Here is a 72,089-nt window from a genome sequence, read left to right as displayed (position 1 = left end):
TACTCATTTAAAGATATACATATCTACATCCTACGGCAAAAATATAGAGCTCTTTTTTTAATTCATCAAAAGATCAAAATTATCGAAATAGTTTGTCTGTTCAATTAAGTGATCGTTTGCCCCTAAGATCAACCTATCAGCCATATCGGCACTCGGGATGTGAATGACGGAGAGATATGGTACCAAATTAAAACATGTCACCATAACGATCGTGTAAAAATAATGACAGTGTAATCTCGTTTCTGGTTTGGCGTCCAATATCCTGTCTGAGGAGGAAACGCGTTATTCTAGCTAGGTGGAAACAATCGCCCTGCGGCGTTAATCGTGGGAGCCGCAATGTCCGGCTTCTGCCCATTCATTTTCATTTGCTTCGTAGTTTTTCTCATCTCGCGTGACGCAATCGCGGATGTTCTCAGTTCTTACCAATATAATTATTGCGTTTGTTCATTAACCGCAACGGCGTAGCGACTAAACCGGTATTATTGTAATGTAAGTAGATATCTAACGCTTCGAGTTCAGGCAGTTATAGTAGGGTTAAGTGGAAAATAAATAATTATTATTTAAGGCTATTAAAAGCTCTATCAGGGGGTAATTTTCCATACAAAATTTATGAGTCAGTTTTGTGACGGTCCATTTTCAACATGTATGGTTAACTGCCTCACAAAACTGACAATTAAAAGTGGGACACTTTTTAGGGTCCGTAGCCAAAATGGCAAAAACGGAACCCTTATACCCCTATTTCGGGCGTGTACGACACGCTCTTGGCCGGTTTTTTATTATTGCTTAAATCGATAGTGCTCGTGATTCTGAGTAGGTAGAAATAACCCAAAATTTGTTAAGTTTAAAAAAAGTACAGGGTAGGTTCACTTTTTTCTGAAAATGCCCATCAAATCATTTAAGTAATCTAACATAGTCAGCGCAGCGTAAGTCCAAAGGTGCAAACAAGATCGTTATAAAATGTCTAAACTCGCTCTAGCTTCCTATGATGTCTTTTTTTTATTTGCAGTTTTCTCTGAGATGCAGGTGGTAATAGAACCTTGTGCAAGGTTCGCCCGGATTGCTACCACCATCTTGCTCGCTAATCCTTCCGTGAAGCAGCAGTGCTTGCACTGTTGTGCTTCGGCATGGAGAGTAAGACAGCCGGTGAAATTACTGGCACTTGAGGTATCCCATCATAGGCATCTAGGTTGGCAACGCATCTGCAATACCCTTGGTGTTGCAGATGTTTATGGGCGGTGGTGATCTCTTACCATCAGGAGACCCACATGCTAGTTTGCCATTCAGTCGAATAAAAAAAAAAAAAAAAAGATAAATCAGCCAAATAAATAAATTTTTAATTATTTTGAACCAGAAGTCTAATAAACAAACACTTAAATAAACAAAATTATTCTACGCAATTTTGTCTTTAACACAAGCGTCCACTCTATCTAATTGTGATTCCATTAAACTATCTACCTAGCGCTTGTTAATTCCGACTATGGATGAAAGCCGAGATCTTGACAGCAGCGTTGATCGTGGAAAGGACGCGAAAGTAGGTATTGTCTTGTATTGTTTTAGCGGGGGGATTGACTTTGACTTTGACTTTGTCAGGAACGGAATGTCAAACGCATGCAATATATTTTTGCCTGTTACGTTGCTATACGGCCATGGTATGATAATGGTGTAATGGGTAGAGACCTTAATTCACCAGAATGGGTAATGACGCTAACTCGCTTATTTCCGCGAACACAAGGCAGGGAGTAATAAAAAATAATATGATTGAAGACCAATTAAATTTGTTTTTAAAGGTTTATCACAGACCAAATCGATTGCTATACTTCAGCTGACATACTCGTATTATGTAATTCTATTAGCAATAACATATTTATGCTAGCATACGACATAAAAATGGGTAGGTAATAGTTAAACCTAAGTATTTTTGATTTTTGAAATAAAATTAAAGTTACCTTTCCTGAGCCTGTCAATGAGGGTTTTCCGACAGGCGAAATATCGCTAGATGGCGTTAGTATCGTGAGGTCCGTTTGACGTTTGCGTCGCGCTCGTGATTGGTTAAATGACTAAATGAGCCAATCGCAAGCAAGACTGAAACGTCAAACGGATCTCACGATACTAACGCCATCTAGCGATATTTCGCCGGTCGAAAACCCTCATTAAGTTAGTACATACTGCGAACTATGAATATTATGTTGATTGAGAATCAACGTACTGTTGATCTGTCAAGGATCGGTAACGGATTAAACAACATTAAAGAATAAAACATTCGCATAACTTCGTAGCAATTTACCGGACGGAGTGTTATGTTCGTTAAAATATTTGTAAATTCTTTAACAACTTGGAATAAGTAGTATGTTTGACTTATTTAGTAACTTTTCTGGTAATATAATACTAATTACTAAAAAACTGGTTCTAATTACACTACTACTACATTTCTTGCAGTCCTAATTAAGCATGCCTACCTTCAAGGGAGTTGTAGTATTGCATCTGTTTAGGTAAAGGTAGCAATTTGAATCGAAACCGCCACTAAACTTGACTACTGTATTCAATATTTTTTCAGTACAGAGAGGACGAAAGAAGCTTTTATCTTATTTGATATTACACCAAGTTAGCTCTCTAACAGTGGCTTGGTGCTGTAGCAACACGTTTCCCACCGGGTTGCGATGGGTCTGTGACGTCACGCGAGACACGGTATGGCAAAGTTTTGCCTCACACTTCTAGTTGCCTATATAAAGAAATCAGCTACTCCGCGCTTCAGTAATGCTCTCTGGAAATCCAAATACACCGCTTATTCTTTGCAATTCACCTGAAACTCAAAAGTCCCCGATCATTTTACGCGTGTGAAGGTATGGTGTTACCCTGCGTCCCGGAGGCAGCGACCGCGCGTGTAGCATTACGGTGACCGCACCGCAACAAAAACAAATCGAGAGAATGTCCTCAATCGTACGTGCGTGTCCTGCCTTCCCGGGCAGGGTTGTCCCCTAGGAATAAATAATAAGTCAGGAATTGTAACTGCGTTAGAAAAATGGCCTTGCGTGTCCTAGTAGGCGGGGCTTAAAAGCCGTGCTCTGCGCGTCATCTGACATTGCATCACGCGCGCAATCCAATCCCTGCTTTGTTTCTGAATTTCTAGTCTACTGCAACCACGAAAATGATGCGTGGTTTAAAGTATGGCCACTTTTTGTCTAAATTTGTTCTGAGTTACGCTTTCTGCCTTATTATTCGTAGGCTGCCCCCTAAATCTCTCAATTTGGAGAATCTTCATAAGTTACATTCTTTTAGACGACCAGATGGCTTAGTGGTTAGAGAACCTGACTACGAAACTTGAGGTCCCGGGTTCGATTCCCGTGTCGGGGCAGATATTTGTATGAAAAATACGAATGTTTGTTCTCGGGTCTTGGGTGTTTAATATGTAAGTGTTTAAGTATGTATCTATCTATATAATTATATATTTATCCGTTGCTTAGTACCCATAACACAAGCTTTGCTAAGCTTACTTTGCGACTAGGTCAATTGGTGTGAATGGTCCCGTGATATTTATTTATTTATTATTCTTCAGTGTAGACCCGCGGAGTTTCTTTAGGGCATAGAAAGATGTCAAGGGTGACGCAATACTAACGCAGTTTTGAAAGGTACTGGCTTTTCCAAGCCATTATTTTTTTGAGTTGGTTATTGTTCCATAATTGTAGCCGATATACAATAAAAAACAGAGAAACAAAAAAAATACTTATTTTATTTTATTTTTAGGGACATACACTAGCATTATTACAAATAATATAATAATAATAATCTGAGAAGATTAAAGTAAACAAAAGGTTGAGAAATTTCAGATAATTTGCACTTCAAAAGAGGAATCGTGAAATAACATCGTATCGTAACTTTTGCTCCAAGAACAATCAGTAGTGTTAAAATATTCCTCTAAATCTAAATATTAGTCTATGTACCTATTTATTTACACCTATTTCCGACGCAACTGGTTAAGTTGTTGAATAATAAAACAAACAGGTGTAGGTATTCGGGTATTTCCAGCTGTATACTTAGATATCTTTAAGATATATTATTGAATAAGGAAAAGACCTATTTTCCGTAACATCATATGGCCAGCGATGAATCTCAATTATATATCAATATTCTTCATCTGTGCAAATTGTTAAACTACAACAACCTGTTAAACTATGATTAATATATGTACATTAACGTCTGAATAAACTCTGGTATCTATCTTGTTGACATCATCATCGTGCTTCAATAACCTATAACTTCCTTTTTTATCGTAGTAACACGTGTAACAAATATCTGTGAATACATGTAGTGCAGATAATGGACTTTTAATAAAAATATAGCACAAACATCAGAATCTAAACATTAATTCTGTAAATAAGCCGCAAAGGGCTCCTATATATGTCGCTTCATCTATACTAATTAAATACCAGCGCTATCGGTAAGACCAATAGTTTCCGAAAATAATGCACCACAAGAAACTTGGCAGAAAGCTAGTTTTTCAAAATCTAAACATCTCATACATTTATATCTCTCTCTACCAATCAAGCATACACACTAGTAGGGCCTACATAATGCTAAATACAAATTAATTATTCCTATCTCCCTGCACGTGGACGAGGATATCTATCTTGTGTAGACCATGCGTACGGTCTACATATCGTAGCAAACACGTCAAATTAATGAAAAGTGAATCATATTATAAAACTGTTAACCAGAATAAACTGTGCCTGTTTACTGCAGGTATTGATTACTATTTGATGTACAATAACGCCCATATTATTATTACACGTGAGCGGAGCGGACTCCGTACGGACTCAGTTTAACGTACAACGATGGACTTTTTTTACAAAAAACTAACTGTGATTGACCCATAGGGTCTCACCTGATGTTAAGTGCAGATTCGGTCAACGGTGTATCTCACTGGTTCAGTAACAACCTTTTCTCTCTAGCCTTGAAGAGCCCTAGATTGTATTTGTCCGGAAATACAGACGACGGGAGCAAAGTCCATTCCTTAGCAGTTCGCATTATGAAAGATGAAACAAACCGCTTGGTGTGGGCCAATGGAACACTAACTACTAGTCCGTTGGCAAAATGGAGATGGAGGAATTAGATCATGTAATTCCTGCGCACACTCACCAAAATGTATCCGATAAAAAACGGACAGACAAGCAACTCTACGACTGTGCTCGAGGCTCTGTTCTGTAGCATGTTCCCGATCAGCGGACTGTCACCAAAGAGTCTTCGGGCCCGGCGCTCTACCGAACTTGAGTGCATTAAAGTACTTACACTGAACCTCTATAAAGTTGATCGATGTCAATTTGAACATGAAACTACCGTGAGACTCCCTCATATTAAATATATTGACCCTAATATTAACATGTCGGGCTAAACTCGATTTAAGACGTGAGTTATCCGGGTCAATATATTATTTAATTTGATCGATGTCAATTGAACTAGGTAAGTCATTAATGAGTCTGCTCCGTTCGCGGTGGAAACCGTGCTTAAAGTCATTTTATTGTATTGTACTGTATACGCTGCGCCAAGGGCTCAAGAAATGTTACAGGCAACCCTGCTGTGTAACCCGTTGGAGCGCAGCGCGGGTCGCGGGGGCGGAAGCCGCAGGACATCCGACACGTACAGGAAGCAGAACCAGTTCCAGCCTTTGTCCCTCCCAGCCTCTCCCCTCTGCGCCCGTCCCGACCGCATTCCTGCGGAGCCTCTCAGCGCCCGCGCACCCTAGCCTCACGCGGTCAACTTGACGTCAAGAACACTACTGGATGTTTTATTTACAGCCGTAGTCAGTACTATCCACTAAAGTAAAATGAAATAATTCGTACTTATAGAAAAAGTCACACGTAAGTATGATGGCGTTTAGTAAAATGTGACGCATAATAATAATAAGGACTTGCAGATACTTGGGCTGGCCACCGAGCTTCAATCTGGGGCGGGGGCGGGGCAAAACATGAAAAAAACGTGTTTTCCCAAATTCCCAGATGTAAGACCAAGCTAGATCGACTATTCACCGCCAACAACCTCGTTAATGTAAGAATTGCACCTTCAAAGGTAATGTATTAGATAATACTGTATACTGGTAAGAACCTCCATGGAATTAGAGACAGCTAAGTTTTTTTTTAGACTAATCTCGTAAACACCGTAAACACGAGTTTATTATGTTTTGTTTTTTAAATTCATATGTTTAGGTAGGTGCTTAAAAAAAGAAAGAAAGACTACAAAGAGGTAGGTAAGTACTTTGAGATATTCGTACGCAAATATGAAATTGTTTACAAAACCACGCAAATTACCAAAAAAGCGAAAATAAATTGTTTGTAGCTTTATTCAAAATATTTAATGTGTTACCATGGAAATAAATCTAAATACGTCATAATGTACTTCTCTGTGCATAATTTTGAAAATCGATTCACAATTAACGGAAAAATCGATGACCATATACGTAAAAAACGGCGGCAGCGGAACATTTTTTGAAGCCGGTTGAAAACTAAACCTATCGCGATTTTTATGTGACTCTTATTTTTTGTATACCTCTTGATATAGTTTCATTTGAAAGATCATCCAGTACCTAGTAGATAAAAAGAACATGCTTACTCGGTTATTGTCTATGGATTCAGTTTTACAAAAAAAATATGATTAACTAGGTTGGTAAGTACCTTAAAAAACTATAAAGTTTTAGACGAAAGTATGTCTACTTAAAACAAAAAAAATATCTAAGTACATGACTTTCCTAACTACCCTATACAATATCAGCAGCAACTGTCTGGTCTCTGTGGATGCATGTATGCATCAGTATTTACTATAGGTACTATAACGACATCTACTCTACATCTAGTACTCGTAGGTACCATCAGCCAAATATGTGGTCTACCACCCTAAAGTTGATAATCGTTAGCATGTCAAAAATCAATAATGCCAATAGACATGTCTGTCAACTTGAAAGTTCGACTTTAGCGACATATTCATTTGATAGGATTATGTTTGAAAATTGATAGACCACTTATTTGGCTGATGGTACATCAATTAGCTACACAAATTAGTACCGTCTTGAAAAGTAAGGAATATGATGTATCATGTAAAACTAAAGCCAACTAATGTTTGACAATTTTTTAATTAAAACAAACAATTACTTACAGTGATGAGGATAAATTTTAACCTTTCTTATTTCGTACACTGAAATCACAAAATATCGCGTCAAGACCGACAATTAAATATGTATAGTTTAAATATAATTATAATTAAACTAAATAATAATTGATGCTTAATTAATCGAATAACGATAACCTGTGTGGAAAATAAATCGAAACAGTCCAGGGATTAATATTTTATTTTAAGTCGAGGAGCAAAGCAATCGTTACAAAAACTCCATGACATAATCCTAGCAACAGCGCGGAAGCAACACCCGCTTTCCCTGCCACAACCGGCATTCCAGATGCTTCTAAATACAACTCAGACCAATTTTCTCTAAAAATAAACCGGGCTCCGTCTAGCAGAGATGATTAAATCGCCAAATGTCTCCATGAAGCGGAAAAGCGTCGGCGACCCGAAATAGCCGCTGAATATTTCCGACTCGGACTGTTCGACTCGTGGAAAATAGGTATGTACCTAAAGAGTTAAAGACGACGGCGTGCACGCAACTTCCGGAGCGCCGATAAACATGGCCGCAGCGAGCCAACATGGCGACGCTTCCGGTCGCGCTGATTCACATGTGATGGCGGCTGAGTCGGGCTTGCTCACTGCATTTCTGGACTGTGATTCAGGCTTACGCAACACTAAGTGTCCTCAGACTACGACGTTTTGGGATTCAGTGTCTGGCGCAAACACCCATCGCGTTTATTATTATAACCACAAAATTGTATTTAGTGCGCCATTGTATGAATACATCTGATAATCAAGTAATCCGGACTAATAATCTAATAATCAAGAAACTTCCGCCATGATATTTTATAGCGGAATAAGTAAATCTTCGGTAGATATATTTTTTATGGTTCAAAATGGCGAGAGATAGAGAGTACTTATGTAAAAGTAAAAGACGTGTGCTGGCAATGGTAATGTGCCCTATTCGAATATATTATGTTGCTGGTGGTGAATGTCCAGCTTAGGATGGAACAAAGGTACCTATCATAAACGTAAACATAGTATTTAATCAAATAAATGCAGTAAGTACAGGCTTTACTCAGATACCATTTCGCTGTGATATGATTATGATAACGTACTTAGTATCAATTCTGGGGTACGTGAGTGAGTAATTACTTATTTGTAGTAATTGTGATATTGTTATAAAATTAAAAAGTGGATAGTAGAATTCCGAGAACTAATCAAGAGCGTCTTAATACAGACGGACCATGAGAAAAGCATGAGTTAGATAATATATCTTCGCCTCTTCGGATAAAATTCCTCGAAGTTAGTGTATAGCTTTGCCATACTTGATAAGTAGGGTAGGTTACCTATACATAAACCCAATGTAAAAATTTTGACAATCCGGTAGGAATCGAGCTGTAACGAAGCCACTACACAGCAAGGTAATAAATAAGATTATACCTAAATATTAAACTTAAAAACAAGCAAATAAGATTCAATAGATTCCTTTTATTTGATTTAAACCCACATTTCACAGTTTTTTTTTTCGAATCCATAGCACTGTTAACGACTAGTAAAACGACAACTGCAGCATAACGGCAACAATTAAAACTAAATTTATGTATAAACAAACAGAAAAAAATGACAGACTTACCTACTTCCGACTGTTGATTATTTAGATCGGCGGTTCCTAAACTTTTTAAGCGACGGAAGTGAAACAGAACGCAAAAGGTTTTGCCTTAAAAATAGTAGGTAGGTAGTCAAAAATAGCTACTTAATTTAATAAGGTTATACTCAGCAAGATTACGGTTTACAGTACGCCAGTAGTTATCAGTTCTTTACGAAACCCCCGCAGAAGCTTCGTGGAGCTCCGGGACTCCGTGGAGTACACTTTAAGAAATTATCTAAATACCTAATCTAACATGTTCAGGACTTGAATGGTAAATGCTACGCAGATATTAATTATGATACAAAATTAATAAATCAAGTAAATATCACAAATTCAATTTATCAGCCACACGAACGGAAATAACACAGCTGAGTGGAAACACTGATTCAATAGAAACAGTAATCATCGGTGATGAGCAAAAGATAAATTATACCTATTAACGTAATAATCAATTAGTTATCTTCATTACTTTACTAAGAAAATCCAGTATTAGTCATCACAACATACAACAATAAGTATCCATCAATGTTAGAAGCAGAGTCTGCGAATAAAGGACATTATTTTGCATTATTATGTAATCTAGCGAATCGATTTTGCATGTTATGAATGATACATAAGTGGAAATCACCGCGTTTGGCACAAGATAGGCAACTTCGGTTAAATAGGCGGCGGCAAGGCTGCGCGGAGGCAGTCGCACGGCCGTGGCAGTGAACTTGCTTTCTTCGCCGGCGCCCGCGCGGGTCGCTCGCCCAACCGTGAACCATGGCTAATCGTTGACATCAAATTATCTATTCGAGACCTCCACGGTCACAGATATCAGAAAATAAATTATCAACTTGACAATTCGCGGAGTAATAGTCCCGTTTTGATAAAAGTAATAATGTGTTGTGATGTTTGAGATAGGGAAGGATTTACCTACAGATGACGTGCACGACGAAGAGTTACGTAACTAAGCTCTTGCGCAACAGTGCAATGAAAGGGCTTCAGTAAACTGTTATATCCTTGGCCCTTACACGCGTGTTGCATCTAGCACACCTACGCATTATAGCGACCCGTTGTTGAAGCCACGAATAGGTATGTCTTACGAATAGGTATGTCTTACGAATAGGTATGTTAATGGAATGTGTCATTCATGGAGTCAACAAACCCGCCAATGCCTTGCACTTGGCGGCAGTGTGTTCTTGCAGTTTAATCGTCGTCCGCGATCCCACTTCCGCGTCATCCCGCTGCGCGACCTAGCCTAGGCCTCCCGTTATCAGCCAGCCCGTTACGTGACGCGCGTGACCCGGATCTGCTCACCGGCGCCGGCGCACCGTACGCGCAACAGCTGGAAAAACGCACTAACTGTCGCCCACCTACATGATGCTATAATGGGACACTGGGGTTGACGGAAAAAACTTATATGGTCCACCAGACAAGCTACGTTAATAATATCGTACTGGTTTCAAGTTGCTTGCTAACTCTCGTATTAGGTAAACGATACACGAGTACGAGTAATAAGAACATGGGATAATAAGTATTCAGATAATGTCTGCGGAAAGCGGAGAGTAGGCAGCCAGTAAAATTAGTGACACTGGCTGGAGGTACTTATACGATGTTAGCCACAGTTCATCAAAGTTCAAATTCAAATTTCAAATCATTTGTTCAGTGTTTAAATAGGCCGCAATGGGCACTTTTACATGTCATTTTTAGGGTTCCGGAGCCAAAATGGCAAAAACGGAACCCTTATAGTTTCACCATGTCAGTCTGTCTGTCTGTCTATCTGTCCGTCCGTGGCTTTTTTCAGGCACTATCAATGATAGAAAGCTGTAATTTTGCACGGATATATATATGTAAACTATGCCGACAAAATCGTACAATAAAAAATTCAAAAAAAAAAATCTTTAGGGTACCTCCCATAGACGTGGTGTTTTTTTTTTCTCATCCAACCCTATAGTGTGGGGTATCGTTAGATAGGTATTTTAAAACCATTAGGGGTTTGCTAAAATCTAAACCGATGGGTGGAAAAATCTGAAAAAATTCTGGATGTTAGTAGGTATATCATACTTACAAGGAAAACTATAACGGCTAAATTTGCTTTAGAATTATAAGTAGTTTAAGAGTAAATAGCAGCCTAAGGTATAAAATATACCTAAACTTGGAAGATTCCGTATAAAAATACAAAATCCTTAGAAAAATATTGCTTATTTTTTTCGTAATGGCTACGGAACCCTATTTTGGGCGTGTCCGACACCCTCTTGCCCGATTTTTAAACTACCAGCGCTTTCGGAAAGACCATCATTGCCAAGAAGAATGCGCCGCAAGAAACTTCATTATTGATCCACAATTAATATTTATATAGGTACATGTGTTTTCTGCACTGCTTAGGTACTATATATGTGTTGGTGTTCAATAAAGAGTTATTGTATTGTATTGTATTGTATCCACAGATGCTAGCTTGCTCGTTTATCACCCTATTTCAAAAAACAAATAAAATAAATGGGTGAAGTTGCTTCTGAGATTATACCCGACAGCAAACAGTCAGGACGAGTATTTTTGTACCTACTTGGGTTAGGTCAGTAGGTATATTACGTAATTCTCCAGCGCACAAAGTTGTTCTTTTAAGCTCACAAATGTCTTTATAAGCATTCTAGCATTGCATATGCATCTAGTCTTATTTTGTTCATATATTGTTTTATACCCGAGTACCAACCTAAAAAATCGTCAGGGGGTATCGTACCTATATTAAGGCAAATAGCAAATAATATAATATCTAAGCCACATAAGTAGCTCATATCATGTTAATGAGTAGTGCATTTTACTTAAATGTCATTACGATCAGTTATAATTTCAATACCGTTAGCTTAGCTACTTGTAAATGCAATTAAAAGCACAAGTAGAGTGCAAGTGGTCCCGCTACACCGGGTGACACATGCGAAGCAGGCTAGAGGCGCGTTCCATGACCATTGCAGTCACTAGACCCTAACCGACCCTAACCTGGCAAATCAGACGAGACCATTTGACGATCTCTAGGTGAGTGGGACTTGCATGGGAGCTGATAATCGACTTTACCTAGAATCGTAGCGATTCGCCATAGACAATTTAAATTGCATTTACGTTTTCTTAGATGCTCACTTGATTAAACTATATTTGATTTATTTTAAAGACTTTTTTATTAGTTCCGTTGTAAATGGATAGTTATAATGAGACTGGAGGACAGGAAAGTGATGAATTTAGTTCTGAGAAAAAGAAAAACATGAGATAAAATAAGTAGATACTTGATTGAGATAACTTATTGCGATGTGGAACTTGAAGTACTTAGGTATGCCACTGGCACGCAAGGTAATGCTCAATATTGTGAAATCTATAAAAACAAGATGAAACCTTCTAATGGATATTTATAATTAATATCAGATGTAGCTTACTGCGAATAAAATGTTCGTAGATAGAGTGTTGCCTGTAACAAGAGCAACTAATCACTCACTCTTGTTCAGCAAATATAAAAAAAAAAACATTTACTTGCACCAATGCAATTACAATTCGTATCAGTCCTGTTAAAGTTAAATTTCACGAAACAGAAACATCACATTGACATTTTGCAATAGGTACTTACTTAACATGTCTTTGGCAATAACATTCTAATCGACTGATACCTATGACAGGTCAACTATTAAAGATAGATAGTCTTGTTTATGTCCATATTTTGTAAGTACCTATAGATTTTTTACAGAATTAGAATAAATTAAAGTCATTGGGGAAATAAATATTTTAGTGAAACCTAATCAAAGATGAGTATATCCGATTGCATATCCGCCATTCGCATCATCACGGATTGCAGTCGCGTTATCATTTTGTACTATTACTTATTCTGTGATTGACCTAACAAGGCGAGAGCATTATGTCCGTTCCTTTGAAACCATCCCAAATAATTCGGTGGTGGTCAGCACAGCAAGATTACCCACTTCCGCGTGTCTCTCGTAATACATATTAAGATTTGAAGATATTTCGCTCATGTTATAGCCAGCTTCGTGATCAGCTATAAGTGCAGCTCTTTCATGAATATTTAAATTCCTCGGCATCATCAAATTAAATACGACGCAGAGTTATTATTGCCAAAGCCTAATTGACGTCGCCAGTCACAATACGAGTATAATTTTCAATATAAAATAATATAAACTTTAAAGTCTATCAAAAGTCAAAAGGCAAGTTATTTTTAAAAGTTGCCGAACAAAATGTTCAGATTAAGGAGTAGGTAGAACCTGTGTTTTAATTATTTGCTCTTCTTGCTCTTCTACGCCCGGTATTAGTCGAATTACTAAGCACAAAGCTGTTATTGATGATAAACAAAACTTAGACAAGCAAGTAAGTACTATTATTAGTTAATATAGTGCTGACGACACTGATGACTGCCCCGCGGACGGTCGACAAAAAGTATGCATATATTTGAATTTAATTTTGCGAACAGGAAATACCAAGACACAGCTCGGACAAGCTCTTAACAAAAAGACAAAAGCGGCAAGTGGACATTCATACAATAATGCGGAAAACATCTCCACTTGAGCTGGTCCATTAAACGACATGAGAAACCTATAGCGACTACTTGTTAAATACCTACTGGTGTTACATACGTGTTCATGTATATTGAAGAATAGTAATTACTAGAAGAAGGAATACAATAATTATGTGATCATTATTTGATTCCTCGATAGGTAAATATTTCAACTGTCTCGCAATTTCTGTCTTCTTTATACAGAAAGGATCAAATTCTAGGTACGTAATTGTATTGTATTATGTTTTTTTTATATAATTACTAGCTTTTGCCCGCGGCTTCGCCCGCGTGGAATTCGGTTATCGCGCGCTGTTCCCTTGGGAACTGTCCATTTTTTTCCGGGATAAAAAAGCCTATGTCACTCTCTGGCCCATAAACTATCTCTATGCCAAAAATCACGTCAATCTGTCGCTCCGTTTCGACGTAAATGACGGACAAATATACAAACATAAAACACACAGACATACAAACACACAAACACACACTTTCACAGTTATAATATTAGTATTTCATAACATTTTGAAAAATATTATATTAAAATGTCATATCATACATAACTTAAGACCGAGCAAAAACAACAACTAAAACTTTCTTACTATGTAGGTAGTCCTACCCTACTATAACTTTAATTATAATGTTTCTTATTTGTTTTTAACGGTCATAGTTACTCATACTCTGAAAATTCTTGATATTGTGATAAAAGCAGAAAGAAGATAAATATTTGTAACCAACATTGAAATTATCCTCATTATTTAAATCTATAAAAAAATGGCATAATAAACTAAAGCGACCGTGACAATTAACTGAGTCGGATCTACAATTTGGCCATTTTACGATTTTTACGTCAAAGTCAATATAAAACCACAATATAAGTAATGTAAGCAGTAATCCAACTTCATACTAGAGGGCCAAAATCGACGCACGCACTCAGCGGAGCGTCTTACACGGCCGCTAACCCGACTTAACTGCGAAGTGTGCCACAGTGCAACTCCACTATTCGCCTACGATTCGATTCCGTAACATGGCTATAAACGCTCGGTACTGTCGGTACTAAGTAAATATTTTATTTAATAATGGCGGCGTCACGAGATCGTGCGTACTGCAATGTTTACGGGTGCCTAAATACAACGATGATAAAACCAACATTGTAATTTTTTCAACTTCCTGCTGATGCTGAAAGGTAAAATTAATACCTATTAGGTAAGATTGGTTTTTTGGAATCTTTTTGTATTTTTTATTTCAATTCCAAATTTTTACTTTTACGGTCATCCCGTAAAACCTAAATTGAAAATACAAACTGAAATATAGATGCACAGAAAAACCAGAAAAATAAGATTGCACTGGGAATCGAACCCAGGTCCTCGGTATTCCGTACCGCGTGCTATACCGCTACACCACTGCTGGTCAACGGTACAGACACGAATTTCCCCTATGCACCACATATCTCAGCTTGTTTGTTTCTTATTTAGCCACTTAAGCAGTGATGCTAGCGACATCTATACCGTAGCCCTCATCGAGAAACTCGGCATTCCATTGCAACTAACCGCCTACCCGGACAACAGATATCGTTATTACCTACCGTACCTATTAGGTACTTTATTATTAGTCTATTAAAATTTGTCTAGGTACCTACTCAACAAAATGTAAACCATAGTGACGTGTCTATTTATAGAAAATTACATTGAAAAAATATGCGAATTGCTATTTACAAATTAAATCTTCTATCAAAATATAAATCCGAACAAATTTATGAATTTGAACTAATATTCATTCTCATTTTTAAAAACGTGTTTAGTTTAAAACAGTCTTGTTGTTTACATTTTGTTAAGTACCAAGACGTCAAAAATATCTATACACCGTTATGTCACTGTCTATATTATTACCAACTTATAATTAACTAATAAAAAAATAATCATAAAATTAACATATGTTTTATTCCTACTACACCTAAAACTACACACACACAATAAAAATCTACACACATCTGTTTTACTTTTTGTAGTTGCCAACCCTAGCGCTCCGCGCAGCCGTAGGTATAAATTTCAAGAATACGGCAGAGTCGGTCTACTGCTAACGCTACTTGTATTGTGATAAAACAGAATTGACTTTGGCACAATAATTGCAGATCCGACTGTTAATTGTCACGGTCGCTTAGGAAAACCCCTCTTGCTATCAATATCACTGCAGCCACAAGTGTGTTAATGGCACGCAGGTACGAGTACTACAACAATGACGCCCAAAACAGAACTTTGCATCTAATTTTATAAAACCGACCAAGTGCTTGTCGGGTCACGCGAAATGTATGGTTTCGGACTCCGAAATGTGAAGATCAATCTTAAACTTATAAAGCCTTACTTCCCATAATAGTTTTTTTAATTTATTAAATACTTATAATGATTTTTTTCAGTTATGTCAAATCAACGGTTTAGCATTATGTGGAGGAAAAGAATTCAAAATCTAATAAAGCCGGCCACGCCCGAAATAGCCATTACGAAAAAATTAAATTAATTGCTTAATATTTTTCTAATGATTTCGTATTTTGTACGGAATATTCCAAGTTTAAGTTAAGTATATTTTATATCTTACGCTGCTATTTACTCTTAAAGTACTAATAATTCTCAAGTGAACTTAACCGTTATAGTTTTCCTCGTAAGTTTGATATACTTTACTACCATCCTGATTTTTTTCATATTTTTCCACCCACCGGTTTAGATTTTTAGAGGGGGGGGGGAGAAGCTCGATTTTAATGAAGATTTGCACTTTAAAGTTGAATATTTTGCAAAAAAAAAACACTGAATCGAAAAATCGTTGTAGCAACTCCCTCATGGTTTTAAAAGACCTATCCAACAATACCCCACACTACAAGATTGGATGAGAAAAAAAAATCACCCCCACAACGTATATGGGAGGTACCCACTCTAATTTTTTTGTTTTTTGGCTACGGAACCCTAAAAATGGTCTTAGCGAACTTATAAATGTTTTTCAAACACACTTTGGGTTTACTAGACCCGAAACAAAAATTCATCCCCACTACATATACAGAGGATGAATAAAAAAATCATTTTTTTTTAAATAGTCTAATGCAAAATTAGCATAATAATTAATTAAATAACCTAGGTACCTACTGCTTTCCAGCACTAACAATCTCTAAGCTATGCCGCGGACGGACGTACGGGCAGGGCGAAACCATATATAGTTCATTTTAGTTTAGTTCGGTAGAACCCTAAAAATACACTCTGTGATTACTTCCAACAAGTATTACATTACAGTCGACACAAGATTGCTTATGAATAAAATTTTACCGTCACTCAAAGTTCTTTGAGAACCGTAACCACAATAGAGAACAAAGTCTTAACGCCATTTGAGAATTACGAAGAAAAAAACAGTCTATAAACGTGCAACAATTGCAGGGAGTTCATCAATCTTCGCGCAGAGCATGCAACAGGCGCGCGGGCGCGGGCGGCGCGGGTGACAATGACTCCGGTCATCCAGAGAAATTATTAATTGGCCCGAGGGACATCACAAAGAAGCGGAAATATAAAACTTCTGCGATCGACCCCCGCCGCGAGAGGCGCTCTACCTGACTCTTGCCCTGCCATTGTGTCCTGATTCAAAGGAAGGTATTTGCTTTTGATACCCTGTGGGAATTGCGCAACGACGGTTACTCTTAGGAAGCCCCTGAACCGTCGCTTTATCGATGGCCGTATCGCAATACGAAATGCTTCGTTACATCAAAATTAAGGCTTTAATGTAACCCTTTACTATTGTACATATACCTGCAAGAATAATCCACAATAAAGAATACAGTTAGTTACGGGATCCTGAGCAACGTTTGTTGTTGACAATACAGCCTTCACCGTGAACGATAAAAATGGTCGTAAAAAGATAAGCTAGGATGACGGCTGAGGTAGTCGTTCAAAAAGCAGATTAAGTAGGTACCCTTCGTGTACCGAAGAATAATACCTAACTACTGAAACAGGCTACTTTAATGGAGATCGGAAGAAGCGGAGAGGTAAATAGAAATAGTATTATGCTATATATATTATATCTAAGCTTAGATGACGTGGACCAAATTGTAGTAAACGTACCAACCCAGATAATTTTATTCATTATTATATAGCTTTTGCCTGCGACTAAGTACCTACGTCTGTGAAAAATTCGTTTCTCGCTATCCCGTGGGAGCTTTGCAATTTTCCAGGATAAAAACTATCATTTACCTATCCTGCCCCAGGATCTCAAACTACCTTCATACCAAAACTCATTTGAATTGGTTCAGCGGTTTAAATTCGCATACTTACTTTCGCATTTATAATATGAAAGACGATGTAGTTTTTTGTCTACTTTCAATTGGCATACATGGATATGCGTGATAAGGGGCCGAAGTCTAAACGCTTTGTCACTTATTATCGCGTGGCAGAATCTTAATAGCTCTTATCAACGATCGGTTTATGCGAAACCTGTAAATTCACACCTCATTGTTATGGTTGGTGCCGACCAAGTCGATATTCGACGAAGTACCCCATCCCTGTCCACTGGTCGCTCTATATCTCACGGGCCGGTGTCAAACAAATACGAGACCGCTTCCTGGAAGGGCCGGGACGCCGCGGCGCTTTAGAGGGCCTAACGTTTTTGTACCCTTACAGATAATAAATGATGCACTTAAAAAAAAGAATCCGACCTGTTCACGGAGATAACGATCGGGAATGATTTTTATGGAAATGCTCGCCGGAATTATAATGATCAGGAATCCTTTGGGATGTGGTGGAGCGAGCAGACAATACGTCGGCATACGATACACTCGCATATATTCTGATCTACGGTATAGCTGCTAACCACGTCTTCGTTCTGATGGCAGGTAAACGTCGCGACAGTGTCATGGCAACCTGGATATCTATAGCCACACTTGAAGTATACACTAAACATCATCATTCTTATTTTATTTATTCCTCTTAATGGCGGCCATAAGGCTTGGGCCAATGTCAGTTAAATTAAAGATAAATATATTCTTCTTATTCACGTTGTACGGTGATTGTAGTTTTTGCAACTTGATAGCAAAATTCCAGAAACCACGCGGAGACCACTTGCGCATTAAAAAAATGTCAGACACGAGAGCAATATAGAATTTTGTGATCACTGTTCACTGTTAAGGTTAATCGCCGCATAAAACACTATCAAAATTATACTTCAACTAGCCAAAGAAGCAGAAATACCAAAATTAGATATCGTCTCCATCCGCCATGTTCGAATGCAAAACACATTAATACAATAAAATTGGCAACACCGAAAATAACATATCTAAACAATATAATGCCATGGCACTTACTTAGAAACCGTAACCAAACAACACCATTATTTTAATGAAAAGAATCTTAAGCCACAAAAGGATGTTCAAATACATAGGTATTTAAAAGAGCTGCTGCTAAACGAGATATAAAAGCTTCAAAAGCTTAAAGGGAATTTTATTATTTGTCGAAACATAAAGGACGTTGATGGAATGGTAAAGCCTTAACGGAACAATATCTCGGAAGACGCCGGCGTTACGTCCTTGCTTGAAAGGGATATTAACACACAACCAAATTACACAAAAAAAGAAATATAATCAGTCTATTTCTTATTAATACAAAATACAAGCGAAGAAATTTCAATTGTATTAAGGAGATTTGTTGAATATTCGAATAACATTATGATTATTTTGGTTAAAACCACACCGCATCAAAAATACGATTATAATAGGTACCATTAATTTATCACTGTTCTTACCATGATAAACGAGTATTTTATTGTTTTAAGATCTCAGTAAGTTAAAAAAAAAAAACTAAAAATTAATAATTAAAAAAACCCTCGAAACAAAAACCTTTGAAAGGAATAAAATAATATTTACGTAATGACACTTCATGTCTGATACAAGTTAGATATCACTTGAGGTATCTTAGCTATATATTTTGCGGTCCCGCGACGCAATGACGCTAGAATGTTTTTAGAATTTTTAATTTCATTTTTTTACGACGAAAAATAAAGAATTTTGTTCACGTTATCGACATTTGCAAATAAGGGCATGCACGATTTTAAATTAAATTTACACGTATTTATGAATCAATTTAATTGGGTCAGAAGACAACGCATTTTTCAACTCAGGAATGCAATAAAGGCTCTAGGGTGAACTTTCGACAGCAGAGACTACCTTTTCTACAAAAACTAAACTTTCATAATAAAAAAGGGAGAAACTATGCTCACCCTTGGGGACTACGCATTGTAATCACTTCGGAATGGAACTACTTTTTAAAAGAACCGATCCATTTCGATTTCGTAGATTTTTTGTTGTTATCGCGCAGTTTAGTTACAATGTCCGTAAGGGGCGCCGCAAATGGTTTTCCTCGATCAGGTTTTTAATATTTCTTTGTCATAAATATTTCGTTCTTGAATTTAATTGCGATTATGAAAGATCAGGGTAGGCACCAATGTTTTTGCAGACAGATGGCAAATATGAATAAGTACCTACTAATATTAATTAACTAATAGGTACCTATTAGATTACTTCTTATAATTCCTGATTGAATTGATCACCTTGATAAAAAGATTGTTGGATCGAATTTTGGCATAAAGTGGGTTTATGCTGTTGGTTAGCGAGGTCTCGAGTTATTTTGACATGTCACATGCTGCCTTATCTAACTAGCTTAGAAGAACAAAAACTCGGAGTGCAAATAATCAAATCACTCTGAACCATACAATACAAACTATCAAAGCTGGCAACAGTGGCAACCCTACTTCGTGTTCCCGCCCTCTCGGAGACGTTACAGCCGCACCCAAGTCCCGCCGGGTTCCCGGCCAAACAAAGTCGGCCACCTCGCACCATCCTGGATCGGTAAAGGAACCACTGTTTACCACTTCGCTTCCCATTCAAACTATTGTTCGGAAGTGAAGAACTGCTTATACTTGGAAATATAATGTATTCCATTGTGCCAAAGTTAATATTTTAGCCGAACGAATTTCGCATCCATTGTATTTTCACAGACGTTACCTGCTATTGAAAAGAATAAGTGTGCGGATTGCACACTTATTATGCGAGGAACATCATAAATAGTGCAAATACCCGCGCACGGATCAGATATACGTGCGTATAATGTAAAATATTCCAAAGAACTTTTATAAGTGGGCTGGACATCGTAATTAATCGCTGCAAAAAAGGAAGGACTATGCGAAAATAGACATACAAATGCCGTAGTTTAAAAGGCTTCTTTGGAAACGGACCTTTGGGTATCTATATTTTTTTAAAGGATAATATAAACAGTAAAGAGATAGCTTCCCACTTACAAACATTCTGGCTTTTAGAGGGACCTTGTGCACGTCTAACTAATATAAACAGGTATGTATTAAATATTCTGAATTCCACATCCAAAAGTAAATACATTTAAGTAAATAAATAAAAAGTGATGATCATATTAAAGATAGTGTAAAGATTTTAAATAAGTACCTACCTAAACTTCCCAAACAGAGGTACGGACGTGTGGTTATCTTACAGGTCTAATAGAGTGGGGGACCGACCCGAGCGAGACGTTACGAATTGTAAAACAATAGTATCGTGGCGTAGGAATGAGGCGAGGCAGCGCTGCGTAACGCGTGTACTGGATACACCGATGACCTTGGAGGACGCTAGAACGTCTTCCTACACGACATCACTTCCTGATCGACGCCATCTTGGCTCGTCTCAACTCGCGCGTCGTCGATCGCCGGCGCCATGCCATATGATACATTCTACCACGTGACCCTAATGAACGAATTCGTTAGATTTGAAATAGTTCAGTAATTACAAGCGCTGAGATAACTAGCAAGCCACAGCTTTTAATTAAGCACCATCAAGAAACAATTTGCGTCAGACGGAGTGATATCATCATTTCAACTACAGCGTCCTACAATCAGCGTTGCCAGACGTCCTTTTTGCGGGACATCCCGATTTTTATTTACTCCAGTTTCGCGCGGGACAAGCTCAGTCCCGCTTTTGGGGGATTGGGTTTGCTTAATTTTACACTCAAATACTTAACAGATAAGAGTGGCAGGAGCATGCTCTCGACAGGGATGAGTGACAGAAACAATAAAGGGAGGCTTTTGTCAAGCAGTGGGACACTTTAACGGGCCAAAAAAACAGGATAATTATAGGTAGGTACCTATGTAAAACTACCGATTATAAACATAAAAAAATGTCCCGCTATCGACAAAATATTTACTTACTCCTGCTTTTTGCGCTCACTAGTTAAAAAAACGCGCTTTGCCGAAGAAAAAATCTGGCAACGCTGCCTAAAATGTTGATCAAATTTTAAAACGGGGTGTTATAATTGTTGTAAAAATTTTCATTACCTACATAATTTCCCTTCAAATTAATCTTCTGATTTAATCTAGGTAACTACTTCAACACGCACGCCCCAATGTGAAAACTGCAAACATGGATTAAGCATCTAAGTTTTGTAAAATTTAAACGTGTTAAACATCTCTACTACTTCACAAACTCACCAAGAACTAATAAGTAGACTAATGGGCTCCGTAGCAAAATTTCGCAAATAAACATTTCTAAGTACGATATTCCTAAAGACAAAACTGCGAAAATCAAAACTTATAATGTACAAAATTCCTAAAGATACATGTCCGATGTTCAGTTGACCCACGTTTAAAATATCTAATATACAAAACTGCTAGTACATGAAAGTCCTAACGACGTGTATTCTACGTTCATTTAACCCTTGTTTAAAATGTCTAAATAAAAAATTGCTAGTCCACGATAATTCTAATGACATTTGTATTTCGTTCAGTTGACTTTAGCTAAAGCGTAGATATAGCGTGACGAAGTCGACGGAGCTCCGCGCGGAGCTCCTGTATCTGTGTCGTTTGAGCCTTAGACCCGATGCAGTACCTGTGGCAGTACTAACATAACCTAACCTTTTTACGTAAACATAAAAATCTACATATGTCCAGCCTCCAGTCAAGGCCTATAATTTTTATCGTGTTTGATTCATTGTAATTGTGATGATTTCCGAAAAATTCATTAGACTTCTTGTACGTAGTTATTTTACGTTTTAGATACCAATGTCGAATTTCGAAATATTGTCATTACTTAGATATTTTGTACAAAGGAATATTAATTTTCGGAAAGAAAGTCATTCGGTTTAAAGTGCATTAGGACCAACATTTTTAGGAATTTCGAGCATTATAAATTTTGATTTTCAGAGTTTTGTCTTTAGGAAAATCGTACTTAGGAATATTGATTTTCGAAATTGTTTGTGCTACGCAGTCGACTAATGTTTATCAAAAATCTTTCACATTATTTGCCAAATCTGCTACACTGAAGTAAGTAAGTACTAGTGGTGTAGAAGCCATAAGGATAAGAAAAAAATACTGAAATTACCTTGCTACCTCCTACTTGACGACTCAGAAAAGTGTTATGCAACAAGTAAAATATTTTAAGTAAATAGTTCAAGTCTCATGTGGTGGGCTCAGAAGATGCTCTGAGGGCCAAATGACATCCTAACACAAGCACAAGCTAGCCTACCTATAATTACAACTTTAATTTGCAATTACACTCGGCCGGTCTTGAATCTGTAGGCTGAAGATGCTCTGAGGGCCAAATGACATCCTAACACAAGCACAAGCTAGCCGTTATGGTTACAACATTGGCACAGCGGGCTAGGATCGCTTTGAGACGAACGACTCCTTCGAAAATGAAATGTTATCTAAATACTCTGAAACTCCTCTTACATAAAAGAAGATTGTGATTACATTAAACAAACAAGTCGGCGTATTTGCACGGAAAAATACACACGACATAATCATGCCAGTCACGTGACCTTAGGTAAAACGCGATGCGACAAAAAATACGGAAGTTGGGTAATTTAAATCGTCATGATTGTTCTTAGTCTTTTGTACGTACACCTATTGAGGTTTGCAAAAATACAGATTTCTAAAAAAAAAGATTAATTTCCATCTGGATTTGCTCTAAAATAAGCAAGTTCATAGTGTAGTAGTAGTAGGTGCTTATCAAAATATGACATCGGTATGATAAATGTTCATTGTCAAATTTTAATATTTTTGCAGTTTTTATCAGACGAACAGGAATTAATAACAGAGCGGGTGCTGGAGGGAGTTGAGTATGCAAAATATCAGGAGCGCATTCTGTGAATAGTTTTGAACTGAAAAGCTTGCAAATTATGGTTGTGAATGTTGCCAGGAGATCCGGTGGTCCATTTTTTTATACACCTCAACCCCAAGACATCATGTAAATGGTCTGAAAAAATGCTTTTGAAACCATTTTCATAATTATTTTGTGACAATACCCCATTTTTACATGTATGTATAAATGTGCGGGTCAAATCTTGCAATTTGAATTTGACCCACTTCCAGTGGCCGGATCTACTTAACATTTGCCCTTATTCCTCGTAGAGACGTAGTACCACATACTCGTACTTATGTGAATGTGATGCCAATACAATAATCATATAGTGACATCCTGGTGGTCCAGCCAGGATCGTCTCTGAAGGAAGGAACTCTTCGACTGTTAATGGCATCGACTTAAAATTTGGTACGGAAATGTAGTTTGGATGAAGATGAAAGTACAGTCAGCAAAAAAGCTTGTAAGTAAGTACTAAAAATATTTTTTTCAACAAAATATTTTGTATTATTCTTAAACATACGAGCTATCAACTGATTCGTTATATATTTATAAAAGCTTGTAAAAATTTGATACTATCACGAAAATAGTTATTAAAATGGTTCCAAAAGCATTTTTTCAGTCCATTCACATGATGTCTTAAGAGATGGGGTTAAAAATAAAAATGGACAGCCGGATTTGGTGGCAACATTCAGAATCATGATTTGCAAGCTTTTCCGAGTTCAAAACTATTCACAGAATGCGCTCCTGATATTTTGCATAGGTATTCAACTCCCTCCAGCACCCGCTCTATTATTAATTCTTGTTCGTCTGATAAAAACTGCGAAAATATTAAAATTTGACAATGAACATTTATCATACCGATGTCATATTTTGATAAGCACCTACTATGAACTTGCTTATTTTAGAAAAAATCTAGGTTGACATTAATCTTTGTTTTAGAACTCTGTATTTTTGCAATTCCTCAATTGTCAATCCCCTCAGATTTGTTCTGTGTCTTTTTCCTAGGGATAAACGCCATTTTTTTATGAACAGAATTAAAAAAAGGATCCATCTCTATAATGGAAAAACTTAGGGAAACTATACCATTCATCGTCTATACCATTATAAAGATCTGCATTGGTTTCCAGCGGCAAACCTAACCCCAAATGCACTTTCTTTGCCGCAGCCTCATATCTTTTGTCTATGAAAATGTAAACTTCCTGAAAGTATACGTACGGGATAATGGTGACAACACTAACATGCTAGGCAAAGACAATGTATCATCGCAACGTGGCGGGCATAGACAATGTTTTGCAGCGCAGTTCGCCCCGCAATCTTCCTAATGAGTGCACCCTTTCACACTTCGGACAAAGCCGGGGTTTTCCGGGTGATGTGACACGTATTCACAGCATCGTTCTTTGTTAATGCCAGCCGAAATGAGTTTTTACTGTGGAATATTCGTAAACAGAAAAGAAATCTTTTAATGGAAAATATTGTTCGTACTTACAGTTATTTATTTCGAGAAAATGTTCAAGATTAGGTAGGTAGGTAAGGGTAGGTAAGAATACTCTGTTTCTACGGCAGGCAAAAGAACTAACATTGAAGAAATATATTATTATATTTTGTCCGATGCACTTTTTTATCATTTGCTGCCGTTGACCACCTAAATGTTCAAGTAACCTAACCTAAATGAAGTTTCAATCTAGGGCCTATGCCGGCCGGCATTATGGTGAGTTGTGTGACATTGTTGAGTCATTTCCAAACTCCGGATTGACGGGGGCAAAAATATACCAGTGCTAGTTATTAATTAAAAATCAACTTAGTTTATCGACATCGATAAAAAACAATTTTTAACCGTCATTATCATAATGGCTAAGTTTGAATACTTTTAATTATGTGCAAACCTCTTTCATTTATACTTATCGCAACTATAAACAACCGATATCTGACATTGACTGCTAATTGAATAATTCATCCAGTACGAGTACAACAATATTATTAAGCATTCCGACCAAGTTAAACCTACCTTTTTGTTTTTTAAGTCTGTTAAAAATGGCTCGCAAGAAAAAGATCGTTCATCGTCATGGAATGCTGACCATTCAGATATAAAATTTAGAATACTTATAAAGGAACGACTTACTTTTGCAAGAAATGTAAAATTCATAGGTCACGAAAAAAGTTTTCCGTACAATTAAGTCTGAAAATGTGGAAAAAAACATTTTTAGGGTTCCTTCCTTAGTCAACTAGGTACCCTTATAGTTTCCCCATGTCTGTCTGTCTGTCTGTCCGCGGGTAAGCTTAGAGACCGTTAGTACTAGAAAGCTGTAATTTGGCATGAATATACCTACATATAAGTCACGCCGACAGTGGTACAATAAAAAAAGGAAAAAAACATTTTTAGGGTACCTCCCATAGACGTAAAGTGGGGGTGTTTTTTTTTCTCGGTTTATCCTATAGTGTGGGGTATCGTTGGATAGGTCTATATAAACCAGGGGGGTTGGTAGGACAATTTTTCTATTCAGTTATCTGTTTGCGAAATATTCAAGTAAATAGCAGCCGGTATAAAATATAGGTTTTAAACTTGGAAGATTCCGTACACAATACAAAATCCTTTAAAACATGGCTACGGAACCCTATCCTGGGCGTGTCCCACACGCTCTTGGCCGGTTTTTATCGATATCAACTAATAAAATTAATATGTCCTCGCACTGTTAAACGTCAGTACATATTTGCACCCGTCAATCCGGTGTTCGGTCATTTCATTTGTTTCTTTCTATATTTATTTTTCTTTGAATACCTATTTGTTGTACCTGTAGGTAAATATTTAAATGATTTCTTTCTTTCTTTTAAGTATCTACATGTAAGTGCATTAACCAAGTAGGCACCTATTACTATTATGTAGTATGACATTAAAGAATCCGAATTAAAGGCGAATTAAACCATTAGTAAATTACGTACCTACTCGTATCTTTAAATGAAATAACATTCTGATGAAATAAACCGGAAATAGTGTTAAATGATTTTACTACGCTCGGGGCAATAGGAGAGCGGTACGTACCTGATTATATATAACATTAATATATTTTTAATTGTTTTGGTAATTAATGTTGGTCAGTAGGTAGACGTCGAAGTTACTTACCTCGTTCTGTCTATTGGGATTACAGGCTAAAAACAAAAATTACCTTTTAGCCAAGTCAGGATTTGATATACGAAATAAGTCAAGATAATTTACGAAAAAAAATTAACCTAATAGTAAATCTCACTCAATATAATATTCCTAAACAGATATTATAATTAGGGTATCGCAGTTTAGTGACAAATCTAAACTTAAGTGACAGAAATTATAGTTCCCGTTTGCATCACCGAATGCTAGTTTGATGCGTGTGCGCTTACATTGCAGCGACGCGAAGCATTATTGGTGGGGGCATGGCAGAAGTAAATAAACTGCAAGAGTAAAAATAAAACAATAAGGAAAGGACCACTGTTTAAAAAAAGAAAATTTAAAGGTCATCTGATTTGAAAATACGAGTTCAGATAGCTGTTCATTGCCTCACTCACTTACCCGGTTTGTGATGGTTCCGCACAAATTTAAAATATTTATAACTTTAAGGTGCGGTTTTTACAAATTCGAAGACCCTAATTGGTTAACAATATAAGTGGGCGGGTGAAAAAGAATCATCACTTGCATTGCAAGCGATTTTATTTTTGAAATGGTACTCCGTAGCTGCTTACGACTGTACCTACCTACATTTGATATTTCGTTGTGGGTAGGTAAATATTTTTATGAAAATGGAAGTGATTCTTTACAATTGACAAGATTTAATATTTCTAAGACTATACTTAATTTGATTCGTTCTCTGTGTTCTGTTTGGAAAGAGATATGATGTTTTTAAAATTTCGCTACAACTATTAATTAATTTATTACAATTTTTTTAAGATGGGTTTATTCTAAAAGGGCATAACTCCAAAACTACCACACAATAGATCCATTACTTTTTTTGTCTAGTCTTAAAAAAAAGATCACGTAAATCTGACGTAGACGTTGCATACAGACGTTGTCAAAATTATGACGTTTCTGGTGAAAAAGGCAAAGGAAACATATCTATTCTGTGGTAGTATTTCGCAAATACCAGACATATTCTAACATCTAAACTGTTGGGTGGAATAATTTGAAAAAAAAAACAAAATGGTAGTAAATATATCAAATTTACCAGGAAATTATTAGTAGTTTAAGAGTAAATAGCAGTCTAAGGTATAAAATATACCTAAACTTGGAAGATTCAGTACACAATACAAAATCCTTAGAAAAATATTATTTGATTTTTTCGTAATGGCTACGGAACCCTATCCTGGGCGGGGCGTATACGACACGCTCTAGGCCGGTTTTTATCCATCCTAGAACACAACTGACGTCGCCTATCACGCTACAAACATCAACCATTTTGCTTTACATTGCTTCTTCGAATAAACTTTAAAGTTTAATAAAAATTAAAAATCTAATCCTGTTTAAAGGTCGTTGAACTAATGTTGTTCATGTTGACGAGTATGATCTATATTTTAATTATTTGCTCATGTGAAATAACTGGCACTTGAGGTATTCCATCTTAGGCCTCTAGGTTGGCAACGCATCTGCAATACCCTGGTGTTGCAGTTGTCTATGGGCGGTGGTAATCTCTTACCATCAGGAGACCCACTATCCAGTTAACTATACATTTTTATACCTACCTATAGTTAACTATATACTTAACAGACCATAGCTGGCATAGCATAAATAAATAGCATAGCTGGATTATTATAAGGGTGGGTTAAGGGATATCTATTACTCAGAAAATAGTCTTATCTTAACAGACGGACGCACATAGCACAAACGGATACGGCACACCGTACAGCTCTAGAAACCAATATGGAAAAAATATTAATTAATTGCCACATAATAATAAACTTCTATTAATTTCGATTACCCCAACCTTAGAACACAACTAAAAAGTAAAAAGTTGGGAAGAAATATACCTATCTATCTATAGTATAATAGACAAAGGATGACGCTGGGTAGCATTGCCATAGCATAGTCGAATAAGAATAGAATTGACTACCTGTTGACGCAAGGGTCGCAGGGCGTGACTCAGAACAATATTTACACCTGTGAGCCGGTCTTAGGTCGGTTACACAATATGGCGACTTGTAGCAGCGATAGAAACGCAATACAGACGCTGGAAACGGTAACTGCAGTGATTAAATCGAGACACAATACGATACAGGATTGATGCAAACGCGTTACAACCACGACCCAGCAACGCCGAATCCTCGCCAATATACCAATAAAATACTTATGTTGCGACATATGCGCATTAGTATCGATACTGTGAGTAAATCTGGATACAGTAAACAAATTCATTTTGACTCCGGCAACATCTAGTTTTGTTAGCATACGCCCTTCCGAAGCTAACTCTTGGTCCTTCTGCAACTACTGTCGCCATGACTAACCACTATTTTAAATTTACATTGGGTAAGATTTTTCTTACAAATACCGCGCGGCTGCTTTGCGAAACGCGCGTTTGTGTCGCTCCAAAAAAGTCTCCATGTGTAACCGGCCTTAAGGAAGGGTTGCGATGCGAGTCTTCTCACGCTCGCTGCAAGGTGTCGACTTACAAGTTACAAGTGGCATCGACGAAATTACTCGCCCCACTAGTTACATCCACTTTTGTTATTATGCAAATTACATGCTAAAGATATAATAAATATGGGTTAAGCTTCTATTTATAGCAGTTTTGTAGCGTAAAGTTTTAAATGTGCTGTAGAATAATGCTTATACCTAGTGCCATCCACGAAGACCCGTAATATTGTCCAAATTAGACATTAACGACATTGTATCTTCCTCTTCTTCTCTAGTCTCGTACGGGCGCAGCGTGTTTTCTATAGGTTTTTTTGCAATTTCTACTAAAGCGTCGCTAGGCAGAAATAGTTTTATGTTTAAGTCGTGATGTCAAATGTTCTAAGCCGCTTATGCTTAAATATTTAATTATCAGCAGCCGGCAGCTCTTCTATATTAAATACCTATAATAAATGTTTTTGTAAATATATATTACAAGTTTGTTTTGCCGACTCTATTTGCACTGTTCAAACTAGGTGCTTTGTGCCAAATTTGGAATCGTCATACCATTAACCATTAAAGAGTTCCCTCCTGCGGAGATTAATCCCGTCTGGCTGTGGTTGGACCAGGTGAAGAGCACAACTTACTAACTACACTACACTTAGGTAATACCTACTACCTAACCTACCTACTTACATACGAGCAGTAAAGCTAAATAAAAGTTTGTAAGAACTTAACAAGACATACATAATACTCGTAATAGCATAGGTAGATAATATAAACCGGCAGGTGAGGTACAGATTATCATTGGAATGCCGACCCAGGTGAGATGAGTTCGAGAGCAAAGGTTAACACCTGGGTCCCGACGACCCCTCTATTTTTCTTGTTTGTTTATTTTAAAAAGGTTTTATTGTTCCTTTTAGAATTCTGCTGCTTTCTACTGCTGCTGCTGGGCTTTTATATATTTTTTTATTTTTTTCATTTGTTGAATTATTCAGTAATATTATTTTAATTTAGTCTTTATTTTGCCACTTTGTGAGTATATTACCTACACATACCAATCCCACCATACCAAAATGTAGCTTTCTAGTACCAAGGAGAGACTGAGGATCTCTGGAGCTTTGCTTAGCTTTTTTTTCTATTTTGACAAAATGCGCCAGATACGTGATCCCACAGAGCAACCCCACAAGTGCCCTTATTGCATCGCTTCTTTGAGAACACATGCACGCGTAAATAATGTAATTGCATTACAGCACTGCGCTACTACACAATATTATAATGCCATTGCGTGCATGCATGCTTCGTTTTTAACTTTTTCACACACTGCTTGAAACTTATGCGAACTCATGCAATAAATCCATTAATTATGAAAAAGAAACCCGTGGATGAGATCAAACAACATCATTAACCAATCATTGTTTAAAATAAGCTAAAAGGAAACGCTAAAAATACAATCCCGGCGTAGATATTTAAATACATCGTCAAGGGTATCTATCGAAAGCGACAACCCATAATCTGAAGCGGATATTTCATTCAGTCGACTTGAGAGCACCATGTGTAGATCACATAACACATTCATAAGTAATCCCTAACCCTTCGCTTTCACCGAAATCAATTAATGACGTTGTGTCTAATCTGAACTCCTATGGAGGTGACAGATGTGAACGACAGGAGGGTTTGGCGGTGAAAATGTGAGATCCCTCTGTAAATCCGAACGACCCTCCATATTGTGCAAACTGCTCGTTGTGCCACATCTGTCCACTCTCTTTTCCTGGATGCAATATAGGGTAGAAAAAGATAACGTCGATATCGATTATAAATACATGATCACACGCGTGATAAAAGTAATTAGAACAGAGTTGAAATGCGTTGCGATCGTAATTAATCATTATAAATACTTATCAGCCAAAACCAACGAGTAAGCACTTCCTGAAACTGGCACGGTTTGCAAACAACAGCGGAACTGGTATTGTTTTGTACCGAGAACCATGTGCGCTTGAGACATATTCCAGCGGACTTTATGCTTCCTGTTTCCAATGAGAACGTAAACATTAGCTCTTTGTTTGCTATAAGTAATCTACGTACTTTCAGTGAAATGGCGTCCGAACCCTAGTATTTACTTAGTTGCTGAATAGTTCTCTATATTTTTTTTATGGAAAAAGAGGAACAATATTTATACAAGTATACATATTGGTCACAATATCGATACATTTTTGCAACGACCCTATGGTAATAGGATAGGACGCTGCACTCTGTCCCTCGCTGAGATAAAGTCGCCCTAGCCAGCATTCAAACAAGTGGCTCACTCACACTAACACGTAATCAGGAAGTACAATGGAGATTAAAGAGACTTGACACACACGCGTGTCATTTAAGTAATAATATTCGTCCACTATATCTATCACACCGATAGATGTAGGTGAATATATATAATATTGCGTACGCACACAAAGGGACAATTTAAATAAAACGTCTCGTACGTTGTACCAGGAAGTAGCAGCTTGGTACTCACACATGGGCGAGGGGCGATACGAACAAGTAGGTTGGTTTGTTATGTGGCGCTCTCGTCTCGCACACTTGTGCGTCAACTACGCGTGGGAGCGCGCGCACATGGCCCCGATTGGGAAATAGCCAAGCGAGCCCCCAGACGATACTTTTACGACACTGATTATTACAATTATTTGTCGCAAGCCACATGTGTAAGCCCCCTCCGAATACGGTGAAGAGGTTATGTAAAAAATAAGCTGACACTTCTTGCAAAGGCAACCTGAATTTACTTAAATGGTTTCAAATGAACTATGAAATAATTACTTTTAGTAAGGTTAACTACCTACTCATTAGTTGAAGTTGTATCTTGCATGAGTGTTGAGATGTTATCAATTGCATGAGATAATTTTTTGAAAAATGTATTAACCAGTGTGTAATCGCCATACGATAAATAAATAATTAGTTACTGTATTGGTATTCTACTTTTGTGGTTATATAGTTTCACAAAATTTATTTCAATTGACTAAGTATCTTTTAAGCTAACCAAATTTATTCTTCTTACAGTAATTTTACTACGAATCCCGAAACCTTCGCTTCGTCAAAAATAAGATCATTGACATTTGAATATCATATCACTCTTGTATTATCAAAAACAAACAGTCCAAATTTAACTTCTAAGTAGGTAAACAAAACAAACTTTTCAAAATAATTGTAATAAATACAGTACTCTTTAGTGTAAACAAACACAATTGACAAACATTACATAACATAGACTTTTGTGAAAGACAAAAAAAAACGGCCAAGAGCGTGTCGGACACGACCGAAATAGGGTTCCGTAGCCATTACGAAACAATTAAGTAAGTAATAGTTTTCTAAGGATTACGTATTTTGTACGGAATATTCCAAGTTTACGAGTAGGTATATTTTATACCTTAGGCTGCTATTTACTCTTAAACTACTAATAATTCTCAAGCAAACTTAGCCGTTATAGTTTTCGTTAGTAAGTACCATCCTAAATTTTTTCAAATTTTTCCACCCACTGGTTTAGATTTTAGAGGGGGGGGGGCGCTCGATTTTAATGAAAATTTGCACTTTGAAGTTAAATATTTCGCAAACAAAGCACTGAATCGAAAAATCGTCTTAGCAAACCCCTAGTTTTGAAAGACCTATCCAACGATATCCCACACTATAGGCCTGGATGAGAAAAAAAAATCACCCCCACTTTACGTCTGTGGGAGGCACCCTAAAATTTTTTTTTGAATTTTTTATTGTACCATTTTGTCGGCATAGCTTACATATATATCCGTGCAAAATTACAGCTTTCTAGCATTGATAGTCCCTGAGCAAAGCCGCGGACGGACAGACAGACAGACAGACAGACATGGCGAAACTATAAGGGTTCCGTTTTTGCCATTTTAGCTCCGGAACCCTAAAAACAATACTATTCGATGGCTGGGGCAGGCATGTGCACTGCTGGTCTTGGGTCAGTCCATCCGATGGATCTGAATTTATGACGCGTGCCTCCAATCCAATACACAATTGATTGATTATGATTCTAGATCTAAGCCAGCCCATTACGACACTTACGGATTTATTTACTTAACTCTGTTTGGATTAATCAATAGGCCCATTTTATCGATAATGTGCTAATTTTAACTACAGGCTCTACACTCTATTTATAATATTGATCCATAAGAGCAGTTAGCGAGATGCAGCACACAATACCGAACAACTTGTGCCCTATCATACGGGTGCATTCCCGACCCGGTTTTTTTTGATCGCGTTGATCCCAAATGCATGAAGGGGTCGCTTTGTCATGTCATGAGACACTTGTGCGCATAGAATCTGCTCCCTGGGGGTTACTCGTTAAAATGTGGATTAATTGTATGAGCTAGAACGACGACGTATATTAATTTATAAACTGAATAAATCTACCTTAAATATGTTGTGAATAAATGTATTGCTTTCTTTCTTTTTTAAGTACCCACTGTTGGCAAAGTTGGTTCACAAAACTAATAAATACATTACATAAAATCTTAATCAAGTTAACATTTAGGACGGATGGAATATGTATGTCAATGGAACGTAAATGAAATCGAATCACAACAAGTAGGAATAACGGATAGAGGTAAGTAGGTATAAAGATAAAATAATACACAGATCTAAAGAACTGAATAAAATGACTGTGTTCTCATCGCGTGACTATACAAGTGTCGAGTTGCTGTCGGCTGAGGCCAACGGAAGTGGACGATTTCTTAACGACCATTATAAGGGGCTGCAGGAAGAAACCGCGTGTCCTCAAATTTATGTACAAAAAATAATGCGGCTATTAGTCACGAACCTGCAGAAGAGTTAAAATTTTGCAAACCCAATGCGAAAATAAATAATTTTCGTTACTTAGATTCAGATAAAAATTAGACCGATCGCGATAAACTCTCAAATTTTTCACTTCTACGTTAAAGCATTTAATGATGCTTCTTATTAATATACGTCCTTTCATAGTTGACGTAGGATTTCATAATTTTGTATTCACTTCCGTCCATTGTAGGCAAATACACCTCGATTTTCCTTTAAGTATTCAATGATGAGTAGGTGTATAGTAATTTATTAATTACAATTCACTTCAGTACTAAATTATTTCCTGTGTGTACGCATTTATAAACACTCAACTCACACCAAACAACAATTTCTATTAATAAAACTGTCGTGGCATGTATAATTTACACTTTTACAGTCACTTATTAGTGTCATGGACCCGCCATGGACCTCATGCCAACCTTTTGTATTAATTTTGTACACAACACAATCTCTATCAAGCATAAATTATAGATATTATAAAGATCTAAACTACGGAAACTTAGAATCAGATTCAAAATTCAACAGCTAACAGAGCGTCGTTTTCATGAGCAGAGTCATTGTTATCCGAAGCTGCACCACGGCCTACTCTTACCTAACATAACATTACCTGATAGAGCCTCTTTGGTCTACAAGCAGTAAGTGGCGCAATGTTGCGGTGTGACATCATTGCCTAGTTCGGAGTCGAGTGGCACCCGATTATGTAACCAGAAACAAAAACGCGTGAATCGGGGCCGCGGACTACAGACCACGCTCTCGGAAGTGCGTGAAGCGAACTCGTTGCAACACTGCGATATCGTGATTCATTGCAACCGTTGGATGCTTCTTGAATTTTAAGACAGCGGACGGAGACAACACAGCTGACCTACTAACCGTCGAGCTAATTAACAATACGGTTTAGTAACAGTTTAAAAACAAATACATACCTTGTACCTACGTTTTAATCAGACTTTGCAATGAATCAGAGGCCTTGGTGTCTAATGCACTTGGAATCACGATCTTTTTTATTACTTACCACTTCTTTCTGTCATACAGTATGAGATAAGGATAAAAAGAGACGGTGAATGCGCTGATGGTGAAGCTTTAAACAATACCGCCACGGATTCTAAGAAACCTAACATAACATTTAAAAATAATCAGCCCTAAATGAATGTCTTACGTTCAAATCATAACCATAATTGTTCTCTATAGTTTGCCCGACTTTCATATGCCCGAATGTAACGCTTTCTAGAATTTTAATTTGCTATAAAGTAATTTATTTCTGAAATAGCAATTTCGTCAAAGTTGATATTAAAATTAAACTAACCTAACCCAACCTACTGCATTCTATTGAATAGTATATGATGACATTTAAAAAAATCCTGAAAACAGCACGGTTTTATATACTTTATGGCAAACGTTGGTATGGCAAGTGAAATTCGGGCAAATGAAATTCGGGCAAGTAAAGTTAAACGAACCGTAATAGTACCTTGCCGTGGCCTGGATAATTGTATTTTATTGTATTGTAAAACTCTTTATTGTACATAAAAACACATGAAAATAACAGAACACAGGATAATAAGAACAAAAACAATGGCGAACTTAAATAAAACAAAAATTAAAGGCCATATCATTTAAAAGTATGCATAATCACCAGAAAATCGGAACACAAAATGTATGTATACAATCGTCACCCATCACAAACATCGGAGCTAGTTTATGTGCTCACAATTTTCTAAACTCGCCCTTAAACGATAACAATACGTTCTTGTTTAGATACTTTTGAGCACCTAGACGGCTCTGAATTATATGATGTGATGCTGTACTACGTACACACTTAGTTATTACTTATTCATCAACAGATTTATAGTTAGCTAACCGTACTCTTTTCGATATTTACAATGCAATATCGTTGTCATTTAAGGAACCAATGTTATTTTAAAAACATTACCGTCTTCCCGACTAGATAGCATAGTTACAAAGTAGAAATAGATCTAGCGGACGCGAGTTGACGGGTCCACGCTTCCGCTACGTGGCCCCATTCCTTTTCCGGGCCGCGGCCATCGCCGGAAGTTGAGCAGAGATTCGCGCGTCCCTCCCTGTGTAACCCCCATGCTTCCGGTGGCTGACGGCCGTCGCTGTCTAATTTCCTCTTCCCGCGTACCTATACCTATATTAATTTCCGGCTTAACAATTCTCTTATTTGTTTTTGAAATCAATATTGTTACCTATACATACATACAAACATACGTGATGCGGGTGCAAATACCAAAATACATCCCGTAATAAGATGTGCCAATGACGCGCTTTCGCTCCACCGATAAAAGTTAGTCCAATCTCAAAATAATTACATATTTTGAAATTATGATTGATGGTGCCAGCACACAATGATTTTTAAATAATTTTGTTAATGTGTGTGTTAGGAATAGGATTAGGTACCGTACCTACCTTGCCTTTTGATTTAGGTAGGTACCTACTCAATCTAAATTTTGATCAAAACGGAACCAATTTCGTTGTGCCTACCTACTTTAAAACTGCTGAAGGTACCTATCCGAAGTTGCATTGAATTTAAAACAATAAGCATTACAGGACATAAAAACTTGTGTAGGTACGAATTTAATTTAACTCACGTTGACCCTACACCCACGTTCACGAAACGTACCTAGGTATCGGATCTAGACGTATGTAGTTAGTTATGAGTACACATAGCAACCGGAACTTCCGCAGCTACTCGTACCACAAATGTAATCCTTCCTGTTAACAAAGTTACAGTACCTACATAATTAACATTTAAATCTGAAACGTTTTGCCGCGCATTGTCGATATTTTCGGTAAGAGACTTCTTGGTTATCACACTTTTAAGATGCCTGAGGTCACGGTCACGCAATGAAGTTTGAACGACTACACAACACTGCCTTTTATACTCCAAATTACTGCACAACTCGATGAGTTTCGTGATAGACGCCTGCGTGCCGCCAGCGCGCGACGGCGTCCAGCTTGTGTAGGAGTGAGATGGGGCGAGCGGCGAGGCGGGGTGGGCGAAGGGAGCAACAGGTAAAGATTCCGAGGCCACTTCCGTCTTGGCTGCCGAATATTTCTGTCTCGAACCGGTAGTGGGACGACGGCCAGGGCACACACAAGTTTAATTTAAACATGTACCTACATATGCACCAACAAGCTGAACATTGGCTGAGCTCTCGTCTGATCCAGATAATGCCTTTGATATAGGTACCTACTCAGGAATTAAAAGAGCGTTTCGCGTTCGTTAATTGTTATTGCGTGATTGTCATTCTTTTGCCGAAACCAAATTTAAATTCAATTTAATTTAGTAATGTGTCGAAGTCGTAATCGGTATTAATTGACCTTTGTTAACATTATTACTTATTATTACTGTGGCATACCATAACTTTGATGCAACAGTAGGTAACTTAATGCATTTAAAATAAGTATGGGACTCAACACCTACGTACGAAGGACATCTTGGAATATGATTGAGAATCAACTGATTCGACATAGGTACCTACCAAATTGTCACATTTGACTTGCCCGTATATCTCGTATAAAATAATACCTCTACTTAAGTTGTTGCCGAACATACCTATAAGATGTAGCTGGGTCGAATGAGCTCAGCTGAAACCGGTTGGCACTCATATTGTCTCACTCTGCACCAGGAAACCGCCGCCCGACCGCTCAGACATTTCCTGTGCTTTGTCTCAACGCTGCCACGACACACGCGTGCCTCTCCAAATTGATGACGCCCGTTATAACATTGTAGGGATTTTGAAATATCTAAACACAAGCCCAACTGATAAACAGCAAAGTAAATCAACTACGAAGCAAATAAATATTTTGCATGCGAAAAGCATTAAAGCGAGTCATGTCACACACAATAATTAACGACGGTGCAGAACAAGGAAATATTGAAAGTTATTAAAACTGTTGCGCTGACGTAACCTACTCTGCCACTAAGCACTTCCGCATGCCCTAGCCTTATTCCAGAACTAGCAGAACACATAATTGAGCTAAACTAAACTACAACTCTAATTGAGAAAGTCATCAAGTCATACCAAATTATGACTTCCAAGAAATATAGGAAGTACCTACTCGTTTGCAATAATAGCATTCCATTAAATATATTAAAATAACTAGTTAGGCAAAAATTATTTCACGCAAACGTTCTCGTTTCGTTTGTCATCGGCGGCAAATCACGATAAACATTTTGCGGAAGCATCACTGATATTCGCGGTTCTACTCAAAAATTAGTTGTCTTGTTCCCGAAGTTTTATCTCAGCCAACGCAATGTGTGCTTGGCGAGGCAGGGAGGGGAACGCGGGAAGGCGGCGGTCGCGCTCGTCCGCCCGCGCCGCCACCGCACCGCATCAGCAGTCCGCGCCGAAGAGCCGCCCGCGACGGTCGTCCGCGAGTCTGATCCCTCAGATACGCTGCTGGTTTACGGCGAGCCGTAACACGACACGTTTGGAGGGACCGACGCATCAACGCGTGTGCCTGGTGCTCTGTGAACACTGGATACTGTGCTATTAGTGTTGTGAACTATGATGCAAGTGTGCTGAAGTTATCCATTTGACGACTAATTCTAGGATTTTTAACACAGCCGGTTCCGGATCAGCTTAGCCGGTGAGTAACTATCGGCCTTATCACGAACCACGCTATCGCGGACTCACGCATTTCCGACCGCGCCCGATAAGGCCGCTATGCTGTGGCTAATGATATGAAGTTTGGATGCAGCGAAAAGGCGTGAACTAATAAAAAGTACTTAGAAATACTTCAAATTAACTGATAAACACATGCAAGTCTCATTTAGGTTGTTTAAAAAACTGTAATACAATTTTCAGCCAGTCAAATGAACTTTCATCCCTAAATTAACATCACTACCGTGCATGCACCCTTATTTTCTGTTCCTTATAGTTTGTCCCATGAGATCAGGGGATCGAAAATAATAATACGCACCCCTACTTTGCAACAATGTCCCCATTGATCCCTATAAAAATTGCGCCCGAGCAGGTGGCAACCCTAAATATATCACAACGCATTATGCCCTAGCGACCAAATGTACGCCCCCACAAGTACTTAATGCAAAAAATTACATATAATATGAATTTTGAACTCTAGGTGGCTAGATTAGTTTGTTTTTGCAATATCTCTTTAAATAGACCAGATGGGTTTTATTCCAATTAGGTATATATACCTACATATTTTATATAGTTACATATATGTAACTAAGCGGTCCATAAACTGTTTAAAACATTCAAACAAAGGACGCATTAGCGTTTGCAGTGACTATCACACAAGTTAGTACCTAACTCGAAAGAATTTGTTAAGAAAGATGATTGATTTCTCGAATAACAACTAAATTTGCTTAAATTAATAATAATACTCGATTCGAAAACAGAATAGCTCGTCTTATCTCGTTAACTTATGAATGCGCTAAAAATTAACAGAATGCTTCTCTATGTATCTCATTTCTTTAACGATGCGATGTGAATACAGAACGTCGTTCTGTGTAGGTAATATTACAACTACAAGTAACTTCAGGCACTGTCATCCACAGTCAAGAAACTTATCACATAGTGCCAAATGTCGCGATAATGTTATTCGCTCATAAATTGTAGAAACCACTTGCACAAGAATATATATAGCGATACAGAGAATCGTAAAATTATTTATGAGGTGTAGGGAAACAATAAAATTCATGCAAATGTATATCCAAAATCTCGCTCTAGAACGGATACCTACTAAGTAGGTATCGTTTATTATGCAATATGCAAATGATCATACTTAGATAGGTACAAAACGTTTCAGAAATAAGAGAGGAATAGCACTTATGCACTGGAAATAATACAAAACAATTGGAACTCAGAAACTGCATATAAATTATCTCATCGAAAAGCATTCCCCAAATTTTGTTTACCATTGTTGCAGATAAACGTGATGAAAGTGGTTAGTTTACAACTGCCTTCCGGGCCAAGTATGGAGCGGCTTCCGCTACCATTTAGCCCAACTGAACTTCTATGGCGGTACCCGCTACCCTGGGCACCACCACCGCCGTCACCTCTTGGGGACGCAAAGGCACAGCTTCCCGCTGGCCTGCCTCCAGAACCCCGTCTTTGGACCAGAGAAGATGTCTCCGTTTTCTTGAAGTGGTGCGAAAGAGAATTCGATTTACCGAACTTCGACATGGACCTCTTTCAAATGAACGGTAAGAATAAATGCTGACGCATAAAGAAAGACGCAAATTTAGATTAGAGGTATATTTATTTAAGGAGAACCAACAGCTACAAACACAGTATATGTAGTGGGAATAGCAACACAGAGCCAATAACAGTATCCCTCAGATAGTTTGTTTAAGCTTAACTTAAACGAGGTGACGCGAGCTATCTAAAAATAATATTTGTTTACTTGCAGGAAAAGCTCTATGCCTCTTGACCAAAACGGATTTAGGCGAGCGATGCCCGGGCGCTGGTGACGTATTACACAACGTTTTACAAATGTTGGTGCGTGATGCTGCGCTCCTAGGGAGAATGCCATCCTCACCTGTGACACCGACGGCACGAGCTGCACCCTACCCGCCGTCTCCCCATTCGCATCCGCCAACCCCTACATGGGCCGTCGACGGATTCCACCACTTCCATAGCGCGGCAGCAGCTGCAGCGCAACCTAATTCTGTAACATTGAGCCCAGCACCATCCGTCGATAGTTCGGGTAGTCCCCAGAGAGGTGAAACAATGGGTTACGCACCGTCGTACGCACCCTCGACGCCTGCCGTGGTGCAGACTACCAGCTCCGGCAGCAATCATTCAGACTCCGATGAAGAGGCTCAATTCACACCACAGCCACGTTCACCTAAAGATATTCCGATGACGAATTCTGTTTCGCAAAATCATCAAACACAACAGCACTCTCACTACCGAACTCAACATAGAGAATTCTTCCCCAGTGACATGCCAGAATCTAATACGAGTAAGTTATCAAATCACATTCAAACTATTTAGACTAACGATTATTGAATATACACGAACAAAGTTATAAGTAATTTATTATTATTTTCAGATGGAAGACTATTGTGGGATTTCCTTCAACAACTACTTAATGATCCAACACAGCGATACACAAATTACATCGCGTGGAAGAACCGAGAGACAGGTGTATTCAAAATCGTTGACCCCGCAGGTCTAGCGAAGCTTTGGGGTATTCAGAAGAACCATCTTTCAATGAACTATGACAAGATGTCGCGTGCTTTGAGATACTACTACCGTGTGAATATTTTACGGAAAGTGCAGGGCGAACGACACTGTTACCAGTAAGTAAAGCATTATTTGTAAAATCTTAATAATATCAAATGCAGATATTAATTATAATCTGATATTAATTACCATTTATGTTATTTCAACAGATTTTTAAGAAACCCCATTGAACTAAAAAACATCAAAAACATCTCGCTGTTGCGGCAACAAATGAGCCCAACGCGCGTGGCTCCACAGCCTGTTGTCAAGACAGAGATGAAGGAAGAGCGGTGTGATGAAGACGCCGTGGATGAGGATATGCCAACTGACTTGAGCATGGCTGCGTCAGAGCCCTGGCGCAAACGGGCGCGCTCGGATCCCGTCTCCGCGCCCACCCCTCACGAAAAACATCGTATCAGTGCCCTAATCGGAGAGAATATGCTGATGAAACGAGAACCTGATTACACCCCTGAACATTATGCCTTAAACCTTAAAAGTGAAAAATGTGAACAATGATCGTCGAAAATATATGCTGGACACTAGCAGTGCAACGCGTGATAGATATATGCATGATTGTGCGCAAACAGCTCCACCCACTAAAATTCTAGTCAAAATCCTCTCAGATAGGATTTATTTGAAGTCTTCCTACAAAATATTTGGCGATATTGTAATGGTTTGTCATCGTCACAAATCGCTGAGAGTACTTTGACAGATTTAAGATGGTATATGGAGTTATAAGCAGGGTATGGACCTTAAAAGCCTTTGTGCCAAGTGATTTCTTTTTATATTTAGTGTCAATTAATTATTAAGTAGTTAGCAAAAGGGACAAGAGTTTATTTGTGTTAACATAATAGAGACTGTTTTAATACTTTGTGCAATGGATAATCGGCTGCTTTAGAAACAAGCAGTTGCAGAAAACATTGTTGCCAAAAGTCAATGACGCGTGCGTACATTCTTACGTGCTTGTTGATGCATTTTTGTAATTTAATTTAGTTGTATGCATGTTTATTCTTTTTATGTATCTACCTACTGCAAAAAAGAAAACGTATCTTACTCCGGAGCGTAAACCAGTAGAATTTGTTCAAAGATACCATTATTGTCTTCCATTGGTTACTTTTGGCAAAACCATTGTATTGTAGCGTAGCATGTGGATCAATTCTAAAAGCCTACCACGTAAACGGCAGCTTCCCATATTATTTAGTAGTGTTCACTTGTAAATTATTATGTCATTGAGAAAATATTTACAAAATTGACAATAACAGACAACAATTACCTAAAATGCCTTGAAATCATTAAAACTTCCACTGTGATAAAATGTAAAGTGGTAGACGTGTAGAAATTCTAGGGCTTACTTATACTCAAAGATTTCCAGCTACAATTTTCTGTGATCTCTTTTATCATTATAGGTAAATGTCATAAAGAGTAAAGATAAAAATATCCTGTAAATATTAGTTAAGATAAAGTAATTAGGAATTAAAAAACTGACTGTAAAGAGAATGTATGTATATGATTTGTAAAACAAAAGTTGAGCTTTATCAAAGTACCTAGTATATCAGTACATTCTGTATGTACTACGATTGCAACTGAGACGAGTTTGTATTTTTACAATTATTTCTACATAGGCATGTACTTGCCATGATTTTCCAACTTGTTGTACACAATATAAGCATGTGGTTCATTTTGAAAGTATTGTGTCTGATTTATTATTACGTAAAAATAAACGAAGATAATGTTAACTGAATTTACGAATTATTTTCCTTCATCGAACTTGACCCATCTTACCAAATACGGAAAGAAATTCAGTACACATACTCAATCAATTCAGTATGATAGAATGGAGTAGGTAAAGCTTGCTGGATGCTGGACGACACAACAATTTAAGACATTCGTCACGTAAGACCACTGCAATTTTACACTATTTTAGTTCATTGATATGGAACTCCGCATAGTAACGCCTTATTCAATATTATTTTTTCATGAAATAGGGGGAAAACGAGCAAAGGGATTACCGTCGCCCATAGACACCTGCAACACCAGAAGAGTCACAAGTGCGTTGCCGGCCCTATAGAGAAGTCGATTTTGAACTTAATAGTCATAAGGCCTGTTTATTGCGTGTGCTGTTATAGAGATAAAGATAGATAGATATAGATTTTGCAGGTGGTAGGTAGGACCTTGTGCAAGGTTCGCCCGGATTGCTACCACCATCTTGCTCGCTAATCCTGCCATGAAGCAGCAGTGCTTGCACTGTTGTGTTTCAGCGTGGAGAGTAAGACAGCCGGTAAAATTACTGGCACTTGAGGTATCCCATCTCAGGCCTCTAGGTTGGCAACGCATCTGCAATACCCCTGGTGTTGCAGATGTTTATGAGCGGTGGTGATCTCTTACCATCAGGAGACCCACTTGCTCGTTTGCCATCTAGTCTAATAAAAAAAAAAGCACTGGGCGGCGAGCATTAAAATGTTCTCCCCACATCTATCCACGCGAAGTCGGCGTAAGCCCATACAAAAAAAAACTTTATGTCCACGCAATAAGACCTAAAAAGTCATTGTTAGGCTCGTATTGGCTCTACCGACGCGCCTGACGACGCATCTACGTCTTTTTCGCTCTTATTGCTACTAGACATAGAGCTTTTTTCTATCGCCTATTACCAATTCCACGTCAAAAGATGTGGGGAGACCCTTAGCCGCGCAAAGAACTGCAGGGCTACTACGAAACTGGAAGTTCGTGTCGTACCGTCCCTCTTGCTCTCGTATTAAATAGTACGAGTATGTGTCAAAGGTACCGCACGACAAGAACTTCCGAGTTTCGTAGTAGCCCTGCAGAGAAAGCGCTGCCCGCTCCGCTACCCGCTGGTGTCCAGTCTGCGGCCTAAGTGATGCTGATGATTGTCGAGTGCATCGTGATCATCGTCATGGACAGTTTAAATACATATTAATTAACGATAATGAGTGTAAAACGGTAATAATGATGAACTTGGCTTGACACGCTACCGCGTGTCTAGATTTTGCGGTAAGGTAGATTTGTATAACGTTCGGATTTAACAATGTTGCTAAAAATAATAGGTACAGACACGGCAAAGATACAAATTGAAATTATCGATTACTGTTTTGTCAATTAATTACTAGATTTAATTATACGAGTATAATCGTGATTAATGGGGGCTATTGCGTATGAATTCGCCACTAGAGGCGCTAGTGTAGCGTGAGGTCTCCGAAATGTCAAATCTCATAGTTTTTGGGTGAGCTTCGCGGGTTTATTTATAATTAGAATAATTTTGTGAATATTTTGCAATATCTGAATTTAATTATGGCAAATATGCGTTGGCGTTGGCAAATGAATGTCAGTGTTTTGAGACAGTTTTGTCTTTCGGAAACCTTTGTCCTCCCTTTTTTCCGAACAAAACGGGGACTATGCAACACTGGCATGCTCGATATTTTTATGGTACGGTTTTAAGTTGTATTAAATATGATTTTAATCTAAACTTTGTTTTCACGCCCGTAATAACAGACTGAAAGCCATACTTAAAAACCTCACGCAACAGTGCGCCATCTAGTGAGACAAAAAACGATAGCCCTCATTGCACCCCTCCAATCTACAAATCGTATCTACGTGAATGTACAGTGGCGCCATCTTTTGTTGAGTAGCGAAACTACAAATGTTACTTCGCTACGTCACGGCAATCGCTGTTATAGCCCCCGATAGATGGTATGGATGGAATGCAGTAAGCTAGACTAGTTGTCTTGCTGCTTAGTAATAAGTGAAGGAAAGATAAAGACATAAATATGGCAATAATTTTATTGGAACAAACTGATATTGATATCACTATTAATGCTTACATACTAAGTTATACATCATATCTATAAGTACTATCTTATGTTTCATCATGTGTTAGCTGGCCTTGGAAGAATATGATGTCATCAGCAATAACAGTGGAAGCAGTTCTAACTTGTCCATCGTCACTTTTAATTTCACCATAGGATAGTTTACCAGTAACATATACTCTTTGGCCCTTCTTAAGATATTTATACACAGTGTCCCTTAGGCCAGGCCTAAATACACTTACTCGGTGCCAATCTGTTCTATGCAACATATCACCAGACTCATATTTATAGTTGAAATGAGTGGCAAGTGGAAAATTTACAACTGGGTGTGCTTCAGTGCCTCTTTTCTGAGGATCAGCTCCAACTCTTCCCAGCAGAGTTACTTGATTTATAGCTATGGACATAAAAAGTTGTTGTTAGCAAAAACATTAAAAATATTTTAAAAATGATGTCCAGACATCTCCAATTTTTGGGGCAAAAGATAACAAGTTAGTATACATACACCTTAAACTCTCATCAATACTTCTTCACAAAACACCCTCAGTGTGAAGTGACCCTCTATAGGTAGTCATTCACGATGATGCGTGCCATGAGTCTTATTACAATTTCATTAATGTCTAATTTTGACAAAATCACGCGGCTTCATGGATGGCACTAGGTATAATAGAGATAACAAAAATATCTGATAATTACTTTTATTCGATGAATTAAACAGAATTTATGTATGTATGTATGTATGTAAACTCTTTATTGTACAAAATAAGTAACAAACACAATTGACAAACATTGAGATATATGTACAAAGGCGAACTTATCCCTTTAAGGGATCTCTACCAGTCAACCTTTGAGTGGATGAGAGGAGCATTCAGTTTAAATAGGTTGTTCTTCTTTACTGTCTTACTTGGCATTAGAGAAAATTAAATACATTAAATATACAGTGCATCTACCCATCTGCGTATCCAAATAATTTTGATATCAATAGTCAAAATAGATTTTTGTGGTATAATCAGCAAAAGCTATATTGTTGTGTTTTAAACTTTCATAATTCTCACTTACAATTAATATCACCCGGGACTTAATTTACTCTCACTCAAGTGCAGTCTACTTGTGATCGCAGCTGCTGCAATATTAACCCAGGTGATATTAATAAAGGTATTACATTATTAGAAAACTTATATTTTATTTGAAGCAGAATGTGATCACCACTTTAGGAGCAAAGTATAAGAGAAGTAAGTAAAGATATGTGAGTTTATCAACATACAAACAATTTAATTTAGCCAATAACATCCACCTGGAGAAAGATTTCTCTATTGGTACACAATGGTGTCTAAAAATTAATAGCCCCGATAACTTCCGATGTCCGCTAATGTCTATTGCGGTGTGCAAAAGAAGGTACTTACTTTTTTCTGTTTTTTGTGATTCAAAGCGTAAAGCTGTCGTATGAACTGCCGAATATTTGGCGGTGATTGATTGACTTATGCCACCTATTATCTAAAATACAAAAGCAAGTATTTGTATTATTACAAAAAACGCTTTTTCCAGTCTCATGTTCGTATAACCTATCAAACGAAGAATTTATCAAGCTGAAGCTTACCTTGGGAATATATTAGTAAAAAAGAACTAACTAGATTAAAATGACTGCATGAAGCAATATTCGCGGGAAATGAATAAAAGCATTGTTTTTGTATTCACGGTTATTATCGAGTGCCTACCGGTGAACAAGAAATATGTGGTAATCAATCAGGACTGAATAAAAAAAGGTTCATTGCAAAGGTACTTACACTCGGAAGGCGAAACATGATGCAAATTAAAGATGGTTTAGCAATGAATCTTAACAGAAAATATATTATTCCGTTGAGTGGATCAGCAAAAGTCACACTAAGTTAGTTAACTAAAACTAACTAGTTTATTATTTTTCAAATGTACTCTGTCTGTGGTTTGTTTGTATGTAAGTAATGTAACAAAAAAAAAACCTAAACGCCACACATTGCAGGGCTTGTTAACGTTACTAAATTCACACTATAAGTAACGTTAAATAACGGTAAAAACATAAAAATACCTAGTACCGATATTAAAATTTAACGTTAATTGATATGTTAACATTATTTAACGTTACCTAATTACCGTTATTTTTACCGGTAAATTTACTTTACATTGTAGGGCTTGTTAACTTTACCCAATTCACATTATTATTATAACGATACCGAAGTAACACTATCGGTAATTTTGCTAATTTAGCGCGTGCATACTCGCTCGATAAATGAGGATAATCTGCCATTTAACGTTACTCAAGCTTACCGGTAAATAGTAATATAAATACCGTTAAAATGATTTAACGATACTTTTGAAATAAAGTTAATTTAATGAATAGCTGATAACGTTCCCATTTTTTATACCGGTAAAAAGTTGTATAAGTAACGGTAAATCGTTTAACGTTAATTATCATTTAACGTTAAATCGGTTTGACAGTTGGTAACGTTACCACTTTTTAACGGTATTTAAAGCCCTGATACATTGCGTTTAGTTTTAAAACTTTACACTGGCAATACAGGAATTACCAACCACAAACAATAAACGATTTTCAATATTCGCTAAACGTCGGCGCATATTATCACTAAAGTCTGACAAAAATACTTCCTATCCTGACCCTTCCTTATCAAAATTAGATCGCAAATGTAAATTAAAAATAAAATAAAATAAATATCAGAAAGGTTGTTTGTATCTAGCTAGAGCAAAAGTGCAATCAGTTTTGTGTATATCTATATGTTAATCGGCCTAAAAATAATGTTGCAAGTTTCAAAAATGTACGTGCGTCGTTTTCCTTTTTTTCATTCGTTGGTTTCGTTGACAGTTGTGTTTGTGGTTATACCTATCTATATATAGTAAAGTTATAACTCCAAAAACCACCACCATACTCAATCCTGGAAAAGTTGTTGCCTGTGAAGGATGCCTTCAGCTGCGAATCCCAAGTCCGAAAAGCCGGCCTCTTCGGAGGCCACGGATAATTCACCAGTACGACAAGTCATGACGATAATTGAGCATAAGATTCGTAATTTGGAGAAAAGAAAGGTATGTATATTGCTAATTTACTCCACAATACCAACACCCACTCGCATTTGTATACCATTTGTAAAATACTTCCTAGTTATCTACTGTTTATAAAATATCTCTATTATCATGCATGATTGAATCGAGAAATCTTTCGTGATTTAGACCCCAAATCAAGCGGATAAAGGTGCCGTGAATCGCTGACGCCATTTTTACATGTGCTCAGTGTTGACGATACAAAAGAGAAACGTAACGAGTCCTCAAACATGGGGAGCACTCACTTTTTTAAACCGGCACCTTTAAATAAAGTAACACGTGTTGTAAATTCCCGGTGCTTTATTTAAACTACTATTGTATTTGTGGATTTTGTTGATAATAACATGATGTTGATATTGATGATTGCACCATTATGATAAAAGAGTAGATATCGAAACCAGGTGCCGGTGAAAGACTAAGATGCCTTTGTTTGTCCACAATACAACATGTGAAAACATGTTTATGAGTACTTTGAGTCATACTAATCCAAACACGACATTTTCATTATTTGGTATTGAAGAAATCTACAGGGTTTTTATCATAACCAGGGTTGAATTGAAAGTTCACTTTTTCGATTCGAAAAATCCCTCAAAATATGTATATTTTCAATGTTATGATTTCAACTTTTCAACTATTCTGATCTACTTATTTAAAACTGGTTAAGTCCAATCTTATCTTTTCCACTTTTAAGCTACACAATTAACTGTTTGCAATACTTATAGAAACCACTGCTATGCACTATTTTATGCTAATAGACACAGAGGCCTTATTGTCCAACACACTTGGCATCTTTATTGTTTTGACCACTTCTATCACACTGTCTGAAAGAGATGTCAAACAATACAGTGTCCAGTTAGATCTGTTAAATGCTTAGAACTGCAGGAAAACAGGTGGCTAGGCTACTGCACTGAAATTTGATCATTCTATTAGTTCAAGCACATTTGCGTTATTAAAAGTAACTAATTATTGACAAATAGACATATCAACAACAAATGTATGACTACTATTTGCATTTGGAGATGATTTTTTGGTATTCAATTCATTTATTTTTAAAACAACAACAAAGCAACACCTGGCTGAATAAACCAGTTAGGTATATGTTTCAATAAGTCTCAGATATGTATAATCATGACAAATCAATATGGACATTTTCTTCCATGAGTAGTTAAGGCTGCTATGACTATACAAGTTTTCCTAGTTTTATTGTAAATAAAATGTGTCATTGGGATTGGCATTTTAATTAACAAAGAATTACATTAATAAGGAGACTTGTTTGGCAATGAATAACCTCTTACAAGTATTATTTAAGAATGTTAAACTCAATGAGTTCTATGAAATGTTGTATGTAGGTAGGTATTTCTAGCAACCTTAAAACCTTATAGCATATCCATGTTAACCTGTCAAACTGAAGTTTAGGTAAATAATTAACCAAATATCTGATTTAGTATAAACTGATAATTCTGCTAGAGAATTTGCCTGTGAACCTTGAGTTCCCAGATATTTTGTATGAAAATTAGGAAAGTCTGATCTGACTATATGAGTCTTGGAAATTTAATAGATATAAAGTATGTTTACCAATCTCTCAAGTACAACCTTTGTTTTTTATGTCCCTTACATTTACAGGAAATAATAATATGCATAAGCAAATAATCTTGTATTGGCAATTGGTCTGGGTCCTGGGATATTATATGCTTATATGCATGGATATGGAATGACAATATCTGAGTAATTTGGGACCCATTGGAGAGTAACATTGGCCCATATAAAAGCCACATAAAGTAGGGTCCAATAAAAACAATCAAACATAAAAATATGATCAATTAATTTACACCAACCACATGGCAAAGAGCCATATTTGCAAAGCAATAATAAAACCAAGACCAAGTTAACCAAGCCAAGGACCAAAGTAACCCTTCACAGCCAAATTAAGTAATGTGAACTTACGGCACATTTAATCATTAGTTGATTGTTTAATCTCTTTCGTGCCTGTTAAGAAAAACTGAACAAACAGCAACTTAATTGTTGTATTTTTGTTTTCTTTTAGAGTAAGTTAACATCCTACAGAGACTTACAAAAGTCTGGCAAAGAACTTAATGCTGATCAGAAGATAGCAGTTGCCAAGTATGATGAGGTGGCCCAGACATTAGAGTTTGCTCGAGAACTCTCCAAGCAAATTACGTCTATTGCTATCTCAACAGAGAGGGAAGCTAAAAAGCAAGCAAAAAAGGTATGTATAATAGATTAAGGTATTTTTTTTTTTTATATTATGATAATGATGTTAAGAGTTCTGGAACAAAACCAAACCCCTGTGTTCAGAATTCCATTTTATTAATAAAATATTGAGTAATAATCTATGAAATTGCTGCTAGCTCTAAAAGTTAATTTTTTGGTTTACAAAACAACCAAATGTCTTGGCAAAATGAATATTTGCAATATCTTGAAATTTTTGTCCTTATTTGCCTACAGTATAAGTCTAACCTTAAAACATGCTAAGCTTAAGGCCAGCAATGCATCCATAACTCAACTTGTGTTATGGGTGTCCAATTGTCCATGGGCGGTAGTAATTGCTTTCCATTAGGTGTTAGTTGGCCATTTGCCCCCTATCTTATAAAAAAACCTATCAAAAATATCCACACTACAGAATTGTGCTTCATTACATAAGAACAAAAAATTGCCTTTTCATTTGGATTAATGAGACATTTATCCTAAGATTGCTGTATTCAATTATATTTATAATTAATGCAGGAAACCTGGATCCGCTATGCAGCTGACACCAACAAAATCCGCGAGGTTCTTCTCATCCTGGACTGCCTGACGCAAATGGGCAACTCTGAAGCCAGAGAAGACTTTCTAAATGGAACCAATGGTGCAGCAAAACTCACAGAAGAAGATCTTAAGATCCTTGATGACTTGTAAGTTTTTAATTCTTTGATCTAAAATTTTTTTGGCTTAGGTCCACTTAAAATTATTATTTTACTGGGTTAAAAACCATCATTGAACTTTATTTTTGTAAAACTTCTTTATTAATCATGAATAATGCATGTAGAAAATTTTAATTACCTTAGCCTTACCTTACTATGTTTGTTTATTAGGATACTGAATGATTCCATGCTAAATTTATTGCCAGATATGCTTGTTACGTGTCCTGTTTTCTAAACTATTTCAATTTGTCCTTTTTAAGGTATCCTGAAGTGACCCCAAAACACGACGTAAATGAGGAAGGCCAAGCTGCATTCCCCGCTCACACAACAAAAGCGGCCGAGCACCTGTACGCCATTATTGATGGCAAACCAAAGGAAGTTCTCGGCACAACTTACACTCACATTAAAGAGATCATCACAACTGTACATGGCTGTGGTTACTTCGACAAGACGTTAAACGATGCTGTTGTACCTGAAGTCGTAGAGGAGGTTGTGGTTGTACAGGAAGAAGTGCAAGAAGTGGCGGAGCCAGCGGCCGAGGCCCACGTGGCGTACGCGATCCCGGCCACGCTGCCCGCGCCGCCCGCGCCCGCTGTCGTGCCCGCGCCCGCCTACCCGCTGCGCCCGCTGCCGCCCATTACCCTCCAAGAGGTCGAGCACGCCTACTTCGCCCAACAGTATCCCCAGCAAAGGCCCATCTCTGAAGTCATTGGCTCACAGAACTTCTTCTTTCTTCAAGAATCCGAAATTGATAGCCCCGCGGGCACGCCGCAGCCGCCGATGCTGGCGCAACCGTCTCCGCCAGGCCCCATCCCTACTCAGACCTTCACCAACCAGCACTTCGTCCGCGTGCCGGAGCCCGGTGCGCTGCCGCTGCCGCCGCATTTCCAGCACCCTGAGCACGCGTTCGCAGCCGTGCCGCTCGCCGCGCCACTCGCTGCTCCCCTCGCCGCGCCGCTGCCGCCGCCGCACGGTGCGCCCCACTCGCTGCCGCACACACCGCCACAGGCCACGCCGCAGACGCCGCAGCTTCCGCCCGAGCTCGAACCCCAGCCCGAGGATCACAAGACGCCCCCGCCAGTAGACGACAAAAACGATGACGAGTGGAAGGAGAGCCCCGAACGAGAGGAGGGCGGCGAGCGCAAAACCCAGGGCCAGGGAGACGGACAGAACAGATTCAGACGGTACGGTCGCGGCGGCGGCCGGGGCGCCCCGAACGGCTACCGCGGTCGCGGCAGCTTCCGGCAGAACGACGGCTACGGCGGCCGGCACGGCGAGTACCAGCGCAACAACAAGGACGGCTATCAGAGCCGGCAGTACGGTGACAGCTACCCGCGACATGGCAAGGACTACCACAGCCGCGGTGGCGACAACTACTACGGCAACGGCGACGCCGGCGACCAGCACGAGAACGGTGCCCGCGACCGCTACAGCGACAACCAGAACTACCAGGGCGGGTTCAAGTCGCGCGGACGGGGGGGACCCCGCGGCGGCCCGCGCGCCGCGCCTCGTGCTCCCCGCCCTAACTACAACCGCAACAAACAAGACAACGTCGAATAGCTCACGTGACCGACGACGAGCCGTCGCCTCATCCGTGGCTTCGCCATATAAAAAATAAATAATTATTCTATGATGGACTAAATCATTCGTGGAAGGCAGATTTCACCGGCAACAACGCGCTGTGGTAACAACAAACAGAGATTATGGTAATAAAAAAATTATTTAAAAAAAGAATAAAAAAAAAGTAAAATAATGAAACATGAAACTGAATAAAAAATAAGTTACGTGAATTTAGATGTATGATATATGCAATTATAATAAGTTACGTAATTCTAGATTCTTATTATAGGTTATGTCACGCGGCGCTGGCGACCGCTCCGCGCCTGCGCTCTCGTGATACTCAGTGCAGGAACACGCCACTCGACTTGCATTACCGGGACCTTGTCCAAATCTCATTGATCTTTGTACTTTTCATACAGTTAATAATTATTATTCATTACGTGTGTTAAGGTGTTATACAAGTACATGTTCGTTTTCCTGTACCGAATTATTTTGTCAGTCATAATTTAAATTATGATATTGCTGTAACGCGGCGTTTTTTGAGGTTTTTTGGAAGTAGAAAGATTATAAGGTTCACTTTTGCTTATTTAGTTTGAAATGTCTTACATTTTGATTAACCTCTTGTGATTTCAGTAAACAGGTCATGACTGTACCACTTGAAAAGCAAACCTTTAAAAGTGAAATAAGATGTGTCACTGAATTGTTCTTTTGATTCAGGCCTCCAATTTTATTTTATTTAACATTGTTCTCAATAGAGGCTGTGTGCAAGCAAATTAAAAGTATTCTACGAATTACTAATTGTTTGATTTATTATTAAAAAAGTAAATCCAAAATTACGAACAAGAAAACAGTAAGTCACAAAAGTTCAGAGGTATCACACAACAGAGGGTAAGTAGATTTTATTCCGAAAATACGAAACATTTTACCTGGGGATTTTTTCGCATCTAAGTTGCGTTGCTCTGGGCGTTGCGTTGCGTCACTGGGCTACCTAAACATGCAAAACCTTTTTCGATACATTTGTGATACCTAAACTCAACAAAAAAACGCGCTTGCTTTAAATAAAATATGCTCATAAAAGCAGCAATCATCCGGTCTCCACATTGTTTTTGTGTTAATCCACTTTTAAAGTCGTAATAAATCATAGCTCTTAAGTTTTCACGGGACAATTCCATTTCAATCAGCGACTCGACGACTTCAAAAACAATTGAAACCGAACCATTACTTTTTTAACCGACTTCAAAAAAGGAGGTTCTATTTTCCAACGTTTGAATTTTTATTTATAGGTACGCATCTGCAATACCCCTGGTGTTGCAGATGTTTATGGGCGATGGTGATCTCTTACCATCAGGAGACCCACTTGCTCGTTTGCCATCCAGTCAAATAAAAAATAAAAATAGGCAACGGAACTCTGTTATAAAACAACGTAACTTTGGGCTTAATGGAATCGTTGTGAGATGTACTTTGGCTAGAAATCACTAAAAAGTGAGAAATAAAGTTTTTTTTTTAACAAAAAAGTAAAACCGACTCCAAAAAAATAAAAAATGGAACTGACTGTACTTAACAAAATGTAAACAACCGAAGTATGAAACTTGAAGGTCATATCGGTCCGGGAATACCGCAGGCGATAGTTCATTCCAGAGTTTTGCTGACAAATTGAAAAATTGACAATGTTGGTTTTATCAGCGTTGAATTTAGGCACCCGTAAAAAAAATATAGTATGCAACATACTATATATATAGGTACGAGAGCTGCACTGAAAGTTTCGGGAATGCAAAACTTAGTAACATTATTTTGGCACATATTTTGTAATCTCTAAAGTTTCAGTATCTTAACACACTGCCCACATAGAAAAAAAAATAACAAAAAAGTAAAACCGACTCCAAAAAAATGGCAAAAAAATGGAACCGACTACAACTCTTGAAAATATTTTTCTAGGAAGGTACATACTAGCTCAAAGTCGGTGACTCAGTACGACGCCCAGCAGGAGTGATTGAAACCCATAGATAAAGGTGAGGTAAACGACTATTGTTCCACTAACGACTATGTATAGTATGAAAGACAAAAGTTATCTACTTTAAACGCCAAAAGAGATAAAAATATTCTTATTACTAATTTATTACCACAAAATGTGTACTTTGAAAATAAACATCATATTTTATTATATTTTCGATTGACTATTTTGGCGATAATGACTTATCTACACATAAAAGATAGATATATATATATATGCTATCGACGGATTCTTTTATGGAAATATTTACCCCACATTTAACCGACTACATTTAGATATTACATTTATTCGTAATTTCGTATAACTTTTACGGTTTTTGCAACGCACGCCAGAATAACTCCCAGATCAGATTTTTTTTTAATTTGCGTAACACTTATTGTTATATTTTGGCCAATGTACACTATCTAAATATTATCTTTCTAAATTACAGCCTGTATGTATTCTGATGTATGAGTTATATTATTGTAAAGTTTCATTCAAATCCATCTAGTAGTTTTTGCGTGAAAGAGTAACGAACATACGTCCATCCATACAAACTTTCGCGTTTATAATATAATTATAATTATTATTAAGTGGGAAGTGGGATATTATATCGACATACTATTATTCTATGTCTTGTCTATGGTATCGATCTACATAATTATCTATGTAGTCTGTGGGAGGTGATTTCCCGTGCCAACAGCAGCAGCTGGGCTACTACGAAACTCGAAACTAGAAGTTCGTATCGTACCGTCGATCTCGCTCTCGTATTAAATAGTAGGTATAAGTGTTAGTTAGAGGGACCGCACGACACGAACTTCGAGTTTCGTAGTAGCCCTGCAGGCACGCACATAATTAATAGAGCGGCAATTACATAAGTACAGTCAGCAAAAAGTTTTGTATTAGAATAGTAGATTGATAACCAAGAGTGGAAAGTGACCCATTTCAAACGATATTTCTGGCGCTCGAGCGAAGTGAGAGCGCCAATAGTTCGAGGGGAAATGGGTAATTTCACCCGAGTTAGACACTACTTTTCATTTCGATTGTGAGGAAAGTAAAACACTACAAAAATGAGAATAATAATAAATTGAGTTTACTTATATTCAACCTCCAACGATACCTTTTCGACTGGCCACTTGCCACGGCCGATTATTAAAAAAAAACGAGTTGGTCACGACCAAGGATATTCGAAACTGGAGGTTGAACGCCGAACGAAGAAGTTTGACCTTTATTACTTATTTATATATTCCATCTCTTTCACATTTCACGAATGACTTCCGTCTCTTATATAAATATCTCAAGTGAAATGGGTCACTTTCCACCCTTGATTATCAATCTACTATTTATTTATGCAGGTAACTTTGGGGTGGTTAAACGTCTGTATGCAGTAATCCCCATGTGGTATTTGATGAAAACCAAATTAAATGCTCCTATGGTGGATATTATCTTACTCATTCTTGGCTACGCAACTAAGCGCATTTCTGGTGCAAAAAGGTCCAAGTTAAATCTGGTTCAATTGTGGTAAATGAAAAAAAACTTTCTTAAAATTGCCATTTATTGAGGATTTCTTATATATAAGAATGATGTAAAATCAAAACGACCTAGACCTGTGATTCTATCCATTCTAAGCAAATAAATAAAGTTCTCCAACTTTATACTGACAGAAAATGTTATTTATACAAATCTATTAACTATTTACTACCTACCTGTATCTATATCTGCGTTATATTAACCTATACAACCTAATGCAATTATACAAAATATCTTTTCATAGTGTACTTATTCGTAAGTAGAAATATAATATCGTCACATTTTGTTCACGTGTAAATAAATAAGGACAAATTTAAGCGTTCCGAAATTTATAAATTAAAAACAATACACTTAACATTCATTGGGACAACACAGTGGAGTCATTTTAGAAAAATGGGCGATTTTCAAAATCTTCGAATTTTTAAAAACGATCTAATCATAACGCGGGGGGCGGGGATCGTAGGAAGCATTTATTTGGCGCTTTTACCGCGCCTCAAAATAAATATATTTTACAGTCGAAAAAAATCTTAGAAATTAAATATTTTTTGTAAAATAAGTTTTGAGGTTCCTTGTAAATCTTTCTGTAGGTATATGCTACAGAAAGAATCACAAATTTGCTACCATCAAGTTTCAATCAAAACAATATCTATCTATGTAAAAAATCAAATAAAAAGGACTTGCGATTTTAAACGTATGTTGGCACATAATTATTGCTTTGCTTTTAATAGTGTATGAAAAAGCTGAAGGAATTTCTAAGGATTATTTATTATATAATGCGTATAATTAAATAAAACATAAAGTGCTTTAAATATGCATGTGCCATGACAACTTACGCCGTAAAAAATATTAAAAAATGACAAAAAAAAATGTTTTTTATTTGCTAAAATGTTGTCTTTTTACAAAACAAAAGAAAGCTTTCATATTTTTACCTTAAAAAATCATCGAAAAGTTTTGATCGGTCCTTAATGTTATTTGAACATCATTAATCCCCAACTAAATCAAAGATCATACCGCCAATATATAGGTTTCATGTGAAAAATTATAATATTCATAATGAATGGCTTAATTTGGACAGTATTTATACGAAAAAGAGTCACTCTTTAAAGCTTCTCCACTCTAGGATAAAGGCCGCTTCCGGAATGTAATAAAATAATTTTTAAAAATACCGCTGTCTCCTTGTACCTATTTAGATGTACATTTGAAAATCACGCTTCGACATACTACTTGTGAATTTTGTGCTGGTTGTGTACTTAAGTTTCTCAAGGTGTCTTCAAATTATGTATTTCGAAATATTTCAGCAGACACTTAGGTGGATTAGTTTGTAAGAATACTATTGTATGTTTTTCAAGTTTTTATTATTGAGGTTGTCAAATATTGTACCGTGTATTGTTGTTGTGTACCGCGTCAAAGACTTTGAATAAAAATCTTCTTATATTGCGCTAATGTATGTTGGCGCGTAACTTCTGAACCACGGCACCGAATTAGTTTTTTTTTGTGTTCGTTCTTTTCAGGACAAGGTTTGTGCGTAACAAAATTAAAAAAAAATCTGGAACAGCTAGTTTCAATAAAAAAAAACCTGTCCAGGAATGTTCATCACTATCAATACAATAATATTCCCGAATATTTTAAGACACCCTGTAGTTGAAATAATATGCCAATGAGCAATCAATCTCGTTTCTTCTGACTTTTATATGGGGAAAAATTCAGTGACATTCAGTTTGTCAGCAAATTTTACATTGGCACTGACATTACAACTGCCGAGTAAGTGAATCATCTCGCTCTTTCGCTTAATATGTGTGCGCGACGATACAATCTATCTATTGTCTCTATACAGTATGTGTAAAGTCTGCATAGGTAGCAAAACTAACTGTAACATGTGCGCGTCCCTTTCTTACTGTCTCCATGATGGACTTGATAGATCAGAGCTGCTACGACAGTCTTTCCTACGATCAACTTATTGAGTGAGGGATTCGCACAAAGACAAATCTAGTCGCGGTTACTTATGCCAGCCGTGCTGTTAACGGACCGGAGTGTGTAAAAGCAGTAACACTTGGTTTTGTAAGAGTTCGCTATTAAAAATGTGAGGAAAATACAGTCGAAAAAATTACTTATTTGCTATTTGATCTGTTATTTTTGTTGATTCCAGAGAGGTTGATTGGTACAAAATTCAACGACTATTGTCTGTTCACCGACAGTTCTGTTGTGAAAATATAAAAATCAGGGGAACTTATTGTAACAAATGCAGCCCGCCAGTTCTTTTTATCGATAATAACAATATTTTTAAACAGTTATTAAGTGTAAAAAACAGGAAACTACACGCGAGCATTCGAACGACACACTCAAAGCCAATGTCAAGTGAAATATACCAATTTATATGGCCTCGTTTTTTTTGTAAAAATGAATTGAAATATTATTTTCATCACACTTAAACAGTGTCGTAACATGCAGGCTACCTTGATTGCAACCCCCCAAATAAAACCCTCGACCTTAATGTGCTTGTCATGAAACCCGTGGTCGGTAAATACACATTTTCTTGTCATGAAGCCCAAGGTCGGTAAGTGAGTCAATGTGCGTACTTGTACTGCTGCGCCGTGCCGCGTGCCCGTGGCCCGTGCGCGCGCTCCTGCAGCAGGACTACTACATGGACCACATGCACACGCACGTTGCGGCGCATGCCGAGGGAGGTAGAGGGCGGCGCTACCAAGAGCACAGCCTAAGGTATCGCCAATATTTGGAACAATTATTTTTTTTCTTCAACAAATATAAAATTTTACTTGCAAATGTGATGAAAAACATTGTATGTCGCACGGGCGGTACTAGAATTACGAACATCGACTCATTAAAGCCCTCAGTCTTCGACTTCGGGCTTCTAATAGACTCTCGTTCGTAATTCCTTATTTACCGCCCTTAAGACACAATGTACTATTCGGCAAACCATACGTTTGGTGAGATTAATAGGTTCCGTACCTTGGTCTGTTTTATTTAAAACTGTTTTACGTACGTATGTGTCGTTGTATGGCGACATTTGACAAACTGATAGCTGTCAATACAACCATTTTAGGGTTCCAGTGGTAAAATAAAAAAAGGTAAATAAATTTTTTTAGGGTGCCTCCCATAGACGTAAAGTGGGGGTGATTTTTTTTCTCGATTAACCCTATATTGTGGGGTATCGTTGGATAGGTTAGACATTTTTTCTATTCAGTGATCTGTTTGCGAAATATTCAGAAAGGGCAATTGAGCTTGAGAATGGTAGTATTATTTTACAAGAAGCGGCTTTGCTTGAGAAGTAGTTTAGAAGTAAATAGCAGCCTAAGGTATAAAATATACCTAAACTTGGAAGATTCAGTACACAATACGAAATCCTTAGTAAAATATTTGATTTTTTCGTAATGGCTACGGAACCCTATCCTGGGCGTGTACGACTCGCTGTTGGCTGGTTTTTTTTCTTGAAATTAATTTACATTAACTTTTTTTAAATTAAACAGACCAAGGCACAAAACCTATTAACCTCACCAACGTGCGGTTTGTCGAAATAAAGTTTCAATTTATTTTTACAAAAAAACGGCAAGTGAAAAAAAATCTATCTACAGGAGTGACATAAGTCTACTATCGATAAAAAAAATAACATAGATAGACCATTCTAGAAAACTTAAGGTACCCAACTCAGTTCGCACGCGGTGTCAAGTGACGTCCGTTAGACACTTTGCGATAAACACGTTGAGCGCCGTGTCACTCACCGGTGAATGACGTGGCGTTCAACGTTTAAACAACAGTCGCTATTCCGGGACGTCAAATTATTAATATTATTATCAACTCTCGGTGAACAGACTGTACATAACAAATTGTCAATAGCAATTTTTCATACCAAAACTATACTCGTCTACCTGTAGTAATCTAAGTTATATACATGGAATTTAAAATAGTGTATACATACAGTACGTATTTTATAAAAGGCCTAGTGTACTTAGGTGGTTAAAAATCCGTTTGTACAAATAAACACAATGGACAAATACTGAACGGTTATATAGCATTATAAATGTATTTAAACAATGACACATGCAAAAATTAAGTCAACTCAATGTCTGCAAAGAATTATCTATTTTTTCCGGAATTATCGCTAAACTTAAGACTATTTCAGCGTCCAAGAATTTTGGCACTAGCATTGAAATGTTAATCAGTTTAGTAACGTGATAAAACATATGGAAATTACTGCGAATTTGTAATAAGATAAAATAAGCAGTCGACCTGATAGACAACATTTTGCTATCCGATTTCATTTTTATTTGCATAATGAATTAGCTCTATCTAATGAAAAGATATTTTTTTAGTTCTAGAAATAGATGTTTTGGGGTTGTATCTTGTTCTTTCTTCATTCGTTAGTATCACAGAATTTGTCGAACGCAATGTACCATATTGATAATGTGCATTTAGTGTCCAGTGTGGTTATTTGCCGCATGAAAATATAGTTCACGGTACAATATTTACAACATCAATAAGGCTGCATTGGTAACTGAATTGATTGGCTGCCAACTGTTCATATAATCACGATTTAGGCCTCAAACATATCGAATAGAATAGCTAACAATGCAAAAAATATTAATATCGCATAAAACATGGCACCGGAGCGTTCAAAACTGGTACATACTAAGTAACAGCCTATAAAAATTGCCGAGAATTCCCGAATTACAACTAAACCTAGGTATGTGATGTATAAAACACCGAAGATCCTGTCCCAGTCAAATGAGTTAAATGCTATAAGGAGTAACAGAAAATTACATACAGGCGTTCGGTACGTATTCGACAGCTAGAAAAGAAAAGGACAGTCCGAATGACGCGTAACAGTGGACACTGTACAAATATTATTTATTGCTAACGTTATATCATTTGCCGAGACATCGCGTGTCGCATTTTGCGCTCCCAGGACTCCGCTTCAGCCCACGAATGCCGCACGTCACGGAACAACTGGAAAATACAAGAAAAATTCATACATACGAGTATCATTGCGATTTATTTTACTTTAGATCCATATTTTTTTCAATACCAAAAAACACAAATATAATAAAGACTTGGTATCCATTGGCCCACACGCACCTCTAAATTGTTCGGAATTTACGTGGGATATCACATTAGAAATTTTACAAGAGCTTTTCGTGGAGAAAAATGCATGGGTACTGCAGCCCCAGGCCCTCTCATTCTGAAGGAAGACTTCAAGTATTATTATATACATATAGTCAGCATATGATGACGAATCGAACAATTTGAAGTGTTTAGGGTCCGGTTCAGTAGCCTTAATTGCATCAAGGAAAGTCGAAAAATTTCAAACTTGAAACATACCTGTGATAACCAAACTTCGTCGGCGAGCAACTCGTTAAGTATAAGGGTGGTGTCTTTGCTTGGGTTCTGCATGCGCTTGCCGGCCACTCGCTTACTGCACTCCGCATACATTAGGTACTTCTGATGGGATATCCTAGAGTAGAGTTGCACCCGGCCGCAACACGTCGCGCAGACTAGGAATTCCTAGAAGCAAGACAATTTGCGCTTGAACAAAGTGAAAATATCAAGGTTTCCAAAATATAAAATGATTACGGTCTTACTCTTTAAATTCAAATAGAAATCTGTTTTAACTACAGATGAGAAACGGATTTTTTTAACTTATACTCATTATAATAAAAAAAAGTAATGAACTTTGGGAATAACATTTTCCTATAGTATCTTATAAAATAGGACTGCAATGACTTTTTATACTACATAATTGATTTTGCGATCATCATAATCATTCATCGAAATATGGGTACAAATATAGTTTAAAGCGCTTCAGTTATATTCACATTATTTGTCAGGTGGTTTCAAATAGCATAAGAATAATGATTCTTTTAAAAACGATTAAAGATGATATATTTAGGTAATTGGTAGACTTTAAGGACGCAAGGCAATTTTCTTCATAATAAAAATAAGCGCTCCTGAAAAAACACTCTAATATTGTGTCTACTCTAATTTAGTGCGTTCAATCAATTTGAATTTTTAATTAGTATTTACCTGTGTATTAATCACGAGTTCATGACGATCGATAGGTAGGTACCTACGTATTTCAATGTCAATTTACGGTCAAGATGCGGCCGAGTACCAATGTGACTGCTCCCCTGATAATTTAATTCATTTCTACATATAGCATCAAAGTATGATGTAATCACAACTTAACGACGACGACATATTTTTTTATTACAGTGGCGTGTCAGCAATGTCAGTTAAAAGTATCATTAAAAAAAAAAAGCTAAGATTTGTCACTACCTTCTCATAGGCAAGTCTAGCGTCAGGCTGCACGGGTTCCAGCGTGCCAGGGTTATAAGGTTGTCCATAGAGCAGTAGCCGTGCCACCGCAGGCCGCGAGCAAGCGCGACACGTGCCCGCACCCCCCGCCACACTCAGCCCCGGCCACGTCGCCACGGCCGAGTCTAAAGCCCGAGCCCCGCCGCCTCCGCCGCCGGATGAAACTCGCGCACGCATCGTTTCTGTCACCTCGTCGACTGTCTTTACATTAGAGAGGAAGTATTCATCTGAGGACATTAAAATAAAGGTTATAACGTAGCTGTTGTGAACTTAGAGGTACAACCTGGTAGTTTCCAGTCAAGGGTCAGTAAGCCACATCTAAATAAACTTTATGGAAGGACGTCTAGCTCATTCAACGTTTTATCACTTTGTCGCTCAGTATGTCCCTTCTGGTTGAGATTTTAAAGGTCTCACTAAGCGACAAGCAAGATTATCAAAAATGGTGCTACCCACAATCATAAACATTATTATTTGTTGATCTGTTCTTAGTCAGTAATTTTTAATATTATTACCTTGTTCCTGAAATATTTCCGTCAGAAAGTTAGGGTCTAGCGCGTGAGATATCAAAGTTTGTATGTAAACTTCAAAATTCTCCTGGTACATCTGTGTTTCTAGCATCCTCTTTTCGATAAAATTGCAATCGTCAAAAGGCAATTCACTTCGCACTAACTCAACTATTGTCTCTAAGTGTGATTGAGACCTGACTTTAACAGGTACTTGGGTGTACAATTTTTTGTTTTCTGGGTTCCATGCAGCATACTGTAAAATTAATGATTATTTTATGTTATTACACATTTTGATTACTTAATTCCATTTCGAATCGAGACAGTGATACTTGAGAATACTTACTGTTGAAATATTCCGATATAGAACTTTACCATTGTCATCGAAAGGTTCATACTTTTGTAACAGTGTCTTGCCATCTACCCTCCAAATAGCCGGCCACATTTCCGTTAGCTCACTTTTTATTGCAACAAACTCTCCAGACTACACAAAACAAAACAGAACGGTAAATGCCACTAGAACGGTAACATACATTTTATCGTGGACGTCAAGTATTTGCCCTTTTCGCACACGCGTATCATTTTGAAAGAGATATTATGTATAACCTTACCGTAAAAACCCTAACACGTCTGAGACAAGTCTAAAATGACCGTTATCTCTATGAACAGATCATAATCATAGTAAAAGAGGACAAGTAGGTCCACTCCGACCATTTAGGAGACTTAACTGCCTACTCCGGTGCGGACGCTTAGGGTTGTCGACGTCTATTTTAGATTAATTACCTACCGGCAAATAATTTTCGTACGAAAATTAACTTAAAATTGTTTAAATGTCTGTGTCTAGAGAAACCAGACAGATTCTATGCCGTTATATTATTATTATTATACTAAATTTAAAAATATTATTTTAAATTCGCCGTAATGGTGATGGCGATGATATACATACTACTCATGTTTACCTACACATAATACTATAACTGTATTGTTTATGGGTAGGTAGGTATCTATTATTTTTTTATGTGTCCTTGCACGAAACGTGTAATCACTACACATATATACCACTAATTTACAACTATGCCTTGGTTAGGCATGCTCACACATGCTTTGAATTTTGACAAAATAAGAGCGTTGACAGGCTACTAGAGTTGCCAAAAGCATGTGAGTGGCTAATACAAAAAATACGTAAGTACCTACGAGTACGCGAACGCAAAAGGTGATCATCTCGCGAAGCGAGCGCAAGGCAAACAAGCTAAAATCGAAACGTACGGCACCGACGGCAGCGCAAGCCTTGACTAAAGAAAACTTAATCCTCCTTAAATTATCAGTTTGTGCGTGCGGCGGGTGCGTGCTTGCCGGTGCCTACCGGCGCGCAGACATTTAAGCCGCGCGATGTACTTTTGTTCGTAGTGAGCCTACTTGTCCGTTGTAGTTTACGCATTGTAGTAAAAAGGATTAGTACGAACTAGCTGTTTGCCGCAGCTTCGTTTGTGAAGAATACGTTTATTTGCCATCGTGTGGCAACTACGGAATTATCAGGGATAACTCAGGGACTGTATGGCAATTTTCATCCAAATCTGTTCAGGTATGTTAGCGTGAAAGTGTAACATACACATATAAAATTTTCAAAAAACCAATTTTCGAGTTTATTATATCTAACAGGATATCCGCGACAAGAGCTTTGTTTTATAGTTCACTAGCCCTTCGAAATCAGGCCGTTGAATTGGAATGCCGGGATTCTACTCAATTCTCTTGAGAAATCTCAAAAATTATATGCTGATATCCTTCTTTAAAGTTCATGTCCCGTTTTTAGACGTAGCAGTTCACATTGCGGGATTTTACACGCTTACATCACATCCCGATCCCGTGGGAAAAGAGGAAAAAAAAATGATCCAATTCCGTCCATTCGTTTTACACATAAAACAGTAACTAATGCACACTCATAAATTTTTGCATTTATAATAATTGGGTCAATCTTGAGGTCCCGGGTTCGAATCCCGGTCGGGGCAGATGCAGTATGAATAATACGAATGTTTGTTCTCAGGTCTTGGATGTTTAATATGTATCCAAGTATGTATTTATCTACTTATGTAAGTATGTTTATCCGTTGCCTAGTGTCCATAGTACAAGCTTTGCTTAGTTTGGGACTAGGTCAATTGGTGTCAAGTGTCCCATGATATTTATATTTATTTATTTGTTATTCTGTGACCCAGGAGACATCAGTGATACGCTTGCTTAGAAAAATGTTTGCAATGTATAATAGTAGCATGCTTAGGAGATGAGCCACGAAACTGTCACAACTCCTAACTTTTAGTGGATTTGTACCCCATAAAATAATACTTTTAATAAGTGACCCAGGAGACATCAGTGATATTCTTGCTTAGAAAAATGTTTGCAATGTATAATAGTAGCATGCTTAGGAGATGATGTGTGGATATAAAATAATACTTTTAATAAGTGACTCAGTGATACGCTTGCTTAGAAAAATGTTTGCAATGTATAATAGTAGCATGCTTAGGAGATGAGCCACGAAGCACTGTCACAACTCCTAACTTTTAGTGGATTTGTACATAAAATAATACTTTTATACTCCTAGCAATGTTTAATAGTAGCATGCTAAGGAGATGAGCCACGAAGCACTGTCACAACTCCTAACTTTTAGTGGATTTGTACCCCATAAAATAATACTTTTAATAAGTGACCCAGGAGACATCAGTGATATTCTTGCTTAGAAAAATGTTTGCAATGTATAATAGTAGCATGCTTAGGAGATGAACCACGAAGGACTGTCACAACTAACTTTTAGTGGATTTGCGCCCCATAAAATAATACTTTTAATAAGTGACCCAGGAGACATCAGTGATATGCTTGCTTAGAAAAATGTTTGCAATGTATAATAGTAGCATGCTTAGGAGATGAGCCACGAAGGACTGTCACAACTCCCTAACTTTTAGTGGATTTGTACACCATAAAATAATACCTTTAATAAGTGACCAGCTACACTAAAAAGTTGATTGACCCAAATAGTACAATGAAAAAGGAGTGCGTTTTGAAGTTTAGTAACAGTTAGTGCATTTTGTGTAAACGTCCAACATAAATGATATTTAAATTATGATCAATAATGATAGTATGCAACATAAAATGATCATACCTGATAGGGCATTTCCTCAATCGGTCTAGAATTATCAAGCTGGCCGGTGTTGATTTGTTGATGCGATTTAATGTGATGTAACTTCCTGTTCGAATTACTGTCATTGTCCGCTGCCCCATAGCTTCCATAACCCAAATTTGCGCCATGTGCCACTAAAATTTTGAATGGACTTTTATTTTCATATTGCATTAAATATTAAATTTGAAAATATAAGTGTTTTACCTTTTGATCTTGCGTTACTAAATGCATTTCCACTCAATCGCAATAATTGCAAATGCAATAAAACTGAATACAATGATGCATATCAGTTGCTTTGCGTGTGTAATAAAGGTAGGAGGGGTAGGAGAGGATTGCCAAGATGAGCAGTATCATCAGAGTGATAACATGTACATCGACTGCCATAGTAACCAGCAACAGTTAAAATAACTTAGAAATTTAACATAATTAATGGCAAGTGTTATCCTACACAATATAAGTTACAAATGTACATGTTATCCCTATTTGGCGAAGAGAGGGGTGCTACCAGGAATAATTATACACTAAAATTATTTAACACATCGTAGCATTATACTCGTGTTTATTTTATGTTTTCTCCTATTATACAAAAGTATTTACATAATAATTGAGAATTGTGCATAAACAAATAACAATTAAATAGAAATACAAAAACTTAGTTCAGGACATGGCCTTTCTAATACATTATCTTGCACTTATTTTTAGCTGTCAATCTATTATGCAATTCATTTCATTCTTATAATAAAATCACTTTCAGCTAACAGCAAAGAATATGCATACACTAGTTGTAAGTACCAACTAAAGTCAAATACTTTAAAATACAATACATTGTTTAATATAATATATACAACAGACACCCACTGGTATTAATTCCATAAAAAAATATACGACGATTTTGGAATTATTAATGGTAGCACCCCTTCAGTAGCGAGTATGACAAGAGTCACAAATTCTACAATTTACAAGAAAATGGCACTAATAATGTGTCATTAAATAACAATTCGAGTGAAATCTTGTTACAGACTAACCCTAAAAATATCGACTCTACTAAGATACACGCAATCGCTTTATAGAAATTATTTACAATTTTAATAATCATAGATTTTATTTAATAAAATGTACAGTATGTATCACAGTTAAAATGTAACAAGTTTTCACGACCTCCCGCCATACGGCAGTTAGCTTGCTCCTGTCATACAAGCTTCAGGGCTAGCTCTTCACCATCGCGCTCTACTTCTCAAGTGGAAATCTAGTAAATTGAACGCACCTTCGTCGGGCTGGTGTTGGTAATAGTACTGGTGCTGCGGCGCCGCCTGCAGCGACGCCGGCGGCGGCGCAGGGGCTCGTGGCTTCTTAGGCGCGGCCGGCTGAGGGGCCACCGCCGCGGACGGCGTCGGCTTGTTCATCGCGGCCCGCCCCTTCTTGCCCTTGTCGTTCAAGGGCGTACTGGGCACGTTCAGCACCGGTTTATTTAACCTTCTCGCTTCCTCCTCTGCGTCGTAACTGGTCTCCTCACCACCATCATATTTACGTTTTCTGTCCTTATTCATATAGTACCGGGGATCGTCCAACTCTACGCCTTTCGCTTGCGAGCTGAGCAGATTTGATGACGCGCCTTGTATCTGGTTAGCACCCATTAAGGCTGCCGAGCTCATACTCGGTGTGGAACTCATTGCGGGGTTCGTCAAAGACATCCCAGAGTTTATTACGTTCGCAGACATCGCGCCATTAGCACTCTGCGTGGAACTTCCGTCACATTGACTTTTAGGGTGGTCATTATGAGGATATAATTTATTGTTTGTATTGCTATTGGTGTTAGTTCGAGACCAAGTCGACTTTCTTGCGCCTCTGCCGGCCGGCGGGGGAGAGGTATCACGCTCTCCTTGTAAGAATTTTAAATAAGAAGCCATGAAACCTGATCCAGGGCCCGTGACAGGCACATTGAATTTTTTTTCCATTATTTTTGAAGTAGCGTCTTGTGAAGTGCTGTTAAGGTTCTGCTGCTGAGAAGAGGGTGCTACCGAAGATGCATTTGCCCGTTGTTCTGCAAGGAAACCAAGTTCTTCTTCTATATTAGGCACTACCACCTTAGGCTGTTCCTCTTCACGAGTTTCAGGTGTTGAAAAAGATGACGAGGAAGCCGAAGGTGGAGTCTCACTAAATGACGATAATGGTGTTAACTCCACTGAGGACTGGAAATCAGGATGGGGTCCTAAGTGAAAAGGCGGGAAGTAAGTTAGTGCGTGTCCGTGCTGCATGGCGAGTGCTTGGTGTTGGTTAAAGTTTGTGGCGTGAAGGGATGCTTGTGAACCAAATGCGGAAGTACCAGGAAACATTTTTGGTGGAGGTGGTGGAAGGTTCCACCTCTCAAAATCAAAGTAGGTACCATTTTGTTGTTGACTACTAGTGGAGCTATGGGCAGGTGGTGGAATTCTGTTTGCCAAATAATCAGCCATTACGGCATTTGATATCTCATTCATATTATGAGATACTGGTTTTTCTGTACTTTTTCTGCGAGGTGTAATCTTAGCAGGAGTAGATGAAATAGGAGTTACATTCTTACTAGATTTAACATCTTGTAATTGACAACTTTGTTGTAAGCTTTGCAAATTTTTTACAATGCTCATAGGGTCACCACGGCAGCTGGATAAATCTTGTAAAGCTACATTATTACTATCAAAATAAGTATGTTTATTATCAGATAAGCTTAAAGATCTCTGACTTGTATTTTGAGGCTGAGATACAGATTCATCATTATGAGTATTACTTTCAGATAATGCATTATTACTATAATTATTACTGTTACTACTACTTGAATACTTTCTTGCTGCTTGACGATCACTTTCCCAACAACTTTGTCCTTGAGTGGAAGTTTGATTTTGAGTACGCTCATAGCGATTTTCTGAGTATGTTTTACTTTGTTCAATGCCTAATGCCCTAGTTATGACTGAAGGATAAGCTACTTGACTATTTTGAGATGGTGGCCGTGAGACTGAAGCATCTAAGGGTGAACGCGGCGCAGCCGCATTTACTTTGCTGTAATGATCTCCATGCTGCTGAGGCGAGTTTACAGAGTTCATAGGGCTATGATACATAGGATATGCAGGACTAGACACATGACCGAGGGGAGAAGTTTGTGCAGGTGCCTGTAAGGGACTTGGTCTCCTCGGGGCCACCACATTACAATCTGGCCCATTTTGTGAGCTGCTACTTGAGTAGCCAGTATCCGTACTAGAACTACTCTTAGCTCTGACATGATAATCTGACTCAACATTATTGCCACTTTGATAATGCCTAAAACTAGAACTTTGATTAGATGAATATTGAGAGCCACCAATTCTGTTTGATTTTGAAGTGGTTGCTCCAGTACTACTATTGTAACTGAGTCTACCTGGTGCATCCATAATGGAGTAACTTATAGGGGATGATTGGGGCTGAAGTTTTTCATTGGATTCACAACTCTTTCTTTGTTCAGTACTTATCTCTGGATATATCTTACTTTGTGCCTTAGTCTGTACTTGAGGGGGCTTGGTAGTGGGTGAAAGAAAGCTGCTTGTGCTGTTGGAAGATTGACGAGGAGACTTTTCACTGGTGGTGTTTTTGGGAGACTGGGAATTGTAAATGGAAGCAGAGGATCTGGAAGTTGTGCTGGAGGAGGATCGGTAATCTTTGCTGGGAGTGGACGAGGAAGAGGTCACTGCTGGAGTTGACACAATACACGATTGTTGTGAATGGGCAGTTGAACTTGCAGAACCTGAATAAGACTTACTTCCAGCATAGTCCTGAGACGAAAGTTGTCCACTCTTTGCACTGCTCGAACTGTATGAGTTATCAGTCTGATTTCCAAATGTTGAAGGAGATTGAAAAAATGTTGATGATGAAGTTGAAGAAGCCGGTTGCTTGGATGCAGTGGCTGGTGAACCTGACCTATTACTTTGTTTACCGGCACTGGAAATCTGAGAGTTAAGGTGGTTATTAAGAGTCTGCGCAGCAGCAAAATGTGCATTAAAATTATCATAAGTTGCTGAGGCCTTTGTTGTAGCAGGACTTGGCGATGACGGCACAACACTTTCATGGGGTAATATTCCAAAGGGACTTGGAAGTTGGTTATTTCCCTGCCAACTAAGTCCACCAGCTCCCCCAGGTGTTGTAGGTTGATCAAAGAATGATGCTGTTCCTTGTGCTGCTAGTGTCTGATGAGAATAATTCTCTCTTAAAGAGGAAAGTTCTGTTTCAACTGAAGATTGTTTTGATGCAACTGCTGCTTGAGCTGCCTGAGCAATCACTTGTCGATGCTGAGCTTGGAGGGAAGAACTATAATGTGCAGGTTTTGGGTTTGCATGATGAAACAGTGGAGAAAACACTGCATCATACCCAACAGCAGGGGGAGAAAGAAACCCTCCAGGATTAAAAGGTGAAGCTGTTGATGAACCCAGTTGCCCCGCCAGCGATGCTGTGGTGTGCGCCGCTTGTAACAACAGTTGGCTAGTTGTGGAGGGCACTGACTGACCACCGAGTCCTGAACCGCCACTTGCGAGGTGGTGATGAAAGTCCCCACTTGCAGCACCGGCCTGAACCCCTGCTAATCGATTGTAGGAAGCATATGCTGACCATGGTCCTACTGGATCCATTACCACCTCCGTGTTGTTATGTTTAGTGTCAATGTATGCAATATGTCAGTAGAAGTCCACACTCTCATCCATAGTTTGTAATGCACATCTAATGTATCCTTACTACCACTAAATTGGAGCACTTGAAGTCATGATGTACATTCAATCTTCACTTAAACAAAACCCCTGAAAATAAAAAAAAACATTTACAGAATACAGAATATTAATTATGAGATGTTCTATGTAGCTGTTATTAGAATATCTAAGTTAATCTTGCTGAATTTAAAGGAATCATGTTTTGTGTTGAATTAACTACTGGATATTAAAGAACCAAGAACATATTAATCAAGTTGTGAAATAAAAATAATTCCGCCGCTACGCCGCGGAAGCGTCAATATGTAGGAACAATAGAGAAGGGTTTTTACAAATGGGCATGAATGAGTGTGCATATGACTAAAGAAACCTACCATCGCCTTTATTTCCAGCAAGCATTTATCAATGTGCTTTCGGAGGACGCTCACACAACAGATAACATCATAAATATGGCCTCGAGTGCTCGTTGCGACGGGTTTTGATCTATTGTGTAAAGCCACTTGGATTTTTCAATGCTTTCAACTGTTCACTTTGTATATTACACTTTGCAACAAATCATCCTCCTTTTGTATAACAGTAACAACGTTTCAGATTACCAATTACTTTATTTACAACTAGAAATAAGACAACGTTTCGCCTTTCACATTAATCGCCGCCATTTTACTTGTGAACGAACATACGAACGTCGAACGACCGCACAGCACAACAAGCCAGGCAGCGCCATCTATAACATAACCTCAAGAAAGGAACAAAAGTTTTACTGAAAATACACTGATTACACTGTTTGATTTCTCGCTTTCAATAATTTACGCAATAAAATTGTATCGTTAACATGCAAAGCTTCAATTAGTACAGCGTGCAATACATAGAAACGATTATATTGCAAGTTCGAATTGCAAATCAATATTTTTAAAAAACAAATTGTATTGGCGCCACTTTGCGTTGCGTTTAGTAATTGCATCGTGAAGGATACTCAAATTATAAATGAACACCTTGATTAGATTATTAATTAACTTAGTATATTAAAGTATACTAATTTTAGATTAGATTATCAATTTATTAATCTATTCTATTTATATTTATACTGTTTATCATGTTGGCAGATTTGATTTACTTATTTTTATGTATTTTTGAGCGTATTCAGATTATCCGATCCGATATTGGATCATATTTCATACTTTTCTACTTGCCCAGATATCGTATCGGCGTCCGATACCGATGTCGGATCGGATAATCAGATTATGAACCAGCCTTTATAATTATTGTGATTGTGTTGTTTTCCATTTCCATTGTATCCTACTAATAACACTAGTTAGTTTTATTTTGATAAACCCACGGGATCGGGATGAATTCAGGAAACCTCAACCGCTAAGTCATACGACGTAAATAATAAACCACAATGTCATCTTTGGGAATT

At 37.8% G+C, this 72,089-nt stretch overlaps 4 protein-coding genes across 5 annotated transcripts; 2 read left to right on the top strand and 2 right to left on the bottom strand.

Annotated features, from left to right (window-relative positions):
• Positions 1–38,204: 38,204 nt before the first annotated feature.
• LOC141444064 (ets DNA-binding protein pokkuri-like) lies at positions 38,205–42,811 on the top strand. Its single transcript, XM_074109500.1, has 5 exons — positions 38,205–38,464; positions 39,770–40,046; positions 40,253–40,807; positions 40,898–41,147; positions 41,241–42,811. The coding sequence occupies exons 2-5, from the start codon at positions 39,779–39,781 to the stop codon at positions 41,584–41,586; spliced, it is 1,419 nt and encodes a 472-aa protein (XP_073965601.1). The 5' UTR covers positions 38,205–38,464; positions 39,770–39,778; the 3' UTR covers positions 41,587–42,811.
• A 2,040-nt stretch (positions 42,812–44,851) lies between these two features.
• On the bottom strand, positions 44,852–46,855 carry mtSSB (mitochondrial single stranded DNA-binding protein). The gene is made up of 3 exons (XM_074111370.1): positions 46,673–46,855; positions 46,292–46,382; positions 44,852–45,285 (listed from the first exon to the last, which is right to left on the bottom strand). The coding sequence occupies exons 1-3, from the start codon at positions 46,688–46,690 to the stop codon at positions 44,942–44,944; spliced, it is 453 nt and encodes a 150-aa protein (XP_073967471.1). The 5' UTR covers positions 46,691–46,855; the 3' UTR covers positions 44,852–44,941.
• An 863-nt stretch (positions 46,856–47,718) lies between these two features.
• On the top strand, positions 47,719–53,250 carry Capr (Cell cycle associated protein caprin family member). Its single transcript, XM_074109492.1, has 4 exons — positions 47,719–47,960; positions 50,020–50,202; positions 50,721–50,887; positions 51,157–53,250. The coding sequence occupies exons 1-4, from the start codon at positions 47,838–47,840 to the stop codon at positions 52,454–52,456; spliced, it is 1,773 nt and encodes a 590-aa protein (XP_073965593.1). The 5' UTR covers positions 47,719–47,837; the 3' UTR covers positions 52,457–53,250.
• A 6,017-nt stretch (positions 53,251–59,267) lies between these two features.
• LOC141444037 (uncharacterized) lies at positions 59,268–71,381 on the bottom strand. 2 transcript variants are annotated; one of them, XM_074109483.1, is made up of 9 exons: positions 71,047–71,378; positions 69,739–70,765; positions 67,237–68,013; positions 65,955–66,106; positions 63,153–63,290; positions 62,816–63,062; positions 62,265–62,530; positions 61,311–61,493; positions 59,268–60,938 (listed from the first exon to the last, which is right to left on the bottom strand). In XM_074109483.1, exons 2-9 carry the CDS (start codon positions 70,598–70,600, stop codon positions 60,852–60,854), a joined length of 2,712 nt encoding a protein of 903 aa, XP_073965584.1. In that variant the 5' UTR covers positions 70,601–70,765; positions 71,047–71,378; the 3' UTR covers positions 59,268–60,851. The 2 variants fall into 2 exon arrangements, with proteins under 2 accessions (XP_073965584.1, XP_073965580.1); XM_074109479.1 differs by having other exon boundaries at positions 67,237–70,765; positions 71,047–71,381.
• Between the last annotated feature and the right edge of the window lie 708 nt (positions 71,382–72,089).

This window comes from Choristoneura fumiferana, chromosome 2, assembly GCF_025370935.1.
Source record: "Choristoneura fumiferana chromosome 2, NRCan_CFum_1, whole genome shotgun sequence".
Taxonomy (NCBI): domain Eukaryota; kingdom Metazoa; phylum Arthropoda; class Insecta; order Lepidoptera; family Tortricidae; genus Choristoneura; species Choristoneura fumiferana.
The sequence above is the reverse complement of the archived record's forward strand: the minus strand, read 5'-3'. Positions and strand labels throughout refer to the sequence as shown.

Coding starts and splice junctions, on each gene's coding strand:
- Capr (XM_074109492.1), top strand. CDS start 47,838: ATGCCTTCAGCTGCGAATCCCAAGTCCGAAAAGCCGGCCTCTTCGGAG. Junction 47,961..50,019: donor GTAATTTGGAGAAAAGAAAG/GTATGTATATTG, acceptor GTTTTCTTTTAG/AGTAAGTTAACATCCTACAG. Junction 50,888..51,156: donor CTTAAGATCCTTGATGACTT/GTAAGTTTTTAA, acceptor GTCCTTTTTAAG/GTATCCTGAAGTGACCCCAA.
- LOC141444064 (XM_074109500.1), top strand. CDS start 39,779: ATGAAAGTGGTTAGTTTACAACTGCCTTCCGGGCCAAGTATGGAGCGG. Junction 40,047..40,252: donor GGACCTCTTTCAAATGAACG/GTAAGAATAAAT, acceptor GTTTACTTGCAG/GAAAAGCTCTATGCCTCTTG. Junction 40,808..40,897: donor CATGCCAGAATCTAATACGA/GTAAGTTATCAA, acceptor TATTATTTTCAG/ATGGAAGACTATTGTGGGAT.
- LOC141444037 (XM_074109479.1), bottom strand. CDS start 70,600: ATGGATCCAGTAGGACCATGGTCAGCATATGCTTCCTACAATCGATTA. Junction 66,107..67,236: donor CCAACACCAGCCCGACGAAG/GTGCGTTCAATT, acceptor TCAAAATTTTAG/TGGCACATGGCGCAAATTTG. Junction 60,939..61,310: donor ACGAAGTTTGGTTATCACAG/GTATGTTTCAAG, acceptor TGTATTTTCCAG/TTGTTCCGTGACGTGCGGCA.
- mtSSB (XM_074111370.1), bottom strand. Junction 45,286..46,291: donor ATCACAAAAAACAGAAAAAA/GTAAGTACCTTC, acceptor TTATGTCCATAG/CTATAAATCAAGTAACTCTG.